Source organism: Manihot esculenta, chromosome 2 (assembly GCF_001659605.2).
Source record: "Manihot esculenta cultivar AM560-2 chromosome 2, M.esculenta_v8, whole genome shotgun sequence".
Lineage (NCBI taxonomy): Eukaryota > Viridiplantae > Streptophyta > Magnoliopsida > Malpighiales > Euphorbiaceae > Manihot > Manihot esculenta.
Window position 1 is genome coordinate 34,417,965 of NC_035162.2, and position 72,089 is coordinate 34,490,053.

Consider the following 72,089-nt stretch of genomic DNA (forward strand, 5'->3'; position numbering starts at 1 on the left):
ATATGATGAGATATGATATGATATGATGTGAAAGTCCAGATGTGGCTTGCACTACGCCCCTGGCATAATGTAAGAGAAAGTCCGGATGTGGCCTACTTTATGCCCCCGACACGATTGGATATGTATGATATGTTATGTGTAAGAGAAAGACCAGATGTGGCCTGCACTACGCTCCTGGCATGATTGGATTATGTAGAGGGCTATTGGTGACAAGTCCATCCTTGATGTGATTTATTTGTGATGTGATGCATTCCATGAAAGCATATGTTTTAAAATTAATATTATTCTATTCTGCTCACTGGGCTCTAGTAGCTTACTCATTTCCCTTAACCCCCAGGTTTGCAGGTACAAGTTAGACCGGAGAGTCTTCCAGGTTGAAGTTGTGTGTATGTAATAGTTAGTCGTGGACATGTAATGTAAAATATTATAATGTGATGTAAGGTAAAGAATTGTATTGAGGATAGAATTGTGCTTGGCCCTAGTGTATGTAAATCCCTTCTGGTACATGGTCTTTTTAATGAAATGAATTAATGATGTTTTATGTTAACCAAGCTTGATTATAGTAATGATGACCCAACTAGAGCATTTGATGAGGGCTCTAGTCTGGGGTTTGTATGTTTAATGTATAGTGCATGCACAGGTTGAGCTTGGTGAATGAAAAAGTTTAAAGCTTATATAAATGTATGATCATGTATGAGATTTATCAGGTGTAATAGGTGGTATGTTAGGCTTGCTACGGGTCCCGACGACCTTAAGTCGATCTGGATCCTAGTGCCGGTAGCGGTCTGATTTTGGGTCGTTACATTAAGTGTTATTATTGGACTTTTAAATTGAAATTAATTATTGGACTTTTAAATTGAAATTAAAGTTGAATAAGGGAATTGATAAAGTTGAACCTTTGAACTGAAATTAATTTCTAATGAAACTTCAATTCTTTTCCCATAAATCATAATATTGTAGTCTATGCTCTCTAGTTTTACAATTTCACTTGGATTTTTTCCTCTTAATTCCATAATAAATTTTCATCATAGCTTATTTTAAAAAAAAAAAAAAATTATTGGCTTAAAATGACTTTCCAAACTGTATGATAGTTTTGTGGTTGAACTCCATAAATAATCATGATATAAGAAAATTAATTTGCTAATAAGAAAAGAGATAGTAGAAGAAGAATACAACGAAAACTCTATTTATATGAAACATGTTATGATATGAAAAAAGATCACATTCTCAGGAAATTTCACAAAATCTATTGCAAATAGCTCAAAACACTCTCATATAAAGGAAAAAAGGCATTTGAGAAGAAAAAGAATTAATTGATGTATGTATAAAGTATCATCCCTATTACATTTATGCTTCAAGGTATATTACTAATATTATGTAGCTTACTCGGACAAACACTAGCTCCCTATATGCATTTGTTATATTCTATCCTAGTGTATTTATTATAAAATTCTTATTCACATAAATGCAAACTATGTTAAACATATGCATCCTAAGCAAATAAACAACCATGACATACAAATCTATTTTGCCTAAACATGTGAAGTTCTTACTTTTATTTTAAATGAGATGATTACCTCATTTTCCTAATACATAATTGTATGGTCTTTATGGTCTTTATGTTTTGTGCAAACACTTAGCAATATAAAAGGTCATTAGGTTGCTAGCACATGTCTAGTTTTAATTTATGGTCAACTTGCCCTAAGGTTGATTATTACTTAATCATTACCTCCCATAATGATAAACAACCTCTAAGCATGCCAATCATTTCTTAACCTGTCAAGTTATTTTTAGCATTATTAAGTAATTCTAATAAAGAATTATCAAGTTCAATTGCATTCATCTTTATATGATGAAAGCAAGCAAAACATTTAAATAAAGGGGATGAGAAAAAATCCTAACTATACAACCTTTCTAAAACTAAGAGAAAAGGGAGGAGAATGTAAATTATATTATAAAATCATAAAAAAGCCTACAACTATAAAGTAAAAAAAAAGAACAACATATCCTGTTATAAGACCATTGGTGGAATACCCTATGCAAAGGGCATTGAAACTTTGGCTTTTGGGCTTCATTTTGGGCTTAGACACCTTCATAAGCTCTACTAGTTCCTAGATTAGTTAATATCTCTCCATTGGCATCAAGGAACACAAGTTGGAGGCGCTTCCATGGGAAATCAAATGAGTTCGATAGTTGCATTTGCACTATTTAGTACACTAAGGTGCATTCAGCTATCGTGGTCCATTTTGATTCACTTTGTGCCACTATTTAATTATCCATTATTAAAATAAGCTCATAAAACATAATACAAATTGTAACGACCCGAAAATCGGACCGCTACCGGCGCTAGGATCCAGATCGGCTTAAGGCCGCCGGGACCCGTAGCAAGCCTGACATGTAACCTGTAAACCTGTTTAATCCCATACATGATCAACAATCATACATAAAAATTAAAACTTTTCTTTCATTCATTCCTCATACACCAAACTCAACCTGTGCATGCACTAACATAATCATAAACTTGACCCCTCAGTGGGATCTCATCAATACCCCAATGGACGATACATCATAAGTTGAGTTGGTTAAACATAAACATCAATAGACATTAAGATCATGTATCAACAAGGGATTACAATACTCATAGGGTCAAGCACAACTATAACCTCAATATACCTCATTACATAACATACTGTAATCTCTTACATTACATCATAGTACAATTGTCATGTCCACAATCTAACTATTACATAAACATACTTCAAAACTCTGGCTAACCTCCTGGTCTACCCTGTACCTGCACATCTGGGGTTAGGGGAGAGGGGTAAGCTACAAAGTCCAGTGAGCAGAATAATAAAACAATTAAAACATATGATAACATGGAATGCATCACAACACAGCTAATCACATCAAGGATGAATTTGTCACCAATAGTCCCCTACATGGACCAACTGTGCCAGGGGCGTAGAATGGGCCTCACTGGTCTTTCTCTTACATAACATAACATAACATGGTCCAACTGTGCTAGGGGCGTAGAATGGGCCTCACTGGTCTTTCTCTTACATAGTGCCAGAGGCGTAGAATGGGCCTCACTGGTCTTCCGTACCGTATCATCATCATCATAGCATAGGGGGACTAATGGATCATTCAACATCCATCCGCATCATCAAACATAGTATGCAATGAAACATATTCGTGAGTCTAATGCAACACCCTATTATCTCATGGCATTCATGATGCGTGAATCATGCTAAAACTGATTTATTTATTTAAAAGCATAAGAGTTATTCCACTCACCTCTGGCTGAAGCTCTACTGACTCTGAAGTGACTGACTCACTGCTGGGGTCCTCGGTTCCTCGGGTCCGAACCTACACAGGTGGACTCAAATGAGGGACCAAACATACATGAACATAACTCTAAAACATCCCCCAAAAACCCCCTAAAATACCTCAAAACAATCATGCAAAACATGCAAAGGAAGGCTGGACAGGGCAGGTTCGGCGGCACCTTCGGCGGCCGAAAGTCCCTCCAGAGCCGAAAGTCAGGCACTTTCGGCGGCACCTTCGGCAGCCGAAAGTCCCAGACAGAGACGAAAGTCTCCTTTCGGGGGCAAGATTCGGCAGCCGAATGCTGCCTCCACAAGGGGGTTCGGCGGCCGAAAGTTCCTTCGGCTGCCGAACCTGGTTTCTCCCAAATGGGCAGAAACTTGGCTCAAATGAACCTCTTGCCTCCCAAAACCTCAAATCATGCATAAACTTGTTCTAAAACATGCATACATATCATACATCACACCTAGGGGTCTCAAACTATCAAATACCCCAACTACAACACTTCAAACATGCCACATTGTTCAAAAACATAACATTTGCTCAAAAACTCATACAACCCTAAACATGCCATTCTACCCCATAAAACAACTTAAAACTTACTTAAAACATACAATGAGCTTAAGATCGGCTCTTACCTCTTGATGATATAGAGAGAGGCGACCTAAACTCGGAGATCCAAGCAAATGAGCTCCTGAGTTCCCAAAGCTCCAAAACTTGTCTTAAATGCTCAAAACTTGCAATGTGAGGTGAAAACTCAAGAAAAATGGAGGAGATTTGGAGAAAGAACACAAGATCTGGGGAGAGGAAGGTCGGAAGCTAGCTGTGGCCGAAAATGGGAGAAAGCTTGCCCATTTCGGCTAAGTGACCCTTTTATAGGTGGCTGGCCAGGCCACGTTCGGGGGCCGAAAGTGCTTCCGCATGCATGCCATGTTCGGCGGCCGAACTTGAGTTTTGGCGGCCGAACCTGGACTTTCCTCACTCATGCTTTCGGGGGCCTAACGTGCCTCCAAATCGCATGCATGTTCGGCGGCCGAACTTGACTTTTGGCGGCCGAACCTGGGTTTTCCTCCAAGGACTTTTCATGCAAAAACTCATTTAATTTTCATACTTAAAACATTAAAATTCATGAAAACATTTTATAAAAACATGTTTTTACCCTTCTAGAGGTTCCCGACATCCGAAATTCCACCGGATGGTAGGAATTCCGATACCGGAGTCTAGCCGGGTATTACATTCTCCCCCCCCTTAAGAACATTCGTCCCCGAATGTTCCTCAACTAACACATAGCATGGCATACACATAACATACACATAAAACACATAGAACTCACAAGGGACAAACCTTAGAAAAGATAAGGGTATTGCTGGAGCATGGACTCCCGTGTCTCCCAGGTGCACTCTTCCATATTGTGGTGGTTCCATAGAACTTTCACCATCGGGATTTCCTTGTTTCTTAGCTTTCTGATCTGGGTCTCTATGATCCGCACTGGCTGCTCAACATAGGTGAGATCCTCTTGGATCTCCACATCAGGCTCACTAAGAACCTTGCCCGGATCTGACACAAATTTCCTCAACATTGAAACATGGAAAACCGGATGGATTCTTGCCATTGAAGCAGGCAAATCTAGCTTGTACAACACATTCCCAATCTTCTGCAAGATTTCGAAGGGTCCGATGTATCGTGGGGCTAGTTTACCTTTCTTCCCAAAGCGAACCACTCCTTTCATTGGAGACACCTTGAGCAATACCAGATCCCCCTCCTGAAACTCTACCTGTCTTCTGCGGATGTCTGCATAACTCTTCTGTCTGCTTGCAGCAGTCTTGATTCTCTCTCTGATTATGGGTACCACCCTGCTGGTGATCTCTACTAGCTCAAGCCCTGCCAAGGCCTTTTCTCCAACTTCCTCCCAGCAAACAGGTGACCTGCACTTCCTCCCATATAAAGCTTCATATGGAGCCATCCCGATGCTAGCATGATGGCTGTTATTGTAGGCAAACTCCACCAAAGGTAGATGCTGCCTCCAAGAACCGCCAAAGTCTAGCACACACATTCTAAGCATATCCTCGATAGTCTGGATGGTCCTTTCGGACTGTCCGTCCGTCTAGGGGTGGAAGGCAGTACTGAAATCTAACCTAGTACCCATGGCATTCTGCAGACTCCGCCAAAACCTGGAGGTGAACTGGGGCCCTCTGTCCGACACTATCGAAACCGAAACCCCATGCAGCCTGACGATCTCATCCACATATACCTGCGCCAACTTGTCCACAAAGTAACCACTCCTGACAGGGATGAAGTGAGCAGATTTGGTGAGTCTGTCCACAATCACCCATATGGAGTCCAATCTGTTGGACGCTGCCGGTAACCCCACTACGAAGTCCATAGCTATATTCTCCCATTTCCACTCTGGAATAGGTAGCGGGTTAAGCATTCCAGCCGGCTTCTGATGTTCCAGCTTCACCCTCTGACACACTTCGTAGGCTGACACGAACTGTGCCACTTCTTTCTTCATTGTTGGCCACCAATAAACTTTCTTCAAATCTTGATACATCTTGGTGGCTCCGGGGTGAATGTTGTATCTTGCATTATGAGCCTCCATCATAATGTCTCCTTTTAGCCCTATGTCATCTGGTACACACAATCGACTCCCATAGCGGAGGATCCCCTTACTGTCAAATCTGAACTCACTGTCCTTGCCTGACTGAACAGTCCTGGCAATCTTCACTAACTCTGGGTCCTCATGCTGTTTCTGAGCCACTTGCTCCAGAAACACAGGTGTCACTCTCATCTGGGCCACTAAAGCACCGGTACCAGACAACTCTAACTGTAGACCTTCATCAATGAGCTTGTAAAACTCCTTCACCACGGGTCTCCTCTCTGCCGTGATGTGGGATAGACTGCCTAGTGACTTCCGGCTTAGGGCGTCTGCCACGCATTCGCCTTACCCGGATGATACTGAATCTTGCAATCATAGTCACTCAGCAGCTCTACCCATCTCCTCTGTCTCAAATTCAAATCTCTTTGACTCAGGATGTACTGCAGGCTTTTATGATCTGTGAAGATCTCACATTTTACCCCATAGAGGTAGTGCCTCCACATCTTGAGTGCAAAGATTACTGCTGCCATCTCTAGGTCATGTGTGGGGTAATTCAACTCATGCTTCTTTAGCTGCCTAGAAGCATAAGCAATCACCCTCTCATTCTGCATCAGTACACAACCCAGTCCCACACTGGACGCATCACAAAAGACTGTAATGTCCTCATCACTAGATGGCAGAGCTAAAACTAGTGCTGAAGTCAACCTCTTCTTAAGCTCTTCGAAACTCTCCTCGCACTGGTCGGTCCACAGAAACTTCTGATTCTTCCTGGTTAGTCTGGTCAGAGGAGCTGCTATCTTTGAGAAGTCCTGAACGAACCTCCTGTAGTAACCTGCCAAACCCAAGAAACTCCTGATCTCCGTCGCTGAAGTGGGTCTAGGCCAGTTAGCCACAGTTTCTGTCTTCTTGGGGTCCACCTCAATCCCATTCTCTAACACTACATGCCCCAAGAACGAAATGCTCCTCAGCCAGAACTCACATTTAGAGAACTTGGCATACAAGCCATGTTCCCTCAAGGTCTGCAAGACCAACCGCAGATGATGGGCATGCTCCTCTGCATTCCTAGAATACACTAAGATATCATCTATGAAGACAATAACAAAGTGATCCAGGTACTGGCTAAACACTCTATTCATGAGGTCCATGAATGCTGCAGGGGCGTTAGTTAACCCGAACGGCATTACAAGGAACTCAAAATGCCCATATCTGGTCCTGAAAGTCGTCTTTGGTACATCCTCATCTCTGATCCTCAGCTGATGGTACCCCGATCTCAGATCTATTTTGGAGAAACAACCTGCTCCAGCTAGCTGGTCAAATAGATCGTCGATCCTTGGCAGAGGGTACTTGTTCTTGGTAGTGACTTTGTTCAACTGTCTGTAGTCGATACAAAGTCTAAGGGATCCATCCTTCTTTCTCACGAACAAAACTGGTGCACCCCAAGGTGAAGTGCTCGGTCAGATGAAGCCCTTTTCTACCAACTCTTGCAACTGTTCCTTCAACTCTTTCAATTCTGCTGGCGCCATCCTGTAGGGAGGGATAGAGATCGGTTGGGTTCCAGGCATCAATTCTATCTCGAACTCTATCTCCCTAGCAGGTGGTAAACCTGGCAGCTCGTCTGGGAAGACGTCTAGAAACTCTCTAACCACTGGCACCGAGGCGGGCTCTCTAACCTGACTGTTAAGCTCTCTCACATGAGCCAAATACCCCTGACATCCCCTCCTAAGCAACCTACGAGCCTGAAGAGCTGATATCAGACCTCTAGGTGTACCCCTCTTGTCTCCTCTGAAGACAACCTCAGACCCATCCTGACCTCTGAACCTGACTACCTTGTCCCTGCAGTCCAAGGTAGCACCATGGGTAGATAACCAGTCCATCCCTAGAATGACGTCAAAATCTGTCAAGTCTAGAACCACAAGGTCAGCGGACATGCATCTTCCCTCAACAAACACATGACTACACTGGCAGACTGACTCTGCCACTAATGGATCACACTTGGGTCCACTGACCCAGAGAGGACACTCTAACTCCGAGATCATCAACCCTAACCTCTGGACGGCTCTCGGTGTAACAAAAGAATGAGATGCACCAGGGTCCATCAAGGCATACACATCTGAACAACCAATGACTAAATTACCTGCCACCACGGTGTTAGATGCATCTGCCTCCTGCTGAGACATTGTGAAGATCCGTGCTGGAGCTGATGGACCTTCACCTCTGAAACCCGCTGAAGAAGAGGCTGCCCCTCTCCCTCTGCCTCTGCCACTGGCCTGACTCATTGCTGGAGCTGCTGGCTGCGCTACACTGCCTGAAGCTGTCTGCTGGGACTGTGCCATCGGGGCTGCTCTTGGACAATCTCGAGACATATGCCCCTCCTGACCACATCTGTAACAGGCCGTCGTCCCAAACCGACATACTCCTCTGTGTGGCTTACCACACCTTGCACAAACTGCATTATCCGCACCAGAGCTTGAGCCACTCCCTAGTCCCAGACTGGACTTAACCTTGTTCCAAAACTTGTTCTTCTTTGGCTTCTTGGTGGTACTGCTCCACCTCTTGCTGCCTGAAGCTGCTGCACTAAAAGAAGTAGAGCCTGGGGTCTTAGAACCAGAAGGCTGTGCCACTGACTGTTTAACTGTTCCCTGAACGATGGTACTGGCCTCCATTTTTCGGGCCATATCCACTATGGCATGGAAGCTCTCCCTATTTGCTGACTGGATCAAGGAGGAATATCTGGAGTGTCCTTGACTTCTTCTGATCTGTGTCAAGGCTTTGCCCTGAAAAAGGCAACAGCTCCAAAAATCTGTCTGTGAACTCCTCTACACCCATCTCATCAGTTTGCCTCAACTGCTCAAACTCAATCATTTTTAGCTCCCTCGAGCTATCGGGGAAAGCCCATCCCGCAGACTCGTTTGCAAACTCTTCCCAAGACATGCTATCCACTTTCGGGTTCACATAATTCTTGAACCACTCTCGTGCCTTCTTGCACTTAAGTGTGAACCCAGCCATCTGTATGGCTCTACTATCATCAGCCCCAATCTCATCTGTGATCACCTTAACCCTCTCCAGATACACAAACGGGTCATCCCCTTTTTCATACTGGGGAGCACCCAACTTCATGTAGTCAGTCATCTTGACCTTGCTCCCACTGGCTGAGCTAGGTCTAGGAGGTTGGGTAACTGGAGCTGCTGGTTCTGCTGGGGGAGGAGGTGCAGCATCCCATGGGGTAGGGTTTGCTGGATTTGGATGGTAAGGTGGAGGTGGATACATTGGGTACTGTGAATATGGTGGGTAGTAGGGTGGGTATGGCATCTGTGTGGGATAAGGGCTAAAGCTATGGTAGTCCGATGTGCCTCCCATCGAATACCCAGGGTTTTGTGAGAAGGGTGGGTAGTAAGGTGGCTGAACAAATCCCGAGGCCTGAGTGCCTCCTTGGGATTCTCCCATTCCTTCTTCTGACATACTGACTCCCAGACTGCCATCCCTCCTCTGCTCTACATCCATATCATCCTCCATGTCCTCTGACGCTCCTCCCTGAACTGTTCCTCTGACTGATCTGCTTCTACCCAGATCCAAAGACCTTCTAGGGTCTCTTACTGCTCTTTCTCTGTTAGACCTACTAGACATTGCCCTAGGCAATGCTGGAGGACGGGCGCTCGTGCCCTCATCCTCAGGTGGTACTCCAGTCAATCTTGCTGATCGACGAGTTCCTCTCATCCTGTTTTCTGAAAAACAGTACACATCACATAAACATTAGCATCATATGGTTCATGTGGGCACACATGAACCCGCATCACACATCATAGCATATCATATCATCATGTAAGACAGGACTCCACATCCTATCCTAGTGGACATGACCTTCCTATTGTGCTTGACCTTCTATAACATCTATGAGCCCGACAGTCTAGGTCTGACCATATGAACCTAGGGCTCTGATACCATTCTGTAACGACCCGAAAATCGGACCGCTACCGACGCTAGGATCCAGATCGGCTTAAGGCCGCCGGGACCCGTAGCAAGCCCGACATGTAACCTGTAAACCTGTTTAATCCCATACATGATCAACAATCATACATAAAAATTAAAACTTTTCTTTCATTCATTCCTCATACACCAAACTCAACCTGTGCATGCACTAACATAATCATAAACTTGACCCCTCAGTGGGATCTCATCAATACCCCAATGGGCGATACATCATAAGTTGAGTTGGTTAAACATAAACATCAATAGACATTAAGATCATGTATCAACAAGGGATTACAATACTCATAGGGTCAAGCACAACTATAACCTCAATATACCTCATTACATAACATACTGTAATCTCTTACATTACATCATAGTACAATTGTCATGTCCACAATCTAACTATTACATAAACATACTTCAAAACTCTGGCTAACCTCCTGGTCTACCCTGTACCTGCACATCTGGGGTTAGGGGAGAGGGGTGAGCTACAAAGCCCAGTGAGCAAAATAATAAAACAATTAAAACATATGATAACATGGAATGCGTCACAACACAGCTAATCACATCAAGGATGAATTTGTCACCAATAGTCCCCTACATGGACCAACTGTGCCAGGGGCGTAGAATGGGCCTCACTGGTCTTTCTCTTACATAACATAACATAACATGGTCCAACTGTGCCAGGGGCGTAGAATGGGCCTCACTGGTCTTTCTCTTACATAGTGCCAGGGGCGTAGAATGGGCCTCACTGGTCTTCCGTACCGTATCATCATCATCATAGCATAGGGGGACTAATGGATCATTCAACATCCATCTGCATCATCAAACATAGTATGCAATGCAACATATTCGTGAGTCTAATGCAACACCCTATTATCTCATGGCATTCATGATGCGTGAATCATGCTAAAACTGATTTATTTATTTAAAAGCATAAGAGTTATTCCACTCACCTCTGGCTGAAGCTCTACTGACTCTGAAGTGACTGACTCACTGCTGGGGTCCTCGGTTCCTCGGGTCCGAACCTACACAGGTGGACTCAAATGAGGGACCAAACATACATGAACATAACTCTAAAACATCCCCCAAAAACCCCCTAAAATACCTCAAAACAATCATGCAAAACATGCAAAGGAAGGCTGGACAGGGCAGGTTCGGCGGCACCTTCGGCGGCCGAAAGTCCCTCCAGAGCCGAAAGTCAGGCACTTTCGGCGGCACCTTCGGCGGCCGAAAGTCCCAGACAGAGACGAAAGTCTCCTTTCGGGGGCAAGCTTCGGCAGCCGAATGCTGCCTCCACAAGGGGGTTCGGCGGCCGAAAGTTCCTTCGGCTGCCGAACCTGGTTTCTCCCAAATGGGCAGAAACTTGGCTCAAATGAACCTCTTGCCTCCCAAAACCTCAAATCATGCATAAACTTGTTCTAAAACATGCATACATATCATACATCACACCTAGGGGTCTCAAACTATCAAATACCCCAACTATAACACTTCAAACATGCCACATTGTTCAAAAACATAACATTTGCTCAAAAACTCATACAACCCTAAACATGCCATTCTACCCCATAAAACAACTTAAAACTTACTTAAAACATACAATGAGCTTAAGATCGGCTCTTACCTCTTGATGATCGAGAGAGAGGCGACCTAAACTCGGAGATCCAAGCAAATGAGCTCCTGAGTTCCCAAAGCTCCAAAACTTGTCTTAAATGCTCAAAACTTGCAATGTGAGGTGAAAACTCAAGAAAAATGGAGGAGATTTGGAGAAAGAACACAAGATCTGGGGAGAGGAAGGTCGGAAGCTAGCTGTGGCCGAAAATGGGAGAAAGCTTGCCCATTTCGGCTAAGTGACCCTTTTATAGGTGGCTGGCCAGGCCACGTTCGGGGGCCGAAAGTGCTTCCGCATGCATGCCATGTTCGGCGGCCGAACTTGAGTTTCGGCGGCCGAACCTGGACTTTCCTCACTCATGCTTTCGGGGGCCTAACGTGCCTCCAAATCGCATGCATGTTCGGCGGCCGAACTTGACTTTCGGCGGCCGAACCTGGGTTTTCCTCCAAGGACTTTTCATGCAAAAACTCATTTAATTTTCATACTTAAAACATTAAAATTCATGAAAACATTTTATAAAAACATGTTTTTACCCTTCTAGAGGTTCCCGACATCCGAAATTCCACTGGACGGTAGGAATTCCGATACCGGAGTCTAGCCGGGTATTACACAAATCATATAATAAAAAAGGTAGAAATAAGCACATTCTAAAATTAACTCAAAGCAAAATATGGAGATTCTAGAGCTACAAGGAAAGGAAATCCCTTTCCTAAATCAAGATAGATTTTGATTAAAGAGGAAATAGGAAAGTCTAGCCACCTATACTCTAAATAATAAAATACGTGTTAGTGAAAGCACAAATAATATTAAAACATAACAATAATAGAAAATAAACACAAGAATATCAAAAGAGATAAATAAGCCCTAGCGGTTAGAAGAGACACTAAACATGTAAAACAAATCAAAAGGGATGAAGTGTGATATTTTAATGCATGTTTAATGTATTTGAACAAAATTTTACCTATGCTAAACCAGTTGAAAGAAAAAGATAAGAGAAGAGAAGAGATAACAACGATGAAGGTTTTCTTTGAGGGGGCTATGCCTAGGTTTGGAGTGACTATTTTAGGGATTTTTCTTAAGTCTTTCAAGCAGTTTTGAAGAGAAAATTTTCTATTGGAAGAGTGGTATGGTCGATCATCCTAATGTGTATGTATTGTTTTTATGGCTTTAAGAAAAAGAAGCTTAAATATTAAGGAAAGTTTACTTAATTTATTTGGATAGAGAAATCTCCTTCCTTCTTTGATTTGGCCAATCTCTCTCCCTAAATCAGGGAGATAATCTGCTCACTTAAGCTCTTTTGACCTTTAAGATTACTTCCTAAATTTTTAGAAATTATAAACTATTCCTTAGTTCATTATATTAGTTGAATTGGCCAAAATACAAGGCTCATTAGACTCTTATACGCCTAAAAGTCTAACCCTTCAATCCTTTAGCCTAATTAGACTTTAACTCTTGAAGAGAAGGCCTTAAAATGTGTAAAGAAGTCCTAAGCCTAGGCTTTGCCGAACAACCTCAAATATATATCTCTCTCTATTTTAATAGGCTTTTCAACCTAAACCTACTATCCTGTTTTTTATTTTTATTTTTATTTTGATTTTTAGATTTTTATATTATTTATTTTTGCATGGCATATAACATTTTAAATCTCCTCCAATCTACCTTATAAGTTAACACTAAGTATAATTCTCATTATCAGATCTTAACGTTTCGAATGTGCATATATACTAGATATCAAAATTAGGGATCTACATATCTCAGTAACACAAAATTTTGGATCAAAATTCTCAACAAGGTAAATACCATTATAACCAAGCACTCTTTTTTTTTTTTTAGGTAAATTTCCCTTGAAATATAAATTTAACTATAACCCATATAAAACCACCAAAATAATATTTTAGTTACTTGATACTCAAACTTCGAACAAAAAACACGAACTTGGTCTTCAGTGAGCAACGCAACAGAAATAAAAAAAAAAGAAAAGAAAAAGAATAAAGAAGAAAAAGACACAAAGAGATTTATGAGTTCGGATCGATCTTTGAGGATCGTCTTATATCTCGGAAGAAGGAATCATTTATTCATGATGGGTTACCAAGAGCGAGAGAATATACAATCACACGAGCACGAGCTCAATTATAGATCAACAAATGGCAGAAAAATAATCTTCTCAGATCTAGAGGAGCGCATGTTCCTTAAATAACAGACTTGACGATTTCGGCAAATAAAAAACCAAAACACCCTCAGATTGTTCAATAAGCTGCTGAGTAAACAAAATCTCATCGTTCCTTTTCTCCTAATCCTCTCTCTCATCAGACATTCCGAGCATCAGACATCTTGAGTACTTAGAAGAATCATCCACCAGGTTGTCCAGGTCATTAGATCTACAACTCATCTAGGTCGTCAAGTCTACACCTCGTCTGGTCTACCCACCTCATCACCTCGTTTGGTCAACCGTCAAGTCATTTAGTCTGGCCATCTGATCTCTCTCTTTATTGTCCAGAAGTTTCGAGCACTTTGAAGAATTTGAGCATCAGTTCTTCAATTCTCCACCTTGCTTAAACTTCTTCAAGACATGTGAATCCTCGCTCCTTCTTCGACCTGACACTCTTCATTCTTCGATCAGCCTCAATAAGCTCAGTATCCTTTTGAACTTGTTGATAGGTAAAGTCTTAGTAAGTGCATCGGTAGGGTTTTGTTCTGTGTGGATTTTTTCGGAACCTTGATAATGCCTTAAGATATAAAATTTATAATGGAGTGTAATATGAGATCTATGTGCTTGGTTCTTTCATGATGCACATTGTTTTTTGACAAACTTATGGCACTCTGAGAATCACAAAATACCTCCACTATCTCTTGTTTGAATCCGAACTCTTCCATCAAACCCTTTAACCAGATTTCCTCTTTAATGGCTTCTGTCAATACCGTATATTTGGTCTCTATGGTCGAAAGAGCTACAACATGCTGCAAACTAGATTTCCATCTCACAATCAACTCCAGCCACCTTAGCAGCACCTCCAAAACCTGATAATCAAGCCTGCCTAGCTAGAATTGAGGTAAAAATGCACCATATTGATGCTAAGTTGGATGTCATCCTCTCCCACTTGGGGCTGCCCATACCCCAGCCTCCATCAGTCTGAAGTTTTAGGCAACTCACTCCTCAGGGAAGTTCTCTTTATTCACTTTTGCTAATTTACTGATGAACTTCCCCTGTTACTTAAATTTTTTCCACATTGAGGATAATGTGAGGAGTAAGTGTGAGGGGGGAGGGAGAAGTGATTGGAATTGAAATAGAAGTGTTTTTATGGTGTTTTTGTTATGTTGATTGATGTTCATATTTTTCTGCTTTGTTTTCTCTCCTGTTGTTGTTGTTCTGTGTAAATTTTTTTTTCTACCTATTGCTAGAGGCTTACCCAAACCCGTACACTTGCTCTGTTTTTTCTGTTTCTCATGTCAAGCAAACCAATCCTACAACTAGCATAAAAATCATAGAACCTAGATAGATACTACGCGCAACATCAGATATACTTTTAAACTGGGAGACTAACTAGAAACCAAAATTAACTTTGTGTTTATTCAACATACACTACAAAAAGAAGAGTTCATACTTTGTCAGTGTAACGACCCGGAAACCGATACCCCCCTGTAACGGTACGAACCACCACCGGCGCTAGGATCCAGATCGGCTTAAGGCCGCCGGGACCCGTAGCAAGCCAAACATACCTCCTATCACCTGGTCAAATCCCGTATATGATTAAAACTTTAACATAAAAACTTAGACATATGATGTAAATACCGAGCTTGACCTGTATGCGACTTAACTAGAAACATAAAGAACCCCCTACTAGAGCTCTCATCGAAACTCTATCCGGGTCAACAAAATATACATCAAGCCGGAGTCACATCCAAAGAACTAGAACCTAACCTGTGCATGCATCAAACCACAAACATAAGACCTCCACTAGGGTCCTCATCAAATACTCTAGCGTGGTAAACAACACATGCCACAAGTTCAATTCAAACATAACTCAACATTAAAACATTACATACATCATGTATTAAACAGGGACTAACCAAGTCTTAGAGCCAAGCATAGTACTAATCCATAAACATAACTCTGCTTAAGTTTACATTACATTCTCTTACAATACGTTATCTCAATTTACATTACATGTCCACACAACTCTAATCTATTACAACAACAAGACTTTTACCCTTGACGTCTTCCTGGCCTACCTCTGACCTGTAAAACTGGGGTTAGGGGAGAGGGGTGAGCTAAAAAGCCCAGTGAGTAGAAACAATAAAACAGTTCATTAATTACATGCTTTCATGAAATGCGTCATAGCACAAACAATTCACATCTCAGATGGACATGACCACCAAAATTCCCTCCAGTGTCAGTATGCCTGGCCCGGCCAGGTCTTACAACCTCAGTATGCCTGGCCCGGCCAGGTCTTACAACATCTGTATGTGTATGCCTGGCCCGGCCAGGTCTTATAACATCTCTAGGGCTATTGGGGTCGCCTTGGTCCATCCACATCATCATATTCATCATATTATGCAATGCGTCATATTCGTGATACTAGTGCAATCAACCTATGACATATCATCATGATGCATGAACATGCTTTAGGCATATGATTTCGTGAAATAAAAGCTTAAGTGTCGTTCTACTCACCTCTGGCAGATGCTAGACTGACTCTGCAACAGCTAACTCTGCCGGCCTCCTCGGTCCCTCGGGTTCGATCCTACACAAGTGGACTCGAATGAGGTGCCAAACACACTCTAAACAACTCATTAACAACTCCCCAAAAACCCCCTAAAATATCACCAAAGCATGCATAGAAAACAACCATGAAAAGGCTGGACAGGGCACTTTCGGCGGTACCTTCGGCGGCCGAACCCTCTCTCCAGAGACGAAACTCGGGCACTTTCGGCGGCACCTTCGGCAGCCGAAAGTCCCTCTCCAGAGACGAAAGTCAGGCACTTTCTGCGGTCGAACCTTCCTTCGGCGGCCGAAAGTCTGCTTTCAAGCCAAAACTCACTTTCGGGGGCAAGGTTAGGCGGCCAATTCATGCACCCATAGGCAGGTTCGGCGGCCGAAACTACCTTTGGGGGCCGAACCTGAGTTCATCCAGAACTCAGCCTCACATGCATACAAGCCTCCCAAGCCTTCCAAACACCCCAAAACAAGCACCCAACCTCCTAAAAACATGCATAAACCCTTAACCATGCATAAAGGAGCTTAAACAAGCTTAAACTCCAACAAAAAACATCAAAAGCATGCATAAATAGCTTATGACCCACATAAGCCAAAACCATCAAAACTACTAAAACCTCACTTGCTCTTTCCCAATCATGCACACACTCTCTCACATGCATAAACTAGCTTAAACCTTCAACATAACTTCACATAAACATACATAAACAAGCATAAGCATACATTGGGCATAAAACCCACATAAACCTAAACATGCATATCTACCCATTAAAACTCCATTAAACTTACTTAAAACTTCATTAAAACGTGAGGAAAGCAAAGATCTACACTTACCTCTTGGAGATCGAGGGTTGGTGTGATCCCTAACTTGGAGATGGGAGGAAACTACTCCTTGGGTCTCCAAGCTCCCAAAACTTAGATCTAAGCTTGAAAACTCTTCAAAACAACCATGGAACTCATAAAAATATGAAGGAGATGAAGAAAAACATGAAAATGACCAAAGGAGGACATGAACACACCTGAGCTCGAGAATGGGGAGAAAACTCGCCCATTTTCAGTCTGAGGGCTTTTTATAGGTGGCCTGGTCAAAGACCTTCGGCAGCCTAACGTGCCCCCTAAACTCATGCATGTTCGGCGGCCGAACCTTGGCTCGTTCAAACAAAGCTTTCGGAGGCCATAAGCGCTCCCAAAACCTTTCCATGTTCGGCGGCCGAACTTCACTTTCGGCAGCCGAACCTGGCAAACGCCTCCTTAGTCTTTTCTTTTCAAAACTCAAGTCTTTTTCATTTAAAACCATGAAATCATGTGAAAACATTTTAGAAACACATTTTACCCCTCTTGAAGCCTTTGGCATCTTCAGAATTCCAGATTCCAACGGAGATTCCGCCGGAAGGTAGGGATTCCGATGCCGGAATCTAGCTGGGTATTACATTCTTTCCCCCTTAAGAACATTCGTCCCCGAATGTTCCACAAACAAACAGGCATTCTTAAAAACATGGCATCAAGCATACATAACCAAGCAAGCAAAACATAAAAACCTCTCTCTAAAGAGAGACACAGGCACTGCTGGAGTAAGAACTCCCGGGTCTTCCAAACGCACCTTTCCATACTGTGGTGATTCCAAAGGACTCACACCATCAGGATTCCTTGTTCCTCAACTTCCTGACTTATGTGTCCATGATCCGCACTAACTGCTCAACATAGGTGAGATCCCTTGAGATCTCCACCTCTGGTCCTTTAAGAACCTCACTTGGATCTGACACAAGCTTCCATAACACAGGAACCCGGAAATCCGAATGGACTTTCTCCATATGAAATCACCCTTCCCAAAAGAAACACCTTAGCAATACCCAACCTTTTCCTGAAACTCAACACGCTTCCAAAGCGCTACTCTGATCCTTTCTCTTCTCTCTTCATCTTTGCTAACTGGCTGCTAACTCAAAACTAACTCTAACTCTCACAGGTAGTACCCGGATTTCAGATCTATCATGGAAAACAAACAGCTCCTACTAGCTGTCCCAATAGATCATCCATCCTGCATGGGAATACCTGCCCTTGGTAGTGACCTTGGTCAACTGCTTACAGTTGTTACAAAGTCTCAAGGATTCATCCTTCTTTTCCCCCACCATACTGGAGCAATCCAGGGTGAGGTACTAGGTCGGATAAAACCCTTATCTACCAAGTCTCACAACTGCTCTAACAACTCCTACAACTCTACAGGTGCCATCCTGTAGGGAAAGATAGAAATGGTTCTAGTACCAAGTACCACTTCCATTCCGAACTCTATCGCCCTAACTGATGGTGAACCTGACAACCCGCCTGGGAAAACATCTAAGACTCTCTCTCTACAACTGGCACTGAGGCTGGTTCCCGGACCCGACTACTAAACTCTCAAACAAGAGCCAGAACCCTCTGACAACCCCTCCTACGCACCTTACAAACCTGACAGGCTGATATCAAACCTCTAGGCATCCCTACTGTGTCCTCTCAGAAGACTTCCTCTGACCCATCCTGTCCTCTGAACCTGACTACCTTGTCTCTGCAGACCAAGATAGTACCACAAGTAGAAAAACCCAATCCATCCCTCGATTGACGTCCAGACAATCAAGTCTAGGACCTCAAAGTCGAGTGGAAGGCATCTACCCTCAACTGACACAGAACTGGACCGGCAGACTGACTCTGCCACAGATGGATCACACTCGGGTCCACTGACCCAAAGAGAACACTCTAGCCCAGAAGCTATTAACTCAACCTCTCGACGGCTCTTAGGGCAACTAAAGAAAGAGGAAAACACTAGGGTTCACAAAAACATACACATCAGAACATTCAAAAGTGAGCGTACCTGACACCACCATGTTCGATGTGTCTGCCTCCTGCTGAGCTTGGGTGAAGATCCGAGCTGCAGCTGACGGACCTTCTCCACGGGAACCTTCAGAAAGAAAGGCTAACCCTCTTCCTCTGCCTCGACCACTAACCTGAACCATGGCTGGAGCTACTGGCTGAGCCGTTCTACCTGAAGTTGTCCATTGGGATTAAGCCATCCAGGGCGCGATGGGACACTCACGTACCATGTGCCCTTCCTGACCGCATCTAAAACATAAATTAGTCCCAATCAGACAGACTCTCTTGTGCGGCCTACCGCACCTCAAGCATTTCGAACTGCCTGAGCCAGAGCTTGAGCCACCAAAACCCAGACTAGCCTTCAACCGATTCCACAACTTGCTCTTCTTTGACCTTCTCAGGCCTCTGTTCCCCTTTTTAGTGGTGTTTCCCCACCTTTTATCTCTTGAGGCAGCTGTACTCAGAGTGGAGGGATCAATCCCCCCTGAACCTGAGATTCTGGAATCCTGAGTCTGAGCATCCTCCTAAGAATCTCCCATACCTTCTTTAGGTACTCTGACTCCCAAACTGACATCTCTTCTCTGAACCTCCAACTCTACTTCCCTCATACTAGCTGACATCCTTCTTGGAGCCATTCCTTCTCTGCTTACATCAAAAGACCTTCCAGGGTCCCTCGATGTTCCCCATCTGCTAACTCCCCACGACTGCGCTCTTGGCAGAGCAGGGGGAAAGGTATCCATACCTTCCCTCTCAGATGGAACTCCAGTCGATTCCACAGATCGACGAGCACCTCGCATTCTGTCTCCTCTGAAGAACAACACACAAGCATACAAACAATCATTAGCATCATACGGTTCAGGTGGAAACACATGAACCTGCAACATACATAGCATACATAGCATATCATTAATGCACATGCATAACATCATGGCATTTCACATCATCATTCATAGAAGACAGGACTCGACATCCTATCCTAGTGGACATGATTCCTCCTATTGTGTTTGCCCTTCTATGACCTCTCAACCAACCTCTTTCCGATGTGCAACACACCGTACTCTTGAGGCCCAAAGCTCTGATACCACTCTGTAACGACCCGAAAACTGATACCCCTCTGTAACGGTCTGAACCGCCACCGGTGCTAGGATTCAGATCGGGTTAAGGCCGCCGGGACCCGTAGCAAGCCAAACATACCTCCTATCACCTGGTCAAATCCCATACATGATCAAAACTTTAACATAAAAACTTAGACATATGATGTAAACACCGAGCTTGACCTGTATGCGACTTAACTGGAAACATAAAGAACCCCCTACTAGAGCTCTCATCGAAACTCTAGCCGGGTCAACAAAACATACATCAAGTCGGAGTCACATCCAAAGAACTAGAACCTAACCTGTGCATGCATCAAACCACAAACATAAGACCTCCACTAGGGTCCTCATCAAATACTCTAGCGTGGTAAACAATACATGCCACAAGTTCAGTTCAAACATAACTCAACATTAAAACATTACATACATCATGTATTAAACAGGGACTAACCAAGTCTTAGGGCCAAGCACAGTACTAATCCATAAACATAACTCTGCTTAACTTTACATTACATTCTCTTACAATATGTTATCTCAATTTACATTACATGTCCACACAACTCTAATCTATTACAACAACAAGACTTTTACCCTTGACGTCTTCCTGGCCTACCTCTGACCTGTAAAACTGGGGTTAGGGGAGAGGGGTGAGCTAAAAAGCCCAGTGAGTAGAAACAATAAAACAGTTCATTAATTACATACTTTCATGAAATGTGCCATAGCACAAATAATTCACATCTCGGATGGACATGACCACCAAAATTTCCTCCAGTGTCAGTATGCCTGGCCCGGCCAGGTCTTACAACATCTGTATGTGTATGCCTGGCCCGGCCAGGTCTTATAACATCTCTAGGGCTATTGGGGTCGCCTTGGTCCATCCACATCATCATATTCATCATATTATGCAATGCGTCATATTCGTGATACTAGTGCAATCAACCTATTACATATCATCATGATGCATGAACATGCTTTAGACATATGATTTCGTGAAATAAAAGCTTAAGTGTCGTTCTACTCACCTCTGGCAGACGCTGGATTGACTCTGCAACAGCTAACTCTGCCGGCCTCCTCGGTCCCTCGGGTCCGATCCTACACAGGTGGACTCGAATGAGGTGCCAAACACACTCTAAACAACTCATAAACAACCCCCCCCCAAAAACCCCCTAAAACATCACCGAAGCACGCATAGAAAACAACCATGAAAAGGCTGGACAGGGCACTTTCGGCGGCACCTTCGACGGCCGAACCCTCTCTCCAGAGACGAAACTCGGGCACTTTCGGCGGCACCTTCGGCAGCCGAAAGTCCCTCTCCAGAGACGAAAGTCCCTCTCCAGAGATGAAAGTCAGGCACTTTCGCACGGCCGAACCTTCCTTCGGCGGCCGAAAGTCTGCTTTCAAGCCAAAACTCACTTTCGGGGGCAAGGTTAGGCGGCCAATTCATGCACCCATAGGCAGGTTCGGCGGCCGAAACTACCTTCGGCGGCCGAACCTGAGTTTATCCAGAACTCAGCCTCACATGCATACAAGCCTCCCAAGCCTTCCAAACACCCCAAAACAAGCACCCAACCTCCTAAAAACATGCATAAACCCTTAACCATGCATAAAGGAGCTTAAACAAGCTTAAACTCCAACAAAAAACATCAAAAGCATGCATAAATAGCTTATGACCCACATAAGCCAAAACCATCAAAACTACTAAAACCTCACTTGCTCTTTCCCAATCATGCACACACTCTCCCACATGCATAAACTAGCTTAAACCTTCAACATAACTTCACATAAACATACATAAACAAGCATAAGCATACATTGGGCATAAAAGCCACATAAACCTAAACATGCATATCTACCCATTAAAACTCCATTAAACTTACTTAAAACTTCATTAAAACGTGAGGAAAGCAAAGATCTACACTTACCTCTTGGAGATCGAGGGTTGGTGTGATCCCTAACTTGGAGATGGGAGGAAACTACTCCTTGGGTCTCCAAGCTCCCAAAACTTAGATCTAAGCTTGAAAACTCTTCAAAACAACCATGGAACTCATAAAAATATGAAGGAGATGAAGAAAAACATGAAAATGACCAAAGGAGGACATGAACACACCTGAGCTCGAGAATGGGGAGAAAACTCGCCCATTTTCGGTCTGAGGGCTCTTTATAGGTGGCCTGGTCAAAGACCTTCGGCAGCCTAACGTGCCCCCTAAACTCATCCATGTTTGGCGGCCGAACCTTGGCTCGTTCAAACAAAGTTTTCGGAGGCCATAAGCGCTCCCAAAATCTTTCCATGTTCGGCGGCCGAACTTCACTTTCGGCGACCGAACCTGGCAAACGCCTCCTTGGTCTTTTCTTTTCAAAACTCAAGTCTTTTTCATTTAAAACCATGAAATCATGTGAAAATATTTTAGAAACACATTTTACCCCTCTAGAAGCCTTTGGCATCTTCAGAATTCCAGATTTCAACGGAGATTCCGCCGGAAGGTAGGGATTCTGATGCCGAAATCTAGCCGGGTATTACAGTCAGCTTGGTGGAATCTTTATTTTTCTCAGAAAATGTATAACAAAGAAACCTATAAATGTATCTAAGGACAGGGCTCTGGATATCATTTACTTTAGATTTTTCTCCCTTAAATTCAAGCGCAGGGTTCCCTGTTAATTTTTTGTATATCAAAATTGGATCCCAACCAGCTGGATAATTACATAAGGAATCTAAGTATTTAGCAGTTTTAACAGAATCATTATCATAAACACCAAAACACAGATTAAAACCTATAATTGAACAATGTACCAGTTTATTCTGCAATCTAAAATGAATAATGGGTATATTTAAATTAAAATTCTGTACATCAAAGGATAACTCATAGGTGGCATAAAACTCATGGCACAACTCAACATAACCTCCGCCCAAAGAAAGCTATGAGTTGTCACCACAGGACAATGGCCACGTGGTAAGAATCTAACAAGTGGGAAACATGGTCTCTCCTGAGTAAAAGGAGATCCAGACATTTTAATTCCCGATTGCTATCATGATTCGCCTTCTCCTAATAGGCCGAATCTTCGCAACAGAGTTACCATTATCAAGCACTTTTCCATTTTGCCTGAGATCGCGGGATTACCTAATTTTTAGCTGGCAATATCCCTTATTGAGTAGTCAGTCACATCATTATTGGATTTTTAGAAAATACTATGTCTATCTCCATCTTTTTACAGTATAAAGAGGGAACGATCACAGAGGCAAAGGGACACTATCTCGAAAACTACTCAAGTTCTAAGTAAGCCATTACATTCTCTCTATTCTTCTCGATACTAACTTGAGCATAGGAGTCATCTCTTACAGGTTTTAGCCCATCATAGTCCAGTTCTAGTCCGGCCATGTCATCATTCTCATTTCAGTAACATTAATAAGTATGAATTCATGAAAAAAGTCTAGATTACTTTATCTAACAAGTCAATTATTTTTATCTAATTTTAAAAAATGTGTTATTTATTTTTAAAAGATATTTAAAAGTTTTGGCTATCGAGAAAATATGCTTTCATCTGTCTAGTTTATGCTTTTAGGAACAAAACCACCACGAAACCTCCTTTCTTTAAGTTCTTTCTATAGAGAGTTTCTCTCTTCTTTGATTTTAGTTTTCTTCCCTTTGATTTTGCTGATCTCCCCGCCATATCATAGGTTTTCCCTGCCCGTCCTTTCAGCACCCTCTCAACTGTGGATTTTGCTCTCCCCACAGTTGGGGGAATGTAGGTAATTTTTTTTAGTTTTTTCTTTTTCTTTTGATTTTTTCATGATAGATCAATGATAAAAAATGAGAGCGTATTTTGATAAGTTATTGTGTGGTTCTTGATTGTTTCTTTCCTTGCATGCATGTTGTTTTTCTTGCAGATAGTTGACGTTTGATGTGTATCTGTACATTTGGGGTTTGTCTCTAGAAGCTAATAGCTAGCTATCTCAAGAACGTTCATTGAGCCACATTTGATTGAGATTGCTAGAACTCTACCACACGGTTCTTAGTTCTTCGTTCTCTAATATATATTTTGTGCTTGCTCTATTTTTCTCTCAATAGATCTGGTTGAGTGTATTATAGTTCTACTATTCTTCTTTTTTCTCTGTTTGAAATTTTGTTCGACAAGATTCTTAAGCTGTGCTTTCAATGACCTTTTCGGTAGAAGGAGAAGATTTCAGTGGTGACACTCTCTTAGAAGGAAGCTCCAAACCTTTTGGATCAGTTACCTCTTCTAGATTTGATTGGATCCAAGTTAGGGCAACATGAGGGGTAGACTTTATAGATTGGGCAGTCTACTAGGTGGGTTTTGTCTGTTAAATCTTGGGCAAGCTTTGGGTTTCTAGGCTTATATCTCCTTTAGAACTAATTGATTTTTGGCCTATGGGATTTTCAGTTTATATTCTTATTTGTACTAGGCTCGCCTCATTATCATCTAATGAGGAATAAAAAATTTACTAAACTTTACTTATATTGATCACATCAAAATTCTTCGGGTATAAATTTGCAAAATAGGAGAGAACACCGAGTGGGTTAGCTTATCAACCTATCTGATGCTTAAGTCAGTATATGTGATGAGTAAATTATGAAATTGACTATTGGAGATAATAGCGTACCTGATTATTGTAACGACCCGAGAATCGGACCGCTACCGGCGCTAGGATCCAGATCGGCTTAAGGCCGCCGGGACCCGTAGCAAGCCTGACATAGAACCTGTAAACCTGTTCAATCCCATACATGATCAACAATCATACATAAAAATTAAAACTTTTCTTTTCATCATTCCTCATACACCAAACTCAACCTGTGCATGCACTAACATAATCATAAACTTGACCCCTCAGTGGGATCTCATCAATGCCCCAATGGGCGATACATCATAAGTTGAGTTGGTTAAACATAAACATCAATAGACATTACGATCATGTATCAACAAGGGATTACAATACTCATAGGGTCAAGCACAACTATAACCTCAATATACCTCATTACATAACATACTGTAATCTCTTACATTACATCATAGTACAATTGTCATGTCCACAATCTAACTATTACATAAACATACTTCAAAACTCTGGCTAACCTCCTGGTCTACCCTGTACCTGCACATCTGGGGTTAGGGGAGAGGGGTGAGCTACAAAGCCCAGTGAGCAGAATAGTAAAACATTTAAAACATATGATAACATGAAATGCATCACATCACAGCTAATCACATCAAGGATGAATTTGTCACCAATAGTCCCCTACATGGACCAACTGTGCCAGGGGCGTAGAATGGGCCTCACTGGTCTTTCTCTTACATAACATAACATAACATGGTCCAACTGTGCCAGGGGCGTAGAATGGGCCTCACTGGTCTTTCTCTTACATAGTGCCAGGGGCGTAGAATGGGCCTCACTGGTCTTCCGTACCGTATCATCATCATCATAGCATAGGGGGACTAATGGATCATTCAACATTCATCCACATCATCAAACATAATATGCAATGCAACATATTCGTGAGTCTAATGCAACACCCTATTATCTCATGGCATTCATGATGCGTGAATCATGCTAAACTGATTTATTTATTTAAAAGCATACGAGTTATTCCACTCACCTCTGGATAGCTCTGACCAGACATTGGGGCAACATACTCACTGCTGGGGTCCTCGGTTCCTCGGGTCTGAACCTACACAGGTGGACTCAAATGAGGGACCAAACATACTAGAACATAACTCTAAAAACATCCCCCAAAAACCCCCTAAAACATCACAAAACATCCATGCAAAACATGCAAAGAAAGGCTGGACAGGGCAGGTTCGGCGGCACCTTCGGCGGCCGAAAGTCCCTCCAGAGCCGAAAGTCAGGCACTTTCGGCTGCACCTTCAGCGGCCGAAAGTCCCAGACAGAGACGAAAGTCTCTTTTCGGGGGCAACTTCGGCAGCCGAAAGGCCTGCCTCCACAGCCATGTTCGGCAGCCGAAAGTGCCTTCGGCTGCCGAACCTGGTTTCTGCCAAAGGGCAGAAACTTGGCTCCTTTATGCACATTTGCCTCCCAACTCTTCCAACATGCATATAACTCATTCAAATCATGCAAATATACATACATTGGTTCCTAGAGGCTTCAAACTAACTTAAACCCCAACTACAACACACAACACAATCCAACCTACATTGCTCAAAACATAACATTAACTCAAAAACCTAACTATGAGCTAAACATGCATTCTACCCCATAGATCTTGCATAAAACTTACTTTAAACATAAAATGAGCTTAAGATCGGCTCTTACCTCTTGAAGATCGAGAGAGAGACGTCCTAAACTCGAAGGTGGGAGATTTTGAGTTCTTGAACCTCAAAGCTCCAAAACTTGCTAAAAACTCGAAAATCTTCAAGACAAGATGAAAACTAGTGAAAAACTTGAAAGATTTGAAGGAAAGAACTCAAGGATGGTGAGGAATGGCGGAAGGACTCACCTTGGCCGAAAATGGGGAAAAGCTCGCCCGTTTTCGGCTAAGGGACCCTTTTATAGTGGCTGGCCAGGCCACGTTCGGGGGCCGAATGTGCCTCCGCATGCATGCCATGTTCGGTGGCCGAACTTGAGGTTCGGCGGCCGAACCTGGACTTCCCTCACTTATGCCTTCGGGGGCCTAAGGCTCACCCGAAACACATGCATGTTCGACGGCCGAACTTGAGGTTCGGCGGCCGAACCTGAGCTTTCCTCCAAGGTTGTTTTTATCCAAAAACTCATTTCCTTTTCATTCAAAATCATCAAAAACATTAAAACATCTCATGAAAACATGGTTTTTACCCTTCTAGAGGTCTCCGACATCCGAGATTCCACCGGACGGTAGGAATTCCGATACCGGAGTCTAGCCGGGTATTACAATTATGGAGGTTGTGAGCTCTTATATAGTGTATTGAATAGAGTTTGAGTATGATATAGAATCCTAGATAAGATAGGATATGGAATCCTAAATAAGATAAGATATAAAATCTTATCAGATAAGAATAATATTCTTATATGGATAATGTCCTATTGTGATTAGTATTCTACCACTTTATTACGAGTTATGGGATATCTGAATAATTGACGTGATTTGAATTATTGAGATCCAAATTTAATATATTTTAATATTGATCTACATTAGTAGTCCTCCCTACAATGATCGAATCTTTAGGTTCGATATTGGATTATTCCTTTTAATGGACTTATTGCCTTATGAAAATATGGTGACAAATCGCTTTGGTGATTGTCTTGAGCTTTCCCTTGACGAACTTGTCACCTTGTAGGATTTTGGTAGTAGTTTGCCTTGATTTTTCCCTGACAAATTTATCGCCTTGTGTTTTAGCCTTGAAGGCCTAAGTTTCTTTGCTACTTGTTTTGTATGGGCATCTACTATGTTGTCCTGAATTTCCTAATATATGCTATCTTTTATATATGTTTCTATACTTACTTGGTTTTTTGATAAGCTAGTGTCTTGAATGACTCTTAAGCTTTGACTAAGGGTTTTGCTATGTGAATGTTTAAACTAATGAATATTTAGCTTTTATGATATTGTACAGGTGCATTTTAGTTTAGATGAGAGGACTAAAGTTATCAATATGTAACTAAAAGATAAGTGTTTCAATAGATGGACTTGTATGATTAAATAAAAATTACCTCACTTATGTTCTCATCTATTTTGATGGCTTGACATTGATGAGAATTGGTATTATGTTGCCATCATGAGAAGTTGCATGGGCATCAATTACTGATGAAGGCACACAAATCCCCTAAGCAGACAATTGGTTGTCTGGAAGGGTGCTCTTACGTTGCGTAAGTGGGGAATCGGTTGTATGAAAGAGTACTCTTACATCATCTAGGAGCGCTCTTACGTCGTCTAGAGGCACTCTTACATTGAAAGGAGTGGAAAATTGGTTGCCTGAAAGGACGTTTTTACGTCACCTAAGTGGGTAATTGATTGCCTAAAAGGGCACTTTTACGTCCATTAAGTGGGCAATTGGTTGCCTAAAAGGGCTTTCTTACGTCGCCTAAGTGGGGCAAATGGTTGTCTGAAAGGGCGCTCTTGTGTTTCTTAGGGGCACTCTTATGTTGCCTAAGTGGGTAATTAGTTGCCTGAAAGAGCACTCTTACGTCACCTAAGAGCGCTATTACGTCACCTAAGAGCGCTTTTATGTCGCCCAAGAGTGCTCTTACATTGCCTAAGAACGCTCTTACATCGCCTAAGTGGGTAATTGGTTGCCTAAAAAGACGCTCTTATATTGCCTAAGAGCGCTCTTACGTTGCTTAAGGACGCTCTTACGTTGCCTAAGTGGGTAATTGATTACTCGAAAACGTGCTCTTACATCACCTAAAGGTGTAATAGGTCGCTTGGATTTGAGGAAGAGCCTTTTTGATATATGGAGCACACTATCACTTTAGAGTTGTACCTTTTTTATAGGTGACATAACTTGTTAAAACTCATTTGCAAAATTAATTTTTGTACAAGATGTAAAATTATAAAAATTGAATTTGTATGAGATGACCCATAATAACATATGATCCTAATGTTAATACAAAGTCTAAATAGAGGCATAAACTAAATACAAAAATGAAAAATAATTATTGTTTACTGCTAGTTGTTAAACACAGAATTAATTGGTTGATATGCATAAACATCACCATATTGCAATAAGATAATTCATAACTTTTCTTTCTTTCTCTTTCCTTTTTTTTTTTACAATTAAAGAATAAGCCATTAACATGATGATAGATCTTATAAAAAAAACTTAATGAATGATTAATACTGATGAATTTTCATGCTTAATAAGGGTTTAAGAGATACTTAAAAGTAAAAATGCAAGTCATTTAGCGATGATGAAATTCTGTCTCTGATTTAGCGATGTCATCACAAAGTTTGTTACTATAATAGCGATAGACACAAATTTAGTCGCAAAAAAGGTTTGCAACGATGGTATTAAACACATATGATTAATATTCTTGCAAATTTGTCATAAACTTTTTTCGACGGAACAAAACTCTTTAGCGATGGAAATTGTTTGTTGCAGGAACTCAGATTTCTAATTGTTTAATCACAATCTCTTTTAAATAATAATAATAATAAAAAGTGTGAGAGATGCATAACTTTTTGTATCAATTTTTATAGACGATATCAATGATGTTGATCACATTATTATTTTTCGAGTATAAACCTATAAAATATAAGAGAATACCAATGGATTGATTTAGCAATCTATTTAATGCTTAAGTCCGTGCGTGCATGATGAATAAATTATGCAATTGACAATTGGAGAAAAAAATATACCTAATTATGCATGTTATGAGCTCTTATATAGTGTATTGAATAGAGTTTAAATATTATATGAAAGGAATATAAAATTATATTAAATAAAAATAATATTTTTATATGAATGATGATTAATATTTTATCACTTTACTAAGAATTATAAATATTTAAATAATTAATATAATTTGAGACTTGAATGTGATATATTGTAATATTTATTTAAATTATTTACTTAAAAAAAAAAGGAAATACTATGCTTTCATAGCATAAATCATTGGATCAAAGATCATTTATCTCTTTGAAAAAAGAAATCATTTGATCTTGGCCGTTCAAATAAAAAAATAAATTTATCAGTCTAATCTAAGCCCTATTTCACATTTCTCGCTCCTTGCCTCGGGTTCTTTTTCCATCATCCCCGTAACGACCACCGACAGACCCCGATCTTCTTCACTTCCGGCGCAGGCGAGACCCTCCGAACACCTGATCTTCCCGTTTCCCCATACTCAAAGCTTGCGATACAAAAATCCGTCCCTTCGTCTCTCATACTCTCCATTTCTTTTCTGAGGATTAAAATCACTGTGCAAACAAGGGCAGTGGTCGCAAAGGCATCTGTAATGGTGAGACTTTTTTGTGTTGCTGTTGTGCAAATATGAGTTAGAAATTTTGTTTCTCTGTGATAAAAGAGGATAATTTTCTCTTTCAAATTCAATAAAATCTGCCCTATTCCTTTTGGAATGAACTCTACCCAGATGCAACCAATCTTAAAAGCTTCTATCTACTGGGAATACTGGGAGATTTTTTCTAGCTTCTTTTTCTGTGTATGGTACAGGAATTTTTTCAATTTTCTTGTAAATTGGAAATCGTAGTTTGAAAATTTGTTAGATTGTTATCTTTTGATCTTAAAAGCAATGCAAACGGTGCATTTCTTGTTGATTCGCGAGAAGAAGGTGAATTAGGTGTATGGGGACTTTGTCTTAGGAGTGTGGTAAAGAGAAAACAGGTTTATTATGCAAATATTTAATCTATGCTCACTTTTAGTTAGTCAAGAATTGTATTTTACTTCATCTTTTTGTGTCTGAGAGTATTTCTTTACAATTTTAGAAATCAAGAATTGATATATCTGTGCTACTGGATTTCAAATCAGAGTCCAATAAAAATAAAAAACAGTGACAATACAAATACCAAAACTATTCTTTGTATTCTATACAGCACTCCCCAAACCCCTTCACATTTTCTATAAATTCTTTACTCTGTCAATCTTGTTTTCTCTCTCTCCCTGGTGTAACTCTACTCCATTTTTACCTTGTCAATATGGTTAATTTGCTAGGACCTTCACCGTCTCTTACCCTTAGTCATCTGTACCGTTACATCCCAGTTCACCTCTTCCTGCCTGTTCTTATTACACCATTGGTGCGCTTCAGTGTTCTTTTGAAGGTTCATGTTGAATCTGCACTACGATAGTTAGCAGCTCTAATCTATATTATAATATAATAAAAGTTACAAAGTGAACATGCTGCTCTAGAGTGTAGCCCATCTGGGTCTGTTTGCTCTTCAATTTTCATAAATCTTCTCTTTGGATAAGGAGTCGAGGGAGATTCTAGCTTTGGTTTGTCTGATGAAAATTTTCAGTCGTTTTTAACTTATTCATATTTAGTAGATTTTCCATTTGACTATTTCTACAATCTACAATTGATTTATAGTGCACTCTAGGTCACTCTTTTCTTTATGGCATTATACACTAAGCTTGCAAAAATTACCAGTCTAAAGCTTGACTTTGATTTTCTTTTCCTAAATCCCATACCAAAAGTGAGTAATGAGAGATTGTAGAAAACATGAAGAAATGACCATGTTTTCTTTATGGGCATTGAAATGAAAATACAAAAAGGGTTTTCCTCTTCCCACTAACCATCCCTTGCAAGCTAATGGGTGGTTTTACCTCAGTTTGGGGCATATATGACTGAAACAAATAATAACCTTGTTATTTACTGGTCATCAGTACTTGCCATCAGCAAGGAGAGAGAATATTTTGGCACATCTTTTGCTGAGTTTTAATTTCTTAGCAATAAAACATAAACTCTTAAACTTATTTCTTTTGTTGCCATGGTAAATCTTTATTCATTCTTGCAATGCCTGTGTAAAACAATTAAGCATTCCAGGGTCAAGGAAAAAGAAATCTTCTGATCTCTAATTTTATCCAGGAATTGATTTGGTAATTAAAGCGTCATACTTGAAAATTTGTTTCAGGCTGTAGACTTTATATTTGTGATAGGATTAATATGTTTCACTCTGCATGTCCATATTGTTGCTTGGCTTATTGATTTATTATTTTTAGGAATAAGTTTCTCATAAATTTTATGAACACGAGCAGTAATCTTTTAGTCTTGGATTGTTCAATGGATGGTGGAAAAGAATGGTGTATCGTATATAATATTTTCCCCATTTGTGTAGTCTACCACCTCCTAATTGTCTTATTCTTTTTAAGGCAACAAATGAAAATCTTCCACCCAATGTAATAAAGCAACTTGTGAAGGAGTTGAAGAATCTTGATGAATCCCCACCTGAGGGTATAAAAGTGGGAGTTAATGATGATGACTTTTCAACCATATATGCTGATATTGAAGGCCCAGGCATGCATCTTTCTCTTTTCTCAATTACGTTCTTTAATACAGATCAGTTTGTACTGACGTATGATTTTTACCTTGCAGCCGGGACACCATATGAGAGTGGGCTTTTCCGTATGAAGTTGTTATTATCTCGTGACTTCCCACACTCTCCTCCCAAAGGTTTGTAAATATGCAGTACGTGGTTTTGTGGGTAAATGTTGTTATTTGTTAATTTAAGAATTAAATAGGATGAGAAGAGGGAGGAAAGGAAGAGGAAGGGAATAAACCAAAGGACTACATTTTTGTTAACCACTCACTTTTGTGTGAACACTCCATATTTATAATGCAGAAAATGAGGCACACTACACAAATTTCTAGTAAACATTTGACTTTTGATTACACCATAAATTAAGGATCCATGAATTAAGGGAGAAATTCAACACTTCTGTTGCCTCATGGTATTCTGCAATGTGAGACACATCCCATTTTTCGGCCAAAATCTTATCAATTCTAACACTCTTGATGAGATTTTTGCTAAAAGTCATGGATCAATCATCAAGCTCCCTCTTGTTATCATTATTGTTTTGTTTTAAGGGCTTAAAGCTATTAGCATAAGGGAAAAGGGGATTTCATCTGGCAGCCTAACAGTAGCCACAACAACTGTGACATATTGAGAATGATGAAATGAGAGAGTCTCAGACTGGGGAACACCTAATTAGAGTCTCTTACCACTAGCAAGGCTGTCCGTGTGATTTCCATCTCATAAAAATCAGTTGAGGGTTGCTCATGCACCAGTGTGTACCAGAGGTACGGGAGACTGTTGGAGTGTTAGTCAACGTGCCTCCAGTGTGTAATGGAGGTCAGGAGACTATGTTGGAGTGTTAGGCAACGTGCCTGCTGTTTTGGGTCAGGTCTTCTGGAGCTAGGTTTGCCAGCTTATGGCACTTCTTCTTGAGATGGGTGGTGAGGCTTGACACTCTAACTAAAAATGTGGGCTACCTTAGGTGTGACTGTTTCTCTTAGAAACAAAGGAACTAAGAGAGTCAGGGTGGTCTCCTGGATCTGTGTTTTCAAACTTCTATTTGGTGTTTCTTTAAGAAGTAGAAGAGAAAAAAAGGAAAGAGAATTTTTAGTGAAGGAACTAACTTTAGTACTGATTTATGAAGAATGAGAATATTAGAAAAAAATTACCCTGGGACTCAAACCCTGAAGGGGGAAGTAAGCTTTGGGACTTGAATCCTTAGCTGAAATGAAGAAAGAAGAGCAGAGAAAAATTCATCAAGATAAAATGTTTAAATACCAGACACACCATAACCGAAACGCACAGTACCTGAAAAGTTCCCAACAAAACAGTAGAAGATGAGGGACAGTGAGCTGAGAATTCAAATCCAACTCTGAAACTTTGAAGAAAAGGAGCAGAAGAAGAGATCCAGAAATTTAAGGCTTTGGTACCATGTTAAATTTTAAGAATTAAGTAGGGTGAGGAGGGTTGAAGGAAGAGATAAGGAATAATCCAAAGGATAACATGTTCATTCACTACTCATTTTTACGTAATACATAGAACATATTTTTATGGAGAACACAGGAAATACCCACAAATTATTCAAACATTTGACTTTTGATTACACCATAAATTAAGGGAGAAATTTGATACTCAGGACTCAATGTGAGACACATACCATAGTTTCAGCCAAAATGTCATTAATTCTAACATTATTGATCAATTTTGCTTCAACATTGCTCTTTTTCAGTTTAGTTCCTATGGCAGTCCTCCGTTTTGAGGAAAATTTCATGTTAATTGGCTGTTTTCTTGTCTATGATAGTGCTAGTGCAGAATTGAGTTGTTATCAGGGATTTCTATTGTTGGAATTCTATTTTATTTATCTTGTTGTTTTAGGGTACTTCCTGACAAAGATTTTCCATCCAAACATTGCATCAAATGGTGAGATTTGTGTCAATACACTAAAGAAGGATTGGAATCCTAGTCTTGGACTACGGCATGTTCTCATTGTAAGTTTCTTTGGAACTCTTATTGAATCCAAATATCAACTAGCTTTTTCATCACTTAATTCCTAGGCGTTGTTTCTAGATCTGCTAGTTTGATTATTATTCGAGACCCAGAGCTTTTCAACATTTTCCTTTTTCCTAAAAAAATGTTGATTCACCTTTGCTTTTGACATTGTGATAACAGGTAGTGAGGTGTTTACTGATTGAACCATTTCCAGAGTCGGCTTTAAATGAACAGGCTGGCAAAATGCTGCTTGAAAATTATGAGGAGTATGCTAGACATGCCAGGTAAGCTGTGTTCATCTTGTTTGTTTTGTTGTGGTAGTTGAGAACAGGAAAACTTGGCACATTTTGGACTTTTTAGTCATGAATAATGGAAGGTTTAGAACCTTCAGAAATTTTCTACAAGTACGAAAGGATTAGTATGGTACTAACTATTGAGCACCTGGACATGGTCCTTTTATATGTTTTTCATAAGACTAATGGTTGTCATCTTGGCTTATCGCCTAGGCCATCTAGTTGAGATGGCACACAGCATCACCTGCTCACTAGAATTGAGCCTCACCCCCACTCCCCCCCCCCCCCCACTTCTCAACCCATAGTCACAAAAAAAAAAAACCTTGTCTTATCAAGAATTTAATATTCTTTCTGCCTTTATACTAAAGGGATATTTGGTTTAGCCGTAGGATGTAACTGATAATTGATGGACATCCAAATAGTTAAACTGAAGTGTTTGGTAAGTTGTAGGAGACCCAATTGACAGCTATTAGCTTATATGTAGCTGGTAGCTGTTTGACTTTGTTTTTTATTTAGATCATATTATCCTTTTAAAATTTATTAATTAAAATTTTTTAAATTAAAATTTTTAAATTAAATTTTTTTATTGATAAATTATTTAAAATTACAAGAATTACTAAATAAATTAAAATACTAATAAATAATAATTAAACTAGTTGTAATATTATTTTTTTAAAACTTATTGATTATTATATTATAAAAATTATGTATAAGCTTGAAAAATAACTAATAAATAAATTAATAATTTTATATTTATTTTATTAACATAATAAATTGATATATACCCTCAGTGGTCATTTTACATTCTAATAGTAACAATTAACATAATTTACTAAACACATAAGGACATATCAGTTATCAGCCAGTAGGTACAATCCATATCACCTACCAGCTATCAGCAAACTGCAACAGTTATAAGTTATATTCAATGACTAAATCAAACAGATCCTAAGCGACAGATTTGTGGAATGTGCAAAGGAGGTGGCTTCTTAGATGTCAGCATGGTAATTCGCTGCCCTTTTATGCCAGCAGAGTAGGCTTGGCCAAGATGATGAACTGGACCAGAACTGGCATTTCTGGTTCAAGCTTCAAATTCTGGTTTTGGCCTAGACCTGACCTGGATGTTCTGGTTCAGTTTTGGCTCTGGGTTGAACTGGTCTGTGTTTCAGTTCTGAACCAGTCGGCTGGGCATAATGCAAAGTACTACCTGTAGTTCTTAACTGTGCTGTGTTGGATCTTCAGTGCTTGATTCTTGTATTTTATGATATACTGCTTATAAACTTTCACATATTTCCTCTAGTTTTAACTGATTACAGAAATTGCTAATTATTATTCAATACCATATATGCAGGCTGTACACTGGAATTCATGCTAAACCAAAACCTAAGTTCAAGTCAGGTGCTATTTCAGAGTCCACTACGGCTCTGAATATTGATCAAAGTAATTCCTCGGTTCTCAACACTGATCAGAACACTGGAGTTAGTGCTGCAATAGCGTTGCCATCTCCATTGGCTCCCTGTACAACGGCCACTAAAGGAGGAAACAGTCAGGATCAGCCACCTCTTGTAGGTCCAGTGCCCGAGACAGGAGTCCTTGGATCTGTGACCATGGCAACACCAATAATCAGTACTCAGAAAAAGGAAGGCGGACCAGCAAAAATACAGGCAGAAAAGAGAAAAATGGATGCAAGAAAGAAGAGCTTAAAGAGATTATAAGGGCAATTGATTGAATTGTCATATTCCTTATGAATGGAGAGGCCGTATAAGTGATGGGGATAGGGTATCTGATTGATAAGGAAATATTTCCAAATGGGGCAGTGTTGGGTTAAACCAAACTCTATGACCTTATTTCATTTGCCTTGTGGTTTCCAAAGAAAAAAAAAACAGAAAATTACTTGAGAAACCTTCGAATGATGGAGTTTTATTGTTCTTTACTCTTGAAAAGCCTCTTACGTTAAAGGAAAAAACACATGATTGATCCCATTTTCAATTAGCTTTATTTTAATTTTCAGAAAATGGGACTTGCTTTTAAATAAACAATTTAAAAACAAAGATAAGTCATTTTTGCACCTCCAAAGGGAGGGTAAAATAAAGGGAAATCTTTGGAGGGTAAAAGAAAGGGAAAAAGTGCAACGTATGCCCGGGATTTGGAAAATTTACTATTTGGGTTTTAGAGATTTTATTTTTTTATTTCATTTAGGTTTCTGGTAATAACTCTTTTTTTTTAATAGTCTAATGTATATGCAAAAAAGAAAAAGCAAAAATAAAATTGAAAATTATATTTACTCTAAAACTTTTTTTGATATTTTTTGAATTAAGTCGTGTAGAATACTTGTTTAATATGATTGTCGAACTGTCATGTTCGACTATGGAATAATATAATAAAATTGATATGTTCGGCACTTAACCAACATGTGAAATAAAATTGGCATATTCAGCACTTAACCAACTTTATAATTGATGAGCTAACATTAAAAATTATATAAAAAATAATTAATAATTAAAATTATTATTAAAATAAATAAATCTGATTTATTTTTTAAAATTTTTTTAGATGTATATAAATATGAAAAAATAATTATTTAAAAAATTTATAAAAATTATTATATTAAAATTAAATATAATATATATATATATATATATATATATATATATATATATATATATATATATATATATTTATTTATTTATTTCAACAGTTTTATTTTCAAATATTGTCACAAATATGACTTTTGAAAATTCTAAATCATCTTTGTTATCACTAAAATTTTAAAATGTTTAAAATATTTTTTGTTAATTAATTTTTTAAGTGTTCTAAATATTAAAAAATATAAAAAATATTTTACTAAAAAATATTTTTTATAAAATAAATAGTCTAAAATATAGGGGTGTAAACGAACCGAGCCGAGCCGACCTTTGAAGAGCTCAAGATTGGTTCGTTAAAATTTTTTCGAGTTCGAGCCGAATTCGAGCTTTACTCATATCGAACTCGAGCCGAGTATTAAGAAACTCAAACTTGGCTCGTTTAGCAAACGAGCTTAGACGAGTCGAGCTTTTATCGAGCTGAGTCGAGCTTTAATCGAGCTGAGTCGAGTTTTAATCTAGCTGAGTCTCGAATAGTTCATGAGTAATTTAATTTATTTATATGTATAATGAGTTTTAGTTTAAAACTAATAAGTTTAAAACTAAAATAATTTTAGTTAAATAAGTATATCTACAAATTAGCATGTAAACTTATAAAGATGAGTTTTTAAATCTCAATGATCCAAATATATGCAAGTTTAAGAGTGTAACTAAACTATATAGAGCTGAATTTTAGAAATCGAGTCGAGCTCGGTCGAGTTTTTATCGAATCGAACCTCGAATAGCTCACGAACGGTTTGGTTCATTTACACCCCTACTAAAATATAGAATTTTTATACAATTTTTTTTATATTCTTTAACAGATCTATTTTTTAAAATTCTCATAAATATGGTGTTTTAAAATTTCAACGTATTTCCATTTCAAAAAACAAAAAAAAAAAATTTCAACATATTTTTACTACCGTTGAAATTCTAATTTTTTTCTCTCACAATTTAATAAAATATTAATAAAAATTTTAAAAATTATATATGATGTTCTAATATTTCAACGTGTTTTACTATGGTTGAAATTTTAATTTTTTTTTTCTCACTCACAATTTAATAAAATATTAATAAAAATTTTAAAAATATATAATTCTATTATAATAATTTTATGTAATTTTCTGAAATCATGATTTATTTAATTAAAGAAATGAGTTACAAGAGAATCCGCTAGCTTTCTGTTTTCTCTATTTTATTATCGACTCACTCACTTTCCTTTTCTAGTTTTTGTCGGTAGTTATTCTTAAATAATTTTATTTTTAAAGATTACGATAGATTATCTTACTTTGATGGATTGAACTGAATGTCGCACGATTCATAATGTAACGATCCGGAAATCGGATCGCTACCGGCGCTAGGTGTAACGACTCCAAAATGGACCGTCACCGGCGCTAGGATTCAGGTCGGCTTAAGGCCGCCAGAACCCATAGCAAGCCTGCTATACTCTCTGTGTACCTGTAAATCTCATACATGATCATACATTTGCTGTGAAAATAAAAACTCTTTTCTGAACCAAGGCTTAACCTGTGCATGCACTGTCTCTGTACTCTGTACTCTGTACTCTGTACCCCTGACTAGAGCTTGCTCTAGATGGGTTAACTCATACCTGTTAAGCCTGGTTTTTCACATACTCTGTAAAACAGTTCTATAAACAGACCATGTATACAAACGATTTACAATACAAACATAACTAAGTCAAGCACAACTCTAACTGTATACACAACTAGTACATCTCTTTAATATTACATGTCCACTCTATGCTATTACAAATCTCTTTACTCTTCCTGTACTCTGCTGATCTTCCCCTATACACTGTACACTGAACCTGCAAGACTGGGGTTAAGGGAGTGGGATGAGCTCTATAGCCCAGTGAGTAGAATAGTAAAATAAGTCATTAAAACATGATCTTATGGAATGCATCATATCACAGACAATCCACATCAAGGGTAAACCTGTCCCCACATAGTCCCAGTAACTGTTCCGTGCCAGGCCGTAGACTGGGGTCCTGGTCTTCCTGTACTGTATATGTATATGTGTATATAACACCTGTACTTAACATTTGCCAGGGCGTAGACTGGGCACCTAGTCTTTACTATACCTGCCAGGCCGTAGAATGGGGTCCTGGACTTTCCTATACTTGTCAGGCCGTAGACTGGGGTCCTGGACTTCCTGTCTGGAACTATTGGATCATTCAGCATTCACCCACATCAACAAATAACTATGCAATGCAACATATTCATGGATGCTAGTGCAAACAACCTACTGTATACTCATGATGCATGAATGATGCTAAAAGCATTTCATTTCTCAATTAAAAGAGTTAAGTTTAGTTACACTCACCTCTGGCTATCTGGACTAACTCTGCAGGCGCTATAAACTCTCTGGAGCAGTACTCACTGCTGCTCTCTCTGGTTCCTCTGGTCTGTGTAGGCACAGATAAACTCAAATGAGGGACCAAACTAGTTGATAAACATCTCTATTAAACTCCCCAAGACTCCCCTAAAACTCACTCAAACATCCATGCAAAGCATGCAAAGGAAGGCTGGACAGGACACTTTCGGCGGCAGGTTCGGCGGCCGAAAGTCCTTTCCAGAGCCGAAACTCATGCATCTTCGGCAGCCGAATCTCAACCTTCGGCAGCCAAACCCTTTCGGAGGCAAGTTTCGGGGGCTGAAAGGCACTCCAGAGACGAAAGTCTCTAACCTTCGGCGGCCGAAACTCCCCTCCAGAGCCGAAAGTCCAAAGGCTCGGGGGCAAGCTTAGGCAACCGAAGCCACCTCCTCAGCACATTCGGCGGCCGAACCATTCTTCGGCAGCCGAAGCTGGGTTCATCAGCAAGGCAGAACCTTGCTCTGCCTCACGCCAAAATGCACCAATCTTCCTTCAACTCAAACACCTCAACTCCTCAACATGCATATACCTAAGCATATGCTCAAAGGGGTCAAAAACTACCTAAAACCCCAACACAAACATAACACAACATACAGAAACATGCTTGTAGCAACAAAATACCAAAAACTCACTTTTTACCCTATTCATGCAACTCTCTCCCAAAACCTCATAAAACCTTCAGAAAGCATAAAAATAAGGTCAGGATCTTCACTTACCTCTTGTAACTAAGAAGATGAACGATCCTAACGTGGAGTTTTGGAGCAACTCTCCTGCAAACTCTCCAAACTTCATAACTTTATATTTATAGCTCAAAACCTTCAAAAAAACATAAAACTCAATCAAATCTTTGCAAGATGTAATGAAAACATGAAGAAAACGTAAGAAGGACAAGGTCTCACCTCAGAAAGAGAAAGAAAAGGCAATCCTTATCCTTTCAACCGACTGAGGGCCTTTTATAGGTGGCTGGCCAGACCACCTTCGGCTGCCTATCATGAAACCGAAAGCCATGCATGTTCAGCGGCCGAACCTCACCTTCGGTGGCCGAACCTGGCTTTTCTGCCTTGGTTCTTTTCTTTCAAAAACACATTTCCTTATACGTAAAAACTATGAAATATAGCAAAACCTTGTAAAAAAAAAACATAAATTTGACCCTTCTAGAGACGTCTGACATCCCGGACTCCACCGGAAAGTAGAACTCTGATGCCGGACTCCAGCCGGGTATTACACTAGGGTTCAGATCGACTTAAGGTTGCTGGAACTCGAGCAAGCCTACTATACATCCTGTGTACCTGATAAAATTCTATACATGATCATACATTATAACAAAAACTTAAACATTTCCATGAAACCGAGCTCAACCTGTGCATGTATCATACTGAAAACATCATACCCATACTAGAGCTCTCATCAAATGCTCTAGTATGGTTAACATCACATGCCTCAAGTTTGGTTTAAACATAAAACATATTTAAAACTTTTACATAAATATCATGATAAACAGGGATTACAAAACATATACTAGGGCCAAGCACATTTCTAATCCATAAAAGAAATTACATGTCCATTCTATACTATTACATAAGCTATACTAGCTACTATGCCGACTTCCCACTCTATCTTTGACCCTGCAAACCTGGAGTTAGGGGAAAGGGATAAACTATAAGAGTCTAGAAAGCAGAACCATAAAAATAGTTTAATAAACATATGCTCATATGGAATGCGTCACAGCACAAACAAATCACAACAAGATGGACTTGTCACCAGTAACCCTCTACATATTCCAAATAGTGCCCGGTCCTCGATGGAGCTCCTCAGGACTTCCTCTTAAAGATAACATAACATATCCATAAATGCCAGGGGCGTAGAATGGGCAGCTCTGATCTTCCGTATCCGTCATAACATAACCTGCTTGAGAGCTAGTGGGTCATCCAATATCCATCCACATAACAGTAAAATATGCAATGCGTCATATTCGTGAATTCTAATGCAATATCCTAATACATAAACATGGCATTCGTGACGCATGAATATGCTTAAAGGTTTGATTGCTTAAAAACAATAGATTTGTTTAGTTCTACTCACCTCTGGCTAACGCTTGACTTAAACTGGTGCAGTAACCTCACTGCAAGCCTCTACGGTCTCCCTGATCCGATCCTACACAGGTTGTAATACCCGGCTAGACTCCGGTATCGGAATTCCTACCGTCCGGTGGAATCTCGGATGTCGGAGACCTCTAGAAGGGTAGAACCATGCTTTCATAAAATGTTTTCATGTTTTTAATGGTTTTAAAGTATGAAACTAAATGAGTTTTTGCATGAAAATAGCATTGGAGGAAAACCCAGGTTCGGCCGCCGAAAGTCAAGTTCGGCCGCCGAACATGCATGCATTTTGGAGGCACGTTAGGCCCCCGAAAGCATGAGTTAGGGAAGTTCAGGTTCGGCCGCCGAAAGTCAAGTTCGGCCGCCGAACATTGCATGGATGCGGAGGCACTTTCGGCCCCCGAACGTGGCCTGGCCAGCCACCTATAAAAGGGGCACTTAGCCGAAATGGGCGAGCTTTCTCCCATTTTCGGCCACAGCTAGCTTCCGACCTCCCTCTTCCAAATCTAGTGTTTTTCCTCCAAATCCCCACCATTTTTCTTGAGTTTTAAGCTTGCATTGAAGGTTTTGAGCTTTTAAACCAAGTTTTGGAGCTTTGGGAACTCAGGAGCTCATTTTCGTGGATCTCCAAGTTTGGGTCGTCTTCCTCTCGATCTTCAAGAGGTAAGGGCCGATCTTAAGCTCCTTATATGTTTTAAAGAAGTTTTAAGAAGTTTTATGGGGTAGAAATGCATGTTTAAGTTAGTTGAGCTATGTTAGGTTTTATGTGATTTTTTAGCAATGTGGCATGTTTGAGTATGTTGAAGTGTTGTAGTTGGGGTATATGTTTGTTTGAGGCCCCTAGGAGCTTGTATGCATGTTTTGGTTGAGTGGTATGCATGATTTGTGAGTTTGGAGGCGAAAATGCTTGAGGGAGCCAAGTTTCTGCCCTTTGGCAGAAACCAGGTTCGGCAGCCGAAGGCACTTTCGGCCGCCGAACATGGCTGGGGAGGCAGGCCTTTCGGCTGCCGAAGTTGCCCCCGAAAAGAGACTTTCGTCTCTGTCTGGCACTTTCGGCCGCCGAAGGTGCCGCCGAACCTACCTGAGTTTCGTCTCTGTCCAGGACTTTCGGCCGCCGAAGGTGCCGCCGAAAGTGCCCTGTTCAGCCACTTCATGCATATCTCTATGTGATATTTTCAGGATGTTTTAGGGGGTTTTTGGGGAATGTATTAGAGTTATGTTTATGTATGTTTGGTCCCTCATTGGAGTCCACCTGTGTAGGTTCGGACCCGAGGAACCAAGGACCCCAGCAGTGAGCCAGCTGCTACAGAGTTTGTCAGAGTCAGCCAGAGGTGAGTGGAACTAAACTTAACCTTTTAAATTAAGAAATGAAATGCTTTTATCATGCTTCATGCATCATGATCATATTATAGGTTGTTTGCATTAGAATTCACGACTATGCCGCATTGTATTGTTGTGATAGATGACAGTGGATGGACATTAGGATGATTCATTAGCCTTCTATATACGAAGACCTGTGGTGCCCATAATAGGGCCGGGCAATACGAAGACCTGTGGTGCCCATAATAGGGCCGGGCAATAACTCCGAGTACGAAGTCCTGTGGTGCCCATAATAGGGCCGGGCAATACGAAGTCCTGTGGTGCCCATAATAGGGCCGGGCATGGAGTTGAGGGATTTTTGAATCAGTCCATCCGTGGTGTGATTTATTTGTGCAGTGACGCATTTCATGATAGCATGTTTTAAGTATTCTTTTTATAGTTCTACTCACTGGGCTTTGTAGCTCACCCCTCTCCCCTAACCCCCAGGTTTCCAGGTACGGGATAGATAGAGAAGACAAGAAGAAAAAGTCACATGTATGTAATAGTTAGTTTGTGGACATGACAAATGTATTATGATGAAATGTAAAAATATTCAGGATGTTATGTAATGAGGTTATTGAGGATAGAGTTGTGCTTGACCATAATATATTGTTAATCCCTTTTGTATATACATGATCTTATGTTATGATGTTTATGTAAACTAACTCGACACAGGTTGTTTTGCCTTTAAGGCTTGATGAGATCCCACAGAGGGACTATGTTATGTATATGTTCAGAGTATGCACAGGTTGAGTTAGTTGATGACAGTATGTATGAAGAAAAGTTTAAATTTTTATGCATGTTGTTGATCATGTATGGGATTATACAGGTTTACAGGTTTTATGTCAGGCTTGCTACGGGTCCCGGCGGCCTTAAGTCGACCCGGATCCTAGCGCCGGTAGCGGTCCGGATTTTCGGGGCGTTACACAGGTGGACTCAAATGAGGGACCAAGCATAACTATTATATGATTCTAAACACTCCCCAAAAACCCCATAAAACATACCAAAACATGCATAGGAAACAAGCAAAGGAAGGTTGGGCAGGGACTTCCGACGGCAGGTTCGGCGGCCGAAGGTCCCCACAGATCCGAAAGTCAGACACTTTCGGAGGCAGGTTCTGTGGCCGAAGGTCTCCACAGATCTGAAAGTCACTAACCTTCGGGGGCAGGTTTAGCGGCCTAACCCCTTCACAGATCCGAAAGTCCATCCTTTCGGGGGCAGGTTAGGCGGCCAAAGGCTGCCTTCACAGGCAGGTTCGGCGGCCGAACCTAGGTTCTCCAGAATGGCGGAACTCGATTCTGTCTTATGCACTCAGCCACCAAAACTCTCCAAAACCTCACATCCAACCCCTCAAAACATGCATACACACTCATCAAGCATAAGGGGCCTAAAACTAGCCTAAACCCCAAAGAAACAACAACAAAACACAAGAGGGAGCATACATTCATCAAAACCCAACTCAAAGCCTATAACCTTAGATCTAGCCATTCATGCATTTTTAACCCTTAACCCCTTTTTAAAACTTACTTAAAACATATGAAAAGACAAGAATCTACACTTATCTCTTGAAGATCTAAGGTAGATGCGACCTAAGTTTGGAGTTGAGGAGAAACGGTCTCCAAACTTTAAAATCTTGTATCCAAGCTTAAAACTTCAAAAACAAGAGAAAACTCGCGAAAATTTAAAGGATTTGAAGGAAAAAACATAAAATCATCAAAGGGAGGGCAATAACTCACCTTTGCCCAAAAATGGAGAGAGAAAACTCTCCCATTTTTGGACTGGAGGCCTCTTATAGATGGCTGGCCAGACCACCTTCGAGGGCCGAAAGGAGAGCTCTTGCGGCAGCACTATGTTCGGCGGCCAAACTTGGATTTCCTCCAAAAAAATATTTTCTTTTCATTTAAAACTTTAACTCAAAACCAAACAATAAAACCATGAAAATCATTTTGTAAAAACATATTTTACCCTTCTAAGAGTTTCCGGCATCCGAGATTCTGGATCCTAATGGAGATTCCGTCGAAAGGTTGAAATTCTGACGCCGGAGTCTAGCTGAGTATTACATTCTCCCCCCCTTAAGAACATTCGTCCCTGAATGTCCAACATAGCAAACATAACGTCAAGAAAACACATAAAACTTAAAACACTTACCTTAAAAGAGATAGGGGTATTGCTGGAGCATGGACTCCCGGGTCTCCCAGGTGCATTCTTCTATGTTGTGGTGATTCCAAAGGACTTTCACCATTGCGATTTCCTTGTTCCTCAACTTTCTGATTTGCGTGTCTATGATCTGCACTGGCTGCTCAACATAGGTGAAATCTCCTAGGATCTCCACCTCTAGTTTATTAAGAACCTTACTCGGATCTGACACGAACTTTCGTAACATGGAAACATGGAAAACCAGATGGATTCTCTCCATTGAAGCAGGTAAATCTAACTTGTAGGATACATTCCCAATCCTTTGCAGGATTTCAAAGGGTCCGATGTATCTTGGAGCTAGTTTACCATTCTTCCCAAAACGAATCACCCCTTTCATAGGAGACACCTTGAGCAACACCATTCTCCCTCCTGGAACACAACATGCTTCCTGTGGACGTCTGCATAGCTCTTTTGCCTGCTCACAGCCGTTCTGATCCTCTCTCTAATGATAGGCACTACCCTGCTGGTGATCTCTACAAGCTCTAGCCCTGCCAAGGCCCTTTCTCCTACTTCTTCCTAGCAGACGGGTGACCTGCACTTTCTCCCATATAGAGCTTCATATGGAGCCATCCCTATGCTAGCATGATAACTGTTATTGTAGGCAAACTCCACTAGTGGTAGATGCTGCCTCCAAGAACCACCAGAATCTAGCACACACATTCTCAACATGTCTTCTATCGTTTGGATGGTCCTCTCTGACTATCCGTCAATCTGTGGGTGAAAGGCAGTGCTAAAGTCTAACGTCGTGCCTATAGCATTCTGTAGACTTTGCCAAAACCTGGAGGTAAACTGGGGTCCCCTATCTGACACAATTGAAACTGGAGCCCCATGCAGCCTGACAATCACTTCTACATATACTTGTGCCAATTTGTCCACAGAGTAACCACTTCTAACAGGAATGAAGTGAGCAGATTTGGTCAATCTATCCACTATTACCCATATAGAGTCTAGTCTGTTGGACGTTGCTGGTAACCCCACTACGAAGTCCATCGCCACATTTTCCCATTTTCACTCTGGAATCGATAGCGGGTTGAGCATCCAAGCTGGCTTCTGATGCTCTAGCTTCACCCTTTGGCATATTTCACAAGTGGACAAAAATTAAGCCACTTCCCTCTTCATAGCTAGCCACCAATAAACTCTCTTCAGATCCTGGTAGATTTTGGTGGCTCCAGGGTGAACGATATACTTAGCATTATGAGCTTCCCTTATAATATCTCCCTTCAAACTTATGTCATCCGATACATATAACCTATTTCCGTAACGGAGGATCCCTTTATTGTCGAATCTAAACTCTTCGTTCTTATCTGTCTGAACAGTTCTCGCTATCTTTACCAACTCTGGGTCCTCATGCTATTTTTGTGCCACTTGCTTCAGAAACACGGGTGTCACTCTCATATGAGTCACTAGTGCACCTGTACTAGACAACTCTAGCTGTAAACCTTCATTAATGAGCTTGTAAAATTCCCTCAGCACCGGTCTCCTCTCTGCTGTAATATGGGATAAACTACCAAGTGATTTTCGGCTGAGAGCATCTGCTACTACATTTGCCTTACCCAGATGATACTGGATCTTACAATCATAATCACTAAGCAGTTCCACGCATCTTCTCTACCTTAGGTTCAACTCCTTCTGACTCAAGATGTATTGCAAACTTTTATGATCTGTAAAGATCTCACATTTTACCCCATACAGGTAATGCCTCCACATCTTGAGTGCAAAGATCACGGCTGCCATCTCTAGATCATGTGTAGGATAGTTCAACTCGTGCTTCTTCAGCTGCCTAGAAGTATAAGCAATTACCCTCTCATTCTACATCAACACACAACCTAGTCCCACACGGGATGCATCACAAAACACTGTGAAGTCTTCATTACTCGTGGGCAGAGCTAACACTGGTGCTGACGTCAACCTTCTCTTTAGCTCTTCAAAGCTTTCCTCACACTGTTCTGACCAAACAAACCTCTGATTCTTTTTGGTCAGCCTGGTCATAGGAGCTGTAATTTTTGAGAAGTCCTGAATGAACCTCCTGTAGTAACCTGCCAAACCCAAAAAGCTTTTAATCTCTGTTACTGTAGTGGGTCTGGACCAGTTAGCCACAACTTCTACTTTCTTAGGGTCCACTTCAATTTCGTTTTCTGACACCACATGTCCTAAGAAAGAAATGCTCCTCAACCAGAATTCACACTTAGAGAACTTGGCATACAAGCCGTGATCCAGAAACTGGCTAAAAACTCTGTTCATGAGGTCCATGAATCCTGCAGGGGCATTGGTCAGCCCGAACGGCATCACCAGGAACTCATAATGCCCATATCTGGTCCTGAAAGCTGTCTTTGGCACGTTTTCTTCTCTAATCCTTAGCTAGTGGTACCCGAATCTTAAATCTATCTTGGAGAAACAACCGGCTCCTGCTAGCTGGTCGAATAGATCATCAATCCTGGGTAGCATATATCTGTTCTTAGTAGTGACTTTGTTCAACTGTCTGTAGTCGATACAAAGTTTGAGGGATCCATCCTTCTTTTTCACAAACAAAACTGGAGCACCCCAAGGTGAGGTACTCGGTCGGATGAAACCCTTGTTTACCAACTCTTACAACTGCTCCTTCAACTCCTTTAACTCTGCAGGTGCCATCCTGTAGGGAGGGATAGAGATGGGTCTAGTTCCAGGCATTACTTCAATTTCAAACTCTATCTCCCTAGCAGGTGGTAAACCTGGCAGCTCGTCTGGAAAAATATCTAGGAACTCTCTGACTACGGGCACTGAAGTTGGTTCCCTGACCTGACCGTTTACCTCTCTGACATGGGCAAGGAATCCCTGACAACCCCTCCTAAGCAACTTGTGAGCCTGAAGGGCAGATATCAAACCTCTAGGCATCCCTATCTTGTCCCCTCTGAAGACTACCTTTGATCCATCCTGATCTCTGAACCTGACTACCTTGTCTCTGCAGTCCAAGGTAGCGCCATGTGTAGAGAGCCAATCCATCACTAGAATGACGTCAAAATCAGTCAAATCTAGAACCACAAGGTCAGCTGGAAGGCATCTACCCTCAACAAAAACTGGACTGAACCGGCAGATTGACTCTGCCACAGATGGATCACACTTGTACCCACTGATCCAAAGAGGACACTCTGACCCAGAAGCTATCAAACCCACACTGTCTGCGGCTCTCGGAGATATAAAAGAATGAGAGGCACTAGGGTCCATAAGAGCATACACATTAGAACACCCAATAGTGAGTTTACCTGCCACCATCGTATTTGACGTGTTTGCCTCCTGCTGTGTCATGGTGAAGATTCGCGCCAGAGCAGAAGGACCTTCTCCTTGGGAACCTGCTAAAGAAGAGGCTGTCCCTCTCCCTCTACCTCGCCCTCTGCCTTGAGATGTGGTCAAAGCTGCTGGCTGCGCCACGCTGTCAGAAGCTGTCTGCTGAGACTGTGCTATCCTAGCTACACTGGGACACTCACGTGCCATGTGCCCCTCTTGTCCGCATCTGAAACATGCTGTAGTCCCAAACTGACAAACCCCTTTGTGCGGCTTACCGCACCTCATACATCCGGAGCTATCCAAACCAGAGCTTGAACCACCACCCATTCCCAGACCAGACTTCAACCGGTTCCAGAACTTGTTCTTCTTGGGCTTCTTAGTGGACCTGGTCCACTTTTTACCTTCTGTGGCAGCTGCACTCAGAGAGGAGAGATCAATATTCCCTAAACCCGGGGTTTTGGAACCCAAGGACAGTGCCACCTGTTGTTTAACTGTCCCCTGAATGATGGCACTAGCCTCCATCTTTCGTTGTAATACTCGGCTAGCTCAGGCATCGGAATTCCTACCGTCCGATGGAAGTCAAGGATGTCAGAGGTTTCTAAAAGGGAAGAGAAAGGTTTTCTAAAATGTGTTCAAGTATTTTTAAGATTTAGAGTGAGATAGGATTGAGTTTTGAAGAGAAAAGACCAATGAGGCTTTTGCCAGGTTCGGCTGCCGAAGGTAATGTTCGGCCGCCGAAAATGCCTTAGATTCGGCTTCCGAAACTCCAAGTTCGGCCACCGAACGTTGCATGGTTTTGCATGCAGGTTTGACTGCCGAAGGTGAGTCGGTCAGTCCCCTATATAAGCGCCTCCAGTCGGTGAACTGGATAAGTATAGCTTGTTCTTTCACTTTCAGAGGTGAGATCTTGTCCTCCATGGTTACTCTTCATAGTTTTATCAAATCTTTCAAGGATTTAAAGAGTTTTAATGTTGTTTTGAAGGTTTTGAGTGAAAAAGCTACGTTTTGAGGTTTGGAGAGTTTGAAGAGGAGTTGCTCCATATCTCTAAGTTCAGATCGTTCATCTTCTTGTTTTCCAGAGGTAAGTGAAGATCTTGAACTTCTTTTGATGATGTATAGAGGTTTTATGGAGGTTATGGGTAGAGCTGCATATTTAGGGTACAAAGTATGTTTTTGATGTTTTATTGATGCAAACATGTTTAGGTGTTATGCTATGTTGTTTTGTTGGGGTTTGAGGTAGTTTTGGACCCCTTTGTGCATATACTCTAGTATATGTATGTTGAGGAGTTGAGTTGTGCCTGTGTTGGGAGTTTGGAAGGGTGAGAGCCTTGGTTGTGCACGAAGTTGAGTTCTGGATGAACTCAGGTTCGATAGCCGAAGGAAGGTTCGGCCGCCGAACTTGTGAGGAGGTGGCTTCGGCTGCCTAAGCTTGCTTGAGCTTGCCCCCGAAAGTTTGGAATTTCGGCTCTGGAGGGGACATTCGGCCGCCGAAGGTGCCGCCGAAAGTACCCGAGGTTCGTCTCTGGAGAGGGGGTTCGGCCGCCAAAGGTGCCGCCGAAGGTGCCTTGTCCAACTTTCTTTTACATGCTTTATGTGATTGTTCTAGGAGGCTTTAGGGGTTCTTTGGGGAGTTGTTTTAAGAGTTGTTTAGGTTGTGTTTGACACCTCATTCGAGTCCATTTGTGTAGGATTGGACCCGAGAGATCGAGGAGGTCGTCAGTGGTAGCAGTTGCAGAGTCAGTTCAGTACCTGCTAGAGGGCAGAGGTGAGTAGAACGAAATGTAATGTTTTTACTACGAGAAATACTATATCTGTTTTAGCATGTTTCATGCATCACGAGTTTCATGAGTATTGCATTAGAATCACGACTATGATGCATTGCATTGGTTATTGTTGATGTGGATTGGACCCAGGCGACTTCAATAGCCCACGGATCTGTTATGTCTAGGTAAGACCTGTATGAGCTCCACAGGAGGGGCCGGGCGCTAGTACATGTAGTGACGAGCTCCGAATGGGGTCGTGCACCGACAGAGGGAGTTTTGGGGTCATGTCTAATCCGAGATGTGAAATGTTTGTGCTATGACGCATTTCATGAGAGCATGTAATGAATGAACTGTTTTCAGTGTTTCTACTCACTGGGCTTTAGTAGCTCATCCCTTTCCCTTACCCCAGTTTTGTAGGGTCAGAGATAGCCGTGGAAAGACAGAGACAGCAGGATGTCAACTATGGTTTTGCTTGTGTAATAGAATAGTGGACATGATGTAAATGAAAGAGATATATGTAAAATGATGTAATAGATAGTAAGTCAGTGTGTTTATGGTTTAGTATGTGCTTTGCCTAGTGTATGGTTAATCCCTAGTGATTGCATGTCTCCTGTTTTACGTTTCTTGATGAGAAATGTGTCAAACTAACATATGATGTGTTTATAAAACTCCAGTGATTGGGGAAGAAAGGGTTCCAATCCCTTGACCCAAGAGCAGACCGTGAGGGAAGAAAGGGTTTCAATCCCTTGACCCAAAGCGGAAGCCAAGGCTAACTGGTGGTTTTACAGAAAAAGTTTTAAAAGCGAGTGGTCTAGTTGGATCATGTATGGGATTTATCAGATATACAGAGTTCAGTTTTTTTGGCTTGCTACGGGTCCCGGCTGTAATACCCGGCTAGACTCCGGTATCGGAATTCCTACCGTCCGGTGGAATCTCGGATGTCGGAAACCTCTAGAAGGGTAGAATCATGTTTTATAAAAATGTTTTAATGTGTTTTATGATTTTAAGTATGAAATTAAATGAGTTTTTGCATGATAAGTCATAGGAGGAAAACCCAGGTTCGGCCGCCAAAAATCAAGTTCGGCCGCCGAACATGCATGCGTTTTGGAGGCACGTTAGGCCCCCGAAAGCATGAGTTAGGGAAGTCCAGGTTCGGCCGCCGAAAGTTAAGTTCGGCCGCCGAACATTGCATGGATGCGGAAGCGCATTCGGCCCCCGAACGTGGCCTGGCCAGCCACCTATAAAAGGGGCACTTAGCCGAAATGGGCGAGTTTTCTCCCATTTTCGGCCACAGCAAGCTTCCGACCTTCCCTTTGCAACTCTTGTGTTCTTCCTCCAAATCTCTTCCATTTTTCTTGAGTTTTAAACTCACATTGCAAGTTTTGAGCATTTAAACCAAGTTTTGGAGCTTTGGGAACTCAGGAGCTCATTTTCGTGGATCTCCAAGTTTAGGTCGTCTCCCTCTCGATCTTCTAGAGGTAAGAGCCGATCTTAAACTCCTTATGTGTTCTAAATAAGTTTTATGCAAGATCTATGGGTAGAAATGCATGTTAGTTTATATGTTGAGTTATGGGTTAATATTGATGTTTTGAACAATGTGTGTTGATTGTGTGTGTTTGAAGTGTTGTAGTTGGGGTATATGACTGTTTGAGACCCCTAGGAACTTGTATGCATGTTTTGGTTGAGACTTATGCATGATTTGAGGTTTTGGGAGGCAAGGGGTTCATGTGAACCAAGTTTCTGCCCTTCTGGCAGAAACCAGGTTCGGCCGCCGAAGGGAGTTTCGGCCGCCGAACCCCCTTGTGGAGGCAGCATTCGGCTGCCGAAGCTTGCCCCCGAAAGAAGACTTTCGGATCTGTCTGGGACTTTCGGCCGCCGAAGGTGCCGCCGAAAGTGCCTGACTTTCGGCTCTGGAGGGGCTTTCGGCCGCCGAACCTGCCGCCGAAAGTGCCCTGTTCAGCCATTTCTTGCATGTTTTTATGTGATGTTTTCATGGTGTTTTAGGGGGTTTTTGGGGAGTAGTTTATGGTTATGTTCAGGTATGTTTGGTCCCTCATTTGAGTCCACCTGTGTAGGTTCGGACCCGAGGAACCGAGGACCCCAGCAGTGAGTCCAGCTGCTTCGGTGCTGTCAGAGTCTGCCAGAGGTGAGTGGAACTAAACTTAATCTTTTAAATTAAATGTTTTATCATGTTTCATGCATCATGATCATGCAATAGGGTGATTGCATTAGTTTCACGAATATGCCGCATTGCATCATGTGTTGTTGATGTGGGTGAATGTTGGATGACCCAATTAGTCCATGACAGGAAGACCAGGACCCCATTCTACGGCCTGGCACGGAAATGAAAGACCAGGACCCCATTCTACGGCCTGGCACGATTATGGACTCGAAGACCAGGATCCCAGAGGAGGCCCTGGAATAATGGTAAGTAATGTATGTATGACAGGAAGACCAGGACCCCATGCTACGGCCTGACACCATGTTAGCTTGGACTAATTGGTGACAAGTTCACCCAACCCTTATGTGAATTGTCTGTGTTATGATGCATTTCATTAAAGCATAGTGTTAAAATGTTTTATAGTTCAGCTCACTGGGCTTTTAGCTCTCCCCTCTCCCTTTACCCCCAGGCTTGCAGGTACAGTATAGTGCGGGAGTCCGGATAGAGTAAAGAAGTCATGCTTATGTAATAGCTAGCAATGGACATGATCAAATTGTAATGTAAAAGTACAGTATAGTTATGTAATGAGGTTTATGGATGTTAGAGTTGTGCTTGACCATAGATTGTTGTTATCCCTTGTTAATTACATGATCTTAGAGATTTTTATGATGTTTATGCAAACCAACTCAACATATGTTATGTCACCCATTTGGGGGCACTGATGAGATCCCACAGAGGGATCAATGTTATGTTAATGTTTATGCACAGGTTGAGTTTGGTTGATGTTCGTGTAAAGAAAAGTTTTAATTTTTATGTATGTTGTGGATCATGTATGGGATTATACAGGTTTACAAGTTATATGTCAGGCTTGCTACGGGTCCCGGCGGCCTTAAGCAGATCTGGATCCTAGCGCCGGTAGCGGTCCGATTTTCGGGTCGTTACAGAATTGTATCAGAGCTCTAGGTTCATATGGTCGGACCTAAAATGTCGGGCTCATAGATGTTATAGAAGGTCAAGCACAATAGGAAGGATCATGTCCACTAGGATAGGATGTGGAGTCCTGTCTTGCATGATAATGTGAAATGCCATGATAATATGCATGTGCATTAATGATATGCTATGATATGTGATATGTGATGCGGGTTCATGTGTGCCCACATGAACCATATGATGCTAATGTTTATGTGCTGTGTACTGTTTTTCAGAAAACAGGATGAGAGGAACTCGTCGATCAGCAAGATTGACTGGAGTACCACCTGAGGATGAGGGCATGAGCACCCGTCCTCCTACATTGCCTAGGGCAATGTCAAGCAGGTCCAACAGGGACAAAGCAGTGAGAGACCCTAGAAGGTCTCTGGATCTGAGTAGAAGCAGATCAGTGAGGGGAACAGTTCAGGGAGGAATGTCTGAGGGCATGGGAGATGATATGGATGTAGAACAGAGAAGGGATGGCAGTTTGGGAGTCAGTATGTCAGGAGAGGGAATGGGAGAGTCCCAAGGAGGCACTCAGGCCTCGGGATTTGTTCAGCCACCCCACTACCCACACTTCTCACAACATCCCGGGTATTCGATGGGAGGTACATCGGATTACCCTAGTTTCACCCCTTATCCCACACAGATGCCATACCCACCATACTACCCACCATACTACCCACCATACTCTCAGTACCCAATGTATCCACCCCCACCTTACTATCCAAATCCAGCAAACCCTACTTCAGAAAATGTTGCACCACCTCCACCACCTGCAGAACCAGCAGCCCCAGTTGTTCAGCCACCTAGACCTAGCTCGGCCAGTGGGAGCAAGGTTAAGATGACTGACTACATGAAATTGGGTGCTCCTCAGTATGAAAAAAGGGGATGACCCATTTGTGTATCTTGAAAGGGTTAAAGTGATTACAGATGAGATTGGGGCTGATGACAGTAGAGCCATTCAGATGGCCGGGTTCACGCTTAAGTGCAAGAAGGCACGGGAGTGGTTCAAGAATTATGTGAACCCGAGAGTGGACAGCATGACTTGGGAAGAGTTTGCAAACGAGTTTGCAGGATGGGCTTTTCCCGATAGTTCAAGGGAGCTGAAGATGATAGAGTTTGAGCAGTTGAGGTAGACGGAGGAAATGAGTGTAGAGGAGTACACCGACAGATTCTTGGAGCTGTTGCCTTTTGCTGGACAGAGTCTAGATACAGATTCGAAGAGATCAAGGAGGTACGTCATGAAACTCCATTCCAGGTATTCCTCCTTGATTCAGTCAGTGGACGGGGAGAGCTTTCATGCCATAGTAGATATGGCCAGGAAAATGGAGGCCAGTGCCATCGTTCAGGGGACAGTTAAGCAGTCGGAAAGAGGTTAGTTTAGAGATTATAGAAAGGCAAGCACAATAAGTAACATCATGTCCACTAGGATGTTGAGTTTTGTTTTGCATGCTGATGTGGAATGCCATGAACTTATGCATGTACATTAATGGTATGCTATGTATGCATGTATATGTTGTAGGTTCATGTCTTGTTATATGAACCATATGTTTACTAATGTTTGTTTGCTTATGTGCTGTTTGTTTTCAGAAGAAGCTAAGATGAGTGGAGCTAGACGATCTGTGGAATCAGATCCGTCTGAAGGGTCTTTTGATGAGAATAGAGAAGGAATGGACCTAAGGAGAACGTCAGGAGATAGGAGAGAGGGAGAATTAGATGTGCAAAGAAGGGATGTAGGTCTGCAGGTGAATATGGATGAAGAGTCTTCAGGAGATGCCCAGACCAAGGATTCCAGGATATCAGGTTTAGGAGAGAATGATCCTTCCACTTGGAGTACAGCTACCTCGAAAGGAGTGAAGTGGGGGAGAACCAGTAAGAAAAAAATTAGAGGCTTGAGACAGTCAAAGAAGAATAAGAGTCTGGGTTATGGTGCTGGTTCAAGTTCTGGTATAGGCAGAACAAAATGTGTGAGATGTGGAAGGCTGCATAAGGGAGCTTGTCGGATTGGGACCACAACTTGTTTCAGGTGCGAACAGGAAGGGCACATAGCACGTGAGTGTCCTACTGCGCCTTGGATGGCTCAGTCCCAGCGGATATTTTCGGGTAGAGCTGTTCAGCAGGAGACAGCCACATCAGACCCAGTGGTGCCACGTATGCTCACTTTTGAGAGTTCTGATGTATATGTTCTTATGGATCCTAGAGAATGTTAGCTGATGTGAGAGTAGCAGAGTGTAGCAAAGGTAGTAAGAGGAAGTCAAATAGAATCAGAAGAGTAAGTGAGATAGCTCAGAGTGAGAGGAAGAGAAAAGAAGAAAGACTAAGCTTAGGAAGAGGTTAGAACCAGTCTGGGAATAAGTGGTGGTTGAGGCAGAGGAAAGGGTCAGCCTTTTCTGTAGAAGGTTTCCAAAGGAAGTTCCGTTAGCTTTAGCTCGGATCTTCACCCTGACTCAGTAGGAGGCTAACACATCGAACACGGTGACGTCAGGTACGTTCACTTGGGATGTTCGGATGTGTGTGCTATTGTTCTGGACCTTCGTGTTTCTCTTTCCTTGTTTCTTTAAGTGAGCCGTTGATAGAGTGGGTTTGATGACTTCTGGGCTTAGAGTGTTTTCTCTGGGTTAGTGGACCCAAGTATGATCCATCAAAGGCAGAGTCAGTCAGGTCAGTTCAGAGTTTGTGGTGAGTAGATGCTATCCAGCTGACCTTATGGTTCTAGAGTTGACTGTTTGATGTCATTCTAAAACTCCAGTGATTGGGGAAGAAAGGGTTCCAATCCCTTGACCCAAGAGCAGACCGTGAGGGAAGAAAGGGTTTCAATCCCTTGACCCAAAGCGGAAGCCAAGGCTAACTTGTGATATGCTGACCTTAAGAGAGTGGGTTCTATGTGTTCAGACATAGGGCATGGAGGTTGAGCTTGGTAGTGGATCGCTGGTGTAGGCCCTGGGGGCTGTTTCAGACTGATATGTCTGAGTGATTTTAAGGTTAAGCCTGGTGATTTTACAGAAAAAGTTTTAAAAGCGAGTGGTCTAGTTGGATCATGTATGGGATTTATCAGATATATAGAGTTCAATTTTTTTGGCTTGCTACGGGTCCCGGCGGCCTTAAGCCGATCTGGATCCTAGCGCCGAGCAGTTTTGGCCGTTACAGAGGGGTACCGGTTTTCGGGCTGTTACATTCGTGCTGTGTCCACAATAGTGTGGAAACTCTCCCTCTCTGCTGCTAAGATCAGGGAGGAATACCTAGAGTGGAGTCTCATGGTATACCTTCTGACTTTCTTCTAATCAGTGTCGTATGCTTGCCCCATAAACTGCAGCAACTCCAGAAATTTATCTGTGTACTCATCTACACTCATATCCTCAGTCTGCCTCAACTGCTCAAACTCTATCACCTTCAACTCCCTTGAACTGTCTGGAAAAGCCCATCCTGCAAATTCATTGGCAAATTGCTCCCAGGATAGGCTATCCAGCCTCGGGTCCACATAATTTTTAAACCATTCTTTCGCCTTCTTGCATTTCAAAGTGAACCCCGCCATTTGAATGGCTCTACTGCCACTGGCTCTCAACTCATCAGTTATCATTTTCACCATCTTGAGGTACTCAAACAGATCATCACTTGTTTTATACTTGGGAGCATCCAACTTCAAGTAGTCTGTCATTTTCACCTTGCTCCCAGTTGATGAGTTTGGTCTGGATGATTGGGCTTTAGGAACCACTGGTTCTACTGGGGGAGGAGGAGGTGCAGCATTCCCTGGGTTGGAGTTTGCTGGATTTTCGGACTGGAGGCCTCTTATAGGTGGCTGGCCAGACCACCTTCAGGGGCCGACAGGAGAGCTCCTGCGGCAGCACCATGTTCGGCGGCCGAACCTGGATTTCCTCTAAAAAAACATTTTCTTTTCTTTTAAAACTTTAACTCAAAACCAAACAATAAAACCATGGAAATCATTTTGTAAAAACATATTTTACCTTTCTAAGAGGTCCGGCATCCAAGATTTTGGATCCTAACGGAGATTCCGTCGGAAGGTTAAAATTCCAGAGTCTAGTAGGATATTACACATAATCAATTTCAAAGTATTTATGATTGATCACTTATGAATCGTAACAGTTCATAATATTTATTCTTTTCACATTTATGTCCATTAAAAATAAAAATAATTTTAAAATAATTACATTTATTTATTTTTAATAATAATTTTAATTATTTTTATACTATTATATTTAAAAGAAATTTTATTTTATTTTATTTTTATAAATTATACTTTGCATGCACGAGTGTTTACTGCATGCAAGATGGTGGCCATATTCAATACTTAAAATATTGAACATGATCCACAAATTTATAAAGCTGATCTATTGGACATTTAAAGTGTTAAACATGCCAACTCTGGACATGGCCATGAATTCAAAAATATTTTTAGAGTAAACATAAATTTTTTTTTTCCATGATTTGAAAAAGAGCTCCACTTACCCTAGCAGTGACCCTTCCAATAATAATATCTCTTCTCCACGCTACTATTGCTATTCCTTGTTGGCAGGCTTGAAAAGAACGTAATATGGTGGTCTTTGAACATGTATCTCCAGATCTCTAGGTACTAGTTAGTCATAGTATTTTGCCACATCAGCAGAATGAAATCTTGGTCTCTTCAGCTCAGTGTACTGTGTGCCCCCACAACCACCGAAGCTGGTCTCCACCACCACGAGGTACTCTCAAATTTAACTGTGACGCAGCTGGCTGTGTAACACCAAACAACTCCATTGGTTCTTGCAGTCGCAGTTAGGAACTCCACTAGGCAGTTGGTCGACGATTTGGTGCAACAAGCATTCTGTACGTCTGTGATTGCAGGTGAAGTAAGAGCTGTCTTAGAAGCAGTGAAACCGACAATGCTGATAGGAGTTCAGAATATTTAGCTGGAGTCAGATTCTGTCTTGCTCATGAGAGTGCTCAACAAGTTTACCAGTTGCCCCAAGCGTAGACCCGGGACAGTCCAGTTCAAACTGTGAATCAGACCGATTAATCGATTTCAATTTTTAAATCGAAATGCAATCATTAGGGTTGCCTATTACAATACTCTCTTCCATGAATCAAAAACTGATTAATTCAATCAGTTTTAATTAATGGTTGGGTTTAATTTTGATTTAATTTTTAATTTATAAATTAAATTATATTATAAAATTATGCTACATTAAATTGATGTATAAATAAGTTAAATTATTAAATAATTAATTAAGTTTTAATTTTTTTACTTATAGAAAATATTATTTATATTTAAATATACTATTATTTTATTCTTTTATATTATATATAATATTATTTTATTTTAATATAATGTAAATAGATACATTTTGTATGATTTATTTATTTAATAAAATATATATTGAACAATATTTAAAATTTTTATTTATTTATTTACACTTTATTTAATTTTGTTTAAATTTTTATTTTTTATTATTTTTTAATCAAAATCCATCTAAACATTTAGATTTAATTGAAATTGAAATTGAAATGTAAAAAATTATAACGTTAACTATAACTATAATTACTGTAAAATCATATTGAAACCGTGAAAAAATTAAAACCGTTATTGAACCGTTATAAATTCGTGAATTTTATTTTAGTTCGTAAATCAAATTGAACTATCGGTTCTCAATCGAAATCGACTTTTGATTAAAACTATCCAGTTGGATCAGTGGATCAATATGTATATTTATATTTATGTTTTAGTTGAAGGATACAAAATATTATTAATAAGATTGAATCTAGAAAAATATATTTTATGATGAGTAAATTAATTTAATTTAGTGATAATTTTATTTATTTCTTATGTTTGAGTGGTACGTTACCAAATTAAAATGTGATTTATACTTAATCCAAGTACAATAAATAAATAGTTTAAATATTAAATAAATTGAAGAGCAAAATTAATAAATAATTTCACTAGATTTTGCAATCAAGCATTATTTCTTGTGTGATCCGTCCTGCTTCCTCGAACTCCAGGGTCAGAGTTTAACATCTTAGTTAAGAGAATATCTTCAATCTTCCATTTGTTCATAGACCTTGTTCTCGTTATCCATGGAGTGAGAATGCCGAATTCTCCTGTACACAAGGATCTTAGCATGAGATTTTATATATATATATATATATATATATATTTCTAATACTATATACATAAATTTAAGGGTGATTTACTATTTAGTCCCTAGATATTTGTATTATTAACAAATCAGTCCCTATATTTTTAAAAACTTATTAAAACATACTTATATTTTCTCTTCGTCAACGAAATAGTCCTTCCGTCTATTTTTGCCGTTAAAAATACAGTAAAAGACTAAATTACCCCTCTTCTTCTTCCTCTTCTTTTTTTCTTCTTCCTCTTCTTTGATTTTGATTCTTTTTCTTCTTTTTCTTTTGGACGCCTTATCTTCTTCTTCTTCTTCTGGACGCTTTCTCTTCATCTTCTTCTTTGAAGAGTAGGTGAAAGAGGGACTATTTCATTGACGAAGAGAAAAGTTAATGATATTTTAATAAATTTGAAAAAAGATAAAAAAAAGTTTTAATAGATTTCTAAAAATATAAGGACTGACTTATTAATAATGACAATACTCAGGAACTAAATAAAGAGCTCTATTTAAGAGCAAAATTGAATTTTAAAAAATTTTTCTCTCATTTTTCATTTATTTTTAACGGGAAAGAAAATATAATGACTATTTCGTTGACGGAGAAAAAAGATAAAAGACGTTTTAATAGGTTTCTGACAATGTAGAAACTAATTTACTAATAATAGAAATATTCAGAGACTAAATAATAAATTTCTCTAAATTTAAAGATAAAATTGGACTGTAAGTAGCAAGTTTTATGACCTTTGATCCTATAAAAACTTTATACATACACATTTCACAAACAATTTAAGATTTTGAAGGGCTAACTCTAGGGATATTCTACTCATGGAATCTCAACCTAACGTCAATATCATAATATATATGTGGTTCTCTTCTCAATATTATCTTTTCTTTTTTATTGAAAGACACGATCAAATAGACTGGAAATAAAATTGAATTTTTGTTAAAACCATAACAATTTTAATAATGTTATGTCCTATATAAATCTTAGTATGCACACTCCGATATAGATTTACTTAGAAATGCAAGTTCTACCGGTATTTTCTTTTCATTAAGTGGTGCAAGGAGGGTATTAATATTTTATTTATCATGATTTATTTCATAGTAAAATAATTAAAATAAATCCTTATAAAATTATACATGATTTTAATATCCGATCAACATTGACATGTAGAACCCAAGGTGACAAAGTCGATCTTCTCAAAATTTTTATCAAAACGTAACTTCTGATACGACCCTTATTTCATGGGCTTTACTCTATGCACTTTGGAAATACTTTGATGACTCTCTTTGCAATCTCAACAGTGTTATCTCTCTGTTACTTTATGCATTGGTAGATTTGTTTTTGTAAAGGTTTTATTTCAAGTGAGTTTTATTTTATGTCATCCATTGATCATTTGTGAATAAAATTTTATTTATTCTTGATTTATTGGTTCATTTGTGATGAATTTTGTTTCAAATAGTTTTTTAATGATTTATGGGGATTTCAATTTATAATTTTGAAAATATATTGGATTAACAATGAAAAAGAAAAATATAGAAAGAGGGAGAAAAATGAAGAGAAAGAGAATAACTAGAAGGGTGAGAAAAATTTCTTACATATACCGGAAATAAGTTGTGATAGAAAATAATTAACTTTTCAATTTTGAAGAGATTTTTTGAGAATTTCTGTTATAAAAATAGTTTATTTTAATAAATTATGGGAATGGAAATAAGAAATCCCATGGAAAGATTACAAAACTTTTTAAAAAAAATTTTTAGTATTTAATAAAATTTAATGTATTTAATAAAAATATAGTTGAAAAGTTTAAAAAAAAAATTATATTTTTTAATATATATAAAAGGGTAAGATGAACATAAAATTATGGGACGAAAAAAATAATAAAGTTAAATATTAATAAATAAAATTTTATTTTTATATTTTGAGTAATTAAAATATTTTTTAAAAAAATGAAAAATGTCGTTATATATTAATTTTACGAAAAAATAAAAACTAAAATGTTTTCTCTTCCTTCTTTAGATTTTCTCACCAATCAACAAATCCTGCTTTATTTATTTATTTTTATTTTTTTAATAATAAATCCATGGCCCTCCGTAATACGTCCACCTTTGCCACCTTATTGGTTGAATCCATTCTCAAATCCTCCTGTCTCAAAGCAATAATGAACTCAACATTATAAAAGTTTATCGAAATAGTAAAGAAAATTTCCTTTGCTGAATATAATTAATAAATAATTTTTTCTGTTGTTGTGACGTCATTACTAAACTGTTAGTAACTGAGTTTATAATCCATTGTTATTCAGTAATGAAACTGTAACAAAATATTCAATTTAACATGTAGATTTAGTTAGGGAAATCAGTTTGAACCGAAAAACCGAATCGAATCGATTAATTTTGATTTAATAGTTTGATTAATCGGAATATTTGGTTAGTATTTTTCAACTTATTCAATTTTCGATTCGGTTCGATTTAAACGTGTTAAATAATTCACAAATCGAATAACCGATTTTATATATAATTTTATTATGTGAAATACTAATTTTATAAGTATTTCTAAATTTTGCATGGATTTTTATAAATTTTTTAAGTATTATAATTATGTATTTAGATAATATTTATTAGTAAATTTATGTGAAATATTTATCAAATTATTCTACTGAAATTAAAAGTAAAAAATTTTAAAAAATACGAATTTTGATTTGAATCGAATCGAATCGAATCAAACTGATTTTTATCGGTTTGATTCGGTTCGATTATATTTTTATAATCGATTTTTTTATTTTTAATATTTTTACAATTCGATTTTCAATTTTTTCGATTCGATTCGATTTGAAATCAAACCGACCGATTGCACCCCTAATAATAAACTGATATTAGGAATGAAATTTCTGATATTAAATTAGTTTTTTTTTCTTATATAGTAAATAGTAATGAATTTTCTATTATTAAATCTGTTACTATTATTATAAGATTATAAGAGTTATTTAGAAATAATTAACTTTAACTGAATGACAAATTTAGCTAGTTATGTCCATGGCCCTTTTAATATAGGTAGTCTCGAAGATCTGATGTGGAAGAGGATATCTGCTGAACCTTTCTCGTTATATTAGAAATATATTTTTTTATTATTTTATTATTTAATTAATTAACCTATGAATAAAAAGTTTGTAGTTAATAAAATGCATAGCAAGTATTATACCATTTGTTGTTGATGGTGACTCTAAAATATGGAGCCTCCATAATGTCGTGAGATTTCCTACTCCATCGCGGTTTCACTCCTCCCTCTGAATGCTTATATTTCTCTTCATATTTCTCACTTCACTCTAAGTTATTTCATGATTAAGTATTGATAATATATAAAAATTATGATATTATTTATACTAAAAAATTAGTTTCACTTTAAAAATATGCTAATAAATATGATAACACTTTTCTATAAAAAAATACTAGATAAGATAAGAGGGGTTCCTTTTTTTCAGTCCAGCAGACCTTAGGAAGAGGGCTCCTCTTCCTTTTTCTTTTCCAACAGACCTTGATAAGAGTCTTCTTCTTCCCCACCAAACGAGCTCTCTCTGGCTTTCTCTCGCTCTCTCTCTCACAGATCTCTCCTTGTTTATTCTTCTTCTTCTCTCTATTCTATTTTCCTCTACATCTCATACCATAAAAACTTTACTCTAAAGTTCCATATCTGATGTAGGGACTCCAAGGGAAGACATCGCTAGTAGACCCCTGACTCTATTTTCTCTATTTTGTAGGTTTCGATTCCTATATCGCATATTGTGAGATCCATATAGTGGAGTAAGAGAAAAATAATTTATTAAGTGGTATCGTCTGTGGAAATCCGGTGAAAAAAGCTGTGTTTCTTTTTTTTTTTTTGAACAGCAATAAGGAGATAGTTACATCAGACACATTCTAAAATGTGAGACTCTAATAAAATAATTCAAAATCCACTGGTGTAGAGTTGGAGGAGGGGCTTTAAGAAAGAGGTAGCCAAGTGGCTGCTGGTGTCCCTGGTTTGCAAGCCAGTCGGCACATGTGTTAGCTTCTCTATAAACATGGTTGACTTGGATGCTTCAATTCTGGCAAAGTAGTTCCTTGAGGCGGTTCAATATTGCACCATCAATTGTACAGGGGAAGCTTTGATGCTTCAAAGCTTGAACTAGTGCAAGGTTGTCTACTTTTAGTTGCACCTGTCTGTAGCCTGAGTTCCACGCAATCTTAAGCCTATAGACCATCTCCCAAGCTTCAGCTCTGAAAATGGGCACATACCTAAGTTAGTAGAGAATCCGCTTAGCCAAGTGCCCCACTGGTCCTGTAAAATACCACCTGTGCTGGCTTCTCCTGTGTTGGTAATCACATTGCCATCCGAATTAATCTTAATCCATCTTGGCTTGGGAGGATGCTAGACAATGTATCTCTCAACTCTTTATCTCTTGGAGCTGTTCAGGCACACATCAAGAACATAATCCAGAAGGTTTTGTGTGTACCTAGTGATGGCATTGATAGGATTGGGTGGGGTTTTTTATTCTGGAATACAGCTTGGTTCCTCTAGGTCCAAATTGTCCAGCAAGTAACTCAAAAAAGGGTGCTCCAAGGTAAGTTCCCTTTACCCCAATCTGGTATGAGATTTGCATCAAGCCAATATATGGATGAAAGATTATAGAAGTGTTGCAAATGCTGTGGTTCAACGAAGCTGGGCCAAATTATTTTGGCAATAGAGCAGTCCCTCAAGATGTGAATTACTGTTTCATTAGCAAAGCCACAAAGAGGGCAAGCTGCAGTAGGCGAGAAATTTCTCTTGTATCTCTCATTGTTTGTCATTACTTTTTATTGAAAGGCTAGCCACGAAAAGACACGAATGCGCTTCGGTCCCTTCCAAGACCATATACACTTCCAAGGTGAGTTACTTCCAGCTTTGGTGCTCTTTTCCGGGCATAACGACTCATAAGCTGATTTAACAGTGCACTTACCAGATTTAGAGAGGCTCCAGATAATCAAGTCTTTCTTCACATTAGCATTAGGTGGCATGTGATTGGCAATCTTCAAGCATAATTCTCTAGGTAGAAGTTCGCGCAAAGGCATCCCACCTCTAGGATCCATTCAAGTCTGCGAAGGAGGCAACTGCTATGTTCGGAAGGGAGGATTGGACTTCAGGGGTACAAAATGACTGAGTGGGGGAAGCCCTTTGACTCATCTATCATGCCAATAGTTTGTATTGTTTCCATTTAGCACCAAGCTAGAGAGTCCCTTCTGTAGATGTTGCCAAACCGAAACTATGCTTTTCCAGATTGCCGAGCCATGGTGAGTAGGGAGGGAAGGGGGGTAAAATGGTAGCAGTTGCAATATATTTCCCTCGTAGGAGTTGAACCCAGAGTTTGTTAGGTTTTGTAGCAAAATTGAACGCCATCTTCATCAAGAAAGCTTTATTGGAGATATGTGCTTGATGGAGACCAAGGCCCCTAAAGTTTTTGGGCTGCAGACAATATCCCAGTATACAAGGGATGGTTTTCTTTGGCTTTCTGAGGAACCCCAAACAAAATTTCTGGTGATTGGATCAAGTTCTTGACATGTTGATATTGGAATCTAGATAATTTTTATATAATACATCAGAATGGTGTTAATTACAAACTTGGCTAGAGTGATGCGACCGACAAAGGCTAGGTACCTTCCATGCCAATTGCTGAGCCGAGCATAAACTTTGTTGATCAAATATTGGAAGGAGTTCATATTAGATCAGGAGTGGATAATGGAAACTCCAAGATAGGTACCCAGGTCGGATGTCAAGCAAAACCCAGAGGCTGCAGTGATGGAGCTTCTATCCGTTTCACTAACATTTGTTGAGAAAAAGATACGGGTTTTCTCCACACTAACTTTCTCCCTTGGAACATGTTTAAGCAATGATTGACAATCTCAATTTGGTCCATTGAGGCTTTTGCAAATAGAATAAGATCGTCAGTAAAAAGTAGGTGAGTGAACAAAGGTGTTGACCTTTTGATACAGATCCCGCTCATCAAGCATAAGGGGCATAAAACTAGCCTAAACCCCAACAAACAACAATAAAAAAACAACACAAGAACAAACATCCATAAATAACTCAACTCAAACCCTATAACATTAGATCTAACCATTTCATGCATTTTTAACCATTTGCCCCTTCTTAAAACTTGACTAAAACATAAGAAAAACAAGGATCTGAGCTTACCTCTTGGAGATCTAAAGGTGACAGCAATCCTAACGTGGAGATGAGGTAAAACGGTCTCTGGAGGTCTCCAAGGTTTCAAAACTTGGATTCAAGCTCAAATCTTCAAAAATAAGAGAAAAACTCATAAATTTCTTAAGAGATTTGAAGGAAAAACCACAAAAGCATCAAAGGGTGGCAAGAACTCACCTCTACCCGAAAATGGAGAGAAAAACTCGCTCGTTTTCAGGCTGAAGGCCTCTTTTAGGTGGCTGAATAAACCACTTTCGGGGGCCAAAAGAGGAGGTCCCGCGGCAGCACCACCTTCGGCGGCCGAATCTGGGTTTTCCTTCCAAAAACTATTTTCTTCAAAACTCTTTTCTTTCTTTCTTAAAACCTTAAAATTATCAAATTCATTTTATAAAAACCTTATTTTACTCTTCCTAAGGAGATTCTAGCATCGAGATTCCGGGTTCCAATGGAGATTCCGTCGGAAGGTTGGAATTCCGATGCCGGTGTCTAGCCGGGTATTACATTCTTCCCCCTTAAAAACATTCATCCCCGAATGTTCAACAAGCACCCAAGAAAACATAACATCAAGAAAAACACATGAAAACATAAAGCACTTACTTTAAAAGAGATAGGGGTATTGCTGGAGCATGGACTCCCGGGTCTCCCAGGTACACTCTTCCATGTTGTGGTGATTCCAAAGGACTTCCACCATCGCTATTTCCTTTTTCCTCAACTTTTTGATCTGTGTGTCTACAATCCGAACTGGCTGCTCAACATAGGTGAGATCTCCTAGGATCTCTACATCAAGTTCATTAAGAACCTTGTCCAGATGTGACACGTACTTTTGTAATATGGAAACATGGAAAATCGGATGGATTTTCTCCATAGAAGCAGGTAAATCTAACTTGTAAGATACATTCCCAATCTTTTGCAAAATTTCAAAGGGTCCAATGTACCTTGGAGCTAGTTTACCCTTTTTTCCAAAACGAATCACCCCCTTCATAGGAGACACCTTAAGCAACACCATATCTCCCTCCTGGAAAACAATATGTTTCCTGCGGACGTCTGCATAACTCTTCTGTCTGCTCGCAGCTGTTCTGATCCTCTCTCTAATGATAGGCACTACCCTGCTGGTGATCTCTACTAACTCTAGCCCTGCCAAGGCCCTTTCTCCTACTTCTTCCCAGCAGACGGGTGACCTGCACTTCCTCCCATATAGAGCTTTATAAGGAGCCATCCCAATGCTAGCATGATAACTGTTATTGTAGGCAAACTCCACCAATGGTAGATGTTGCCTCCAAGAACCGCCAAAATCTAGCACACACATTCTTAACATGTCTTCTATCGTTTGGATGGTACTCTCTGACTGTCCGTCGGTCTATGGATGAAAGGCAGTGCTAAAGTCCAACCTCGTGCCCATAGCATTCTGTAGACTCCGCCAAAACCTGGAGGTAAACTGGGGTTCCCTATCTGACACTATTAATACTGGAGCCCCATGTAGCCTGACAATCTCCTCTACATACACCTGTGCAAATTTGTCCACAGATTAATCACTCTTGACAGGAATAAAGTGAGTAGATTTGGTCAATCTGTCCACTATTATCCATATAGAGTCTATTCTGTTGGACGTTGCTGGTAACCCCACTACGAAGTCCATCACCATATTTTCCCATTTCCACTCTGGAATTGGTAGCGGGTTGAGCATCCCAGCTGGCTTCTGATGCTCTAGCTTCACCCTCTGTCATATTTCACAAGCGGACACAAACTGCGCCACTTCCCTCTTCATAGCTGGCCACTAATAAACTCTCTTCAGATCCTGGTATATTTTGGTGGCTCTAGGGTGAACGCTATACTTAGCATTATGAGCTTCCCTCATAATGTCTCCCTTCAAACTTACGTCATCCGGTACACATAACCTATTTTCATAATGGAGGATCCCTTTGTTGTCGAATCTAAACTCGCCGTTCTTGCCTGTCTGAACAGTTCTCGCTATCTTTACCAACTCTGGGTCCTCATGCTGTTTCTGTGCCACTTGCTCCAGAAACACGGGTGTCACTCTCATATGAGCCACTAGTGCACCTGTACTAGACAACTCTAGCTGTAAACCTTCATTAATGAGCTTGTAAAATTCCCTCACCACCGGTCTCCTCTCTGCTGTAATATGGGATAAACTGCCAAGTGATTTTCGGCTGAGAGCATCTGCTACTACATTTGCCTTACTCGGATGATACTGGATTTTGCAATCATAATCACTACACAGTTCTACCCATCTTCTCTGCCTCAGGTTCAACTCTTTCTGACTCAAGATGTATTGCAAACTTTTATGATCTGTAAAGATCTTACATTTTACCCCATATAGGTAATGCCTCAACATCTTGAGGGCAAAGATCACAGCTGCCATCTCTAGATCGTGTGTAGGATAATTCAACTCGTGCTTCTTCAATTGCCTAGAAGCATAAGCAATTACCCTCTCATTCTGCATCAACACACAACCTAGTCCCACTCGGGATGCATCACAAAACACTATGAAATCCTCATTACTCGTAGGCAGAGCTAACACCGGTGCTGATGTCAGTATTCTTTTTAGCTTTTCAAAGCTTTCCTCACACTGTTCTGTCCAAACAAACCTCTGATTCTTTCTGGTCAACCTAGTCATAGGAGCAGCAATTTTTGAGAAATCCTGGACAAATCTCTTGTAGTAACCTGCCAAACCCAAAAAGCTTTTAATCTCTGTCACTGTAGTGGGTCTGGACCAGTTAGCTACAACTTCTACTTTCTTGGAGTCCACCTCGATTCCTTTTTCTGACACCACATGCCCCAAGAAAGAGATACTCCTCAACTAGAACTCACATTTAGAGAACTTGGCATACAAGCTGTGTTCTCTTGGGGTCTGCAACACAATCCTCAGATGATGGGCATGCTCCTCTGCATTTCTGGAATACACTAAGATATCGTCAATGAAAACAATAACAAAGTGATCCTGAAACTGGCTAAAAACTCTGTTCATGAGATCCATGAATGCTGCAGGGGCATTGGTTAACCCGAACAACATCACTAGGAACTCATAATGCTCATATCTGGTCCTGAAAGCTGTCTTGGGTACGTCTTCTTCTCTGACTCTCAGCTGATGATACTCGGATCTCAAATCTATCTTCGAAAAACAACTGGCTCCTACTAGCTGGTCAAAAAAGATCATCGATCCTGGGTAATGAATACTTGTTCTTGGTAGTGACTTTGTTCAACTGTCTGTAGTCGATACAAAGCCTTAGGGATCCATCCTTCTTTCTCACAAACAGAATCGGAGCACTCCAGGGTGAGGTACTAGGTCGGATGAAACCCTTATCTACCAATTCTTGCAACTGCTCTTTCAACTCCTTTAACTCTGCAGGTGCCTCCTGTAGGGAGGGATAGAGATGGGTCTGGTTCCTGGTATTACTTTAATTTCAAACTCTATCTCTATAGTAGGTGGTAAACTTGATAGTTCATTTGGAAAAACATCGAGAAACTCTCTGACCACAGGCACTGAAGCTGGTTCCCTAACCTGACCATTTAATTCTCTGACATGTGCAAGAAACCCCTGACAACCCCTCCTAAGCAACCTATGAGCCTGAAGGGCCGATATCATACCTCTAGGTATACCCATTCTATCTCCTCAGAAGACGACCTCTGATCCATCTTGTCCTCTGAACCTGACTACCTTGTCTCTACAGTCCAAGGTAGCACCATGAGTAGAGAGCCAATCCATCCCTAGAATGACATTAAAATTAGTCAAATCTAAAACCACAAGGTCAGTTGGAAGGCACCTACCCTCAACAAAAACTGGACTGAACCTATAACGACCCGAAAATCGGACCGCTACCGGCGCTAGGATCCAGGTCGGCTTAAGGCCACTGGGACCCGTAGCAAGCCCAACATATCCTGTGAACCTGTATAATCCCATACATGATCAACAACATTCATAAAAATTTTAAAACTTTCTTTCATACATTCTATCATACACCAAACTCAACCTGTGCATACACTGAACATAGTCATAATCATAAGCATGACCCCTCTGTGGGATCTCATCAATGCCCCAATGGGCGATACAACATATGTTGAGTTGGTTTACATAAACATCATTAAAACATCTAAGATCATGTATTAACAGGGATACCTTATACATAGAGTCAAGCACAATCTCTAATCCTCAATATCATTACATACATTACTATTCATAACTTTACATCATTTTACAATTTATCATGTCCACACTCTATCTATTACAAACACATGACTTCATTACTCTTGCGGACCTCCTAGTCTACCCTGTACCTGCAAACCTGGGGGATTAGGGAGAGGGGTGAGCTACTAGAGCCCAGTGAGCAGAATAATAAAACATTTAAAACATATGATAACGTGGAATGCATCACATCACAATCATATCACATCAAGGATGAAGTTGTCACCAATAGCCCTCTGCATAGTCCAACTGTGCCGGAACGTAGAATGAGTCCTGGTCTTTCTCTTACATGGCATAACATAACATTCCAATGTGCCAGAACATAGAATGGGTCCTGGTCTTTCTCTTACATAGTGCCAGCGAACGTAGAATGGGTCCCACTGGTCTTACATGCCGTACCGTACATATCACATCGTCACATCATATATCGAGGGCTATGGATCATCCAACATTCATCCACAAGCAACAACAGTAGAGTATGCAATGCAACATATTCGTGAATTCTAATGCAACAACCTAGTATATCTCATGGCATTAATGATGCGTGAATCATGCTAAAATGTCCATTTATTTGCTTTAAAAACGTAATGAGTTATTCCACTCACCTCTGGATAGCTCTGACCAGACACTGGAGTAGCTGACTCACTGCTGGGGTCCTCGGTTCCTCGGGTCCGAACCTACACAGGTGGACTCAAATGAGGGACCAAACATACATGAACATAACTCTAAACTACTCTCCAAAAATCCCCTAAAACATCATGAAACAATCATAGAAAAACATGCAAAGGAAGGCTGGACAGGGCACTTTCGGAGGCAGCTTCGGCGGCCGAAAGTCCCTCCAGAGCCGAAAGTTAGGCAGGTTCGGCGGTACCTTCGGCTGCCGAAACTCCCAGACAGAGACGAAAGTCTCCTTTCGGGGGCAGGCTTCGGCAGCCGGAAGGCTTGCCTCCCAGGCAGGTTCGGCGGCCGAAAGTCCTTCGGCTGCCGAACCTGGTTTCTGCCAAAGGGCAGAAACTAGGTTCCTCATGCACATTTGCCTCCCAAAACTATCCAAACATGCATTTTCCTAATCTACAACATACATACTCAAGCATACAAGTTTCTAGGGGCTTCAAACTATCTTAAACCCCATCTACAACACATCAAGCATCCACATTGTCCAAAAACATAACATAAACCCATAAACCTAACCATGAGCTAAACATGCATTCTACCCCATAGATCTACTTAAAACTTACTTAAAACATGCCATAAGCTCAAGATCGGCCCTTACCTCTTGAAGATCGAGAGGAGAACGACCCTAGCTCGGAAAATGGGAGAGAGCGAGTTCCTTGAACCTCCAAACTCCAAAACTTGCTCAAAAGCTCAAAATCTTCAAAACAAGGGTAAAACTAATGAAAATCGAGAAAGATTTGAAGGAAGGAACCCAAAACCGGCGAGGGATGGAGGAGAGCTCACCTTGGCCGAAAATGGGGAGAAAAGCTCGCCCGTTTTCGGCTAAGGGACCCCTTTATAGGTGGCTGGCCAGGCCACGTTCGGGAGCCGAAAGTGCCTCCACATGCATGCCATGTTCGGCGGCCGAACTTGAGGTTCGGCGGCCGAACCTGAGTTTTCCTCCAAGGTTGTTTTCATGCAAAAACTCATTTCCTTTTTACTTAAAATCAAGAAATACATTAAAACATTTTATGAAAACATGTTTCTACCCTACTAGAGGTCTCCGACACTCGAGATTCCATCGGACGGTAGGAATTCCGATACCGGAGTCTAGCCGGGTATTACAGAACCGACAGACTGACTCTGCCACAGATGGATCACACTTGGTCCCACTGACCCAAAAAGGACACTGTAATACCCGGCTAGACCTCGGCATCGGAATTCCTACCTTCCGACGGAATCTCCGTTGGAATCCGGAATTTCTCGGATGTTGGAGCCTTTTAGAAGGGTAAAATAAAGGTTTTCTAAAATGTTTTTATATGTTTTTATGGTTTTAATGAAGAAAGAAATTGAGTTTTGAAAGAAAAGACCAAGGATGGAAAAGCTAGGTTCGGCCGCCGAACCTCATGTTCGGCCGCTGAACATTGGGCTCTTGCGGAAGCACCTTTGGCCTCCGAAGGTGGTCTGGCCAGCCACCTATTTTCGGGCATAGGTGAGATTTCGCCCTTCCGTGGTTGATTTTGTGTTTTCCTTCAATCCCTTCAAGTTTTTATGAGTTTTTACTTTGTTTTGAAGATTTTTGAGCTAAGATCAAAGTTTTGAAGTTTGGATACCCCCGGAGCTCGATTTCTCCCAATCTCCAAGTTTGGATCACCTCTCCTCTCGATCTTCAAGAGGTAAGTATAGATCCTCGCCTTCTTTTATGTTTTAAGTGAGTTTTAAGAAGGGGTTAAGAGTTTTGATGCATGT

General features: G+C 40.5%; 1 protein-coding gene across 1 annotated transcript; it reads left to right on the top strand.

The window, feature by feature from the left end:
- Positions 1 to 29,787: 29,787 nt before the first annotated feature.
- On the top strand, positions 29,788 to 36,268 carry LOC110609519 (ubiquitin-conjugating enzyme E2 22). The gene is made up of 6 exons (XM_021749134.2): positions 29,788 to 30,045; positions 31,911 to 32,055; positions 32,134 to 32,211; positions 33,929 to 34,041; positions 34,223 to 34,326; positions 35,687 to 36,268. The coding sequence occupies exons 1-6, from the start codon at positions 30,043 to 30,045 to the stop codon at positions 36,048 to 36,050; spliced, it is 807 nt and encodes a 268-aa protein (XP_021604826.1). The 5' UTR covers positions 29,788 to 30,042; the 3' UTR covers positions 36,051 to 36,268.
- Positions 36,269 to 72,089: the final 35,821 nt, after the last annotated feature.

What these genes read in the sequence shown, in the direction of transcription:
- LOC110609519 (XM_021749134.2), top strand. An exon ending in TGCTGATATTGAAGGCCCAG is followed by an intron (nt 32,056 to 32,133) that starts GCATGCATCTTT and finishes TTTACCTTGCAG; the next exon opens with CCGGGACACCATATGAGAGT. An exon ending in GACTACGGCATGTTCTCATT is followed by an intron (nt 34,042 to 34,222) that starts GTAAGTTTCTTT and finishes TTGTGATAACAG; the next exon opens with GTAGTGAGGTGTTTACTGAT.